General features: G+C 49.2%; 3 protein-coding genes across 3 annotated transcripts; all 3 read left to right on the forward strand.

The window, feature by feature from the left end:
• The first annotated feature begins 7695 nt into the window (after nucleotides 1–7695).
• On the forward strand, nucleotides 7696–13540 carry HOXB3 (homeobox B3). Its single transcript, XM_038754450.1, is given in 4 exon segments — nucleotides 7696–7778; nucleotides 10937–11364; nucleotides 11366–11576; nucleotides 12672–13540. Coding segments are annotated over 3 exon segments (1317 nt in total). The 5' UTR covers nucleotides 7696–7778; nucleotides 10937–11127.
• A 5678-nt stretch (nucleotides 13541–19218) lies between these two features.
• Nucleotides 19219–21720, forward strand: HOXB2 (homeobox B2). Its single transcript, XM_038754190.1, has 2 exons — nucleotides 19219–19681; nucleotides 20667–21720. The coding sequence occupies exons 1-2, from the start codon at nucleotides 19291–19293 to the stop codon at nucleotides 21275–21277; spliced, it is 1002 nt and encodes a 333-aa protein (XP_038610118.1). The 5' UTR covers nucleotides 19219–19290; the 3' UTR covers nucleotides 21278–21720.
• A 16956-nt stretch (nucleotides 21721–38676) lies between these two features.
• On the forward strand, nucleotides 38677–40101 carry HOXB1 (homeobox B1). Its single transcript, XM_038754773.1, has 2 exons — nucleotides 38677–39268; nucleotides 39770–40101. The coding sequence occupies exons 1-2, from the start codon at nucleotides 38677–38679 to the stop codon at nucleotides 40099–40101; spliced, it is 924 nt and encodes a 307-aa protein (XP_038610701.1).
• The last annotated feature ends 30957 nt before the right edge of the window (nucleotides 40102–71058 follow it).

Genomic DNA, 71058 nt, shown 5'->3' on the forward strand with positions numbered 1-71058 from the left:
TTCTCTCTTTCCTCTTCTCTCCCCTTCCATCTTTCTTCCTCCCTCTCCTTCCTACTCTCTTTTTCTCTCTCCCTTCCTCCCCTATTCGGCCCCTTCCCTTCTCTTCCCTCCCTCCGTCCTCAACCCTTTCCTCCCTTCTCTCTTCTTCCCTTCCTCCTCTTTTCTTCCCTCCATCTTCCCTTCTCTCCTTCCTCTCTCCCTCTCCTCTTCTCTCTTTCTGTTACCACTCTCCTTTTCCTCCTTTTCTTTTTCTTTCTCCTCCTCCCTTTTATCTCTCCTTCCCCTCCCCTTCCTCTCTCTTCTCCTCTCTCTTCTTTTTCCATTTTCTCCTCTTCCTCCTTTCTCTGCCTTCTCTTCCCCTCGCTTCTTCCCTTTCCCTTCCGCCCCCTCCTCCCTTCCCTTTCTTCCCTCTTCCCTTTCTTCTTTTTCTTCACTTCTTCCTCCTGCTCCCCTTCTCCTCGGCCCCCTCGCCTCCTCTTCTCCTCAGGTTTTTCAGTAGGACAGAAATTGGTGGAGAGGCCGGGGAGGTTGTGGTGGAGGTTGAGGGAATTTGAAATCTGTCCACATGGAATTTTAGAACCCAGAGGGAGAAAGGGATGCAGCGCACTAGTTATTTTAAGATCCTCTCTCTCCAAATTGGAGTAAGTTTGACGTTTTGGGTCACGTGATTCAACCCCTATCACCTCCGTGGCGTCCCTGTCTCCCTCCCTTTTACAACACGTAAATGGCAAAGAAATAAAATTTGATCCTTCGGGGCGGCGTGGGTAGGGAGGAGGAGGACTTTGGGGCTGCGGCCCGGAGAGTGGTTAGAAGATCCGATCTTTGGGGGTTTGTATTTGGAAGAAATGAACAGGTACTTTTGCGAAGAGGCCGTCATCCGGTGAGTTATTTTCTGCTCTCCGGCGGCCAGCGCGACAGAGACATCTCGTCTATCAGGACCGGATCTGATGCAGCCAATCCCAGTTCGGGTTAGGCCCGGTTTCTGCTCCTTTTCCTTCTTCTTGACTCTCTCACCCTCCTTGTCTCCAGGAGAAGAGCCGGATTCCATTTTCTCCCTCTGACTCCTCGTGATTAAGCTCCTTTAGTGGAGGGACGAATACGGGGTTAACCGGAAGGTAGATCGTGTAGTCTGGACCTCCGTCCCTCAAGAGAAAAGCAACCCAAATCAAAGGGGTGTGTGTGTGTGATCAATCAATCAATCGTACTTATTGAGCACTTATTGTGTGCAGAGCACTGTACTAAGCGCTTGAGAATTACAAGTTGGCAACATATAGAGACGGTCCCTACCCAACAGTGGGCTTGCCCCGAGATGGAAGGAGATTCGTCCCCACCACCGGAACTCGCTCAGCGCTTAGAACAATGCTTTGCACATAGTAAGCGCTTAACAAATTCCATTATTATTATTAATACCTTTCAATAACGGCACATTGCTCAGAGTTGGCGAGTGAAAATGAGGAAATTCGATCCCCAGAGAGTTTACTGATTTCAGCTATTGTTTAAGCTCGACACACACACACACACACACACACACACAAAATACTCACACATACACACTCACACACTTCATACTTGGTTCTGTGCTTTCTGTGAGCAAGTAGCTTCTGGGTCCCGGTATTATAGGCACTTTCTTGACTCCTCAGAAAGTTGGTTTCACGCTGGCATTTGCTTCTGGAAGGTGGGAGGAGAAGAGAGGGAGGGCTCCACTTGCCCTGACCTTTTGTTCAACCGCAAACAGAAGCTTTTGGAGAGGTAGAGGAGAAAGAAGGAGAGGAAAGGGTGTTCAGAGCAGAGAAGAGAGGCGAGCACAGAGGAGGGAAAAGAACAGAAGAAAGGAGATGAGAGAGACGAGCAAAGGAGAGAGGGAAGGAGAGGAGAGAGGGAAGGAGATGAGAGGAGAGCAGAGGAAAGGTGAGGGAAGAAGAGAGGAGAGAGAAGAAAAAAGAGGAAAGCAGAGGGAAGAAGAGATGAAGAAAAAGGAGAGGAGAGCAGAGGGAAGGAGAGGGAAGGAGATGAGAGGAGATCAGGGGGAAGGCGAAGAGCGGAGAGCAGAGGAAAGGTGGGGGAAGAAGAGCGGAGAGAGAAGAGAATAAAGAGAGAAGAGCAGAGGAAAGTGGAAGAAGAGAGAAGAGTAGAGGAAAGAGAAAGAGGATGCATGACAAGCATTATCTATAGGCAACTATTCCCCTCTCCCTACAGCCCCTATTCCCTTCCCCAAAAATTATTAAAATGTTCATGTTCCCCCTCAATGAGGAACAAAGCAAAAGGAAAGAAATGTCCCCAGAAAATTTGATCGGAGTAAGGAAAAAGAGCGGGCCGAGAACTTTTCTAGAAAGGAAATGGGAGCCAGGGGCGGGTTCCCAGGCCTCGGCTTCCCAAGTGTCACCTGGGAGGGGATATTGTACATGAACCACGATCTGTTGTAATTGGGAATTGACTCTGGGCCACTGGAGTCACAGTGCCCAGGGCGGCCGTGAGAGCCCTGTCGACTACACAACGAAAACAGGGGTCGCTGAGGACACAGCCAGGAGGCTGCCCCGGAGGAAGCCCCTCCCCCAGATCCCTCAGGACTTCGGTGGGGGAGTGGATTTCGGAGGGCAGACCTCTTAGGGAGACCGATAGGGGAAATACTCTGGCGTCTCTACCTGCTTTCGGAAGGGTCTGTAAGTCTGGGCGGTGGGAGTTACGGGGGAGAGGAGGAGGAGAAAGAGGAACAGAGAAGAGTGGAAAAAGGATCGGGTCCACACGAAGAAGCACTACTGCTCCCTTCAGAGAGAAAGGCGCTTTTCAAAGGCAATTTCACAATCCAAGAATCAAAGCAATTTCCGAAGTTTTCCTCGGACAGAAATCTTGGTCTAATTGTTCGTTTGTTAGCCTCCTTTCCGCTTTGCCCCATGCCCAACCAAGGCCCCTCCAGGAAATCCATCGATACAAAGGGAATTGCATTTAGAAACTCTTGGTTCCCCACCTCCCCCGGCGGCCGGCATTCGGTTATTTCGACTTTATTCTTTTCCTAACTTCTGTGTTTCCCAACCAGCGTCCCTCTATGAGTCCCTCGCTCCCTGAAGAAAATTTGGGAAATTGGCTTCCCTAGGGAAGAGGCTTGGTCCGGCAATGCAGCAATCAGGAATCTGCAAATGGAATAAAACGGACTCCTCCCAGCTCAACTCTCCCCTCTGGCTTTACCCTCCTCTCCCTGTTCGACTCCACCTTCCCTTCTAGGCTCCACCCTCCCTCCTCAGCTCCACCTTCCCTCTTCTCTTCTCTCCCTGCTTGACTCTCCCCCTTCCTACTGAGCTCCACCTTCCCAGAGCAGTTCTCCCCTGCTGTCTCACATCTCTTCTCCCTGCTCATCTCTGTCCTTCAGACTGGGATCTCTGTTCTCTGCTCAACTCTTCCCTCCCCGGAGAATTCCGGGCTTCTGGGAACTTCTCCGCCTGATGACAAAGGGGAGGGCTAGGGAAAATTCGTAAGACTTTCATTTTTAAAAGGAAATCGTTGAATCCCAGATTCCCACTTTCTTAAACCCCACCTGCGGACCCCAGATTTTGCCCTTTCTGGTCTCAACCGAATCCTTCTTCCTCTTTTCTCGTTATGAGTTCAATTTTGCGTCAGAGCTGGGTCCTTCTTGTCATTTAAAGGGTGTCCTTGCAGTATCTTTCTTCAGTTTTCTTAGCCTTACAGTTCTTTTCTTCCTGTCTACCTTCCCATAAGCTATCGCCTTGTCTTTCTAGAGGGGCTTCCCCCACCCCCACGGATGCAGATTCGTCTCCCCTCCGCCACTGAGAAAGAAAGAGAAAAAGGGTAAGAGCGGAGAGGAAAGAAAGGAAGAGAGAGAGGAAAGGAAAAAAAGGAGGAAAGAGGAAAAGAAAGGCAAGATGGAGGAAAGGGAGACGAGAGACAGGTCGGCCCAGAGGGATGGGGGAGGAAGGGAAGATAAAAGGAATGAGGGAGAAAGGAAGAAGGGAGAGAGAGAGAAAGGGAGGAATAAGGGAGGGGGAGAGAAAGAAAGGAGGGATGGAGGAAGGAAAGAAAAAAGAGGAAAGGAAAAAAAGAGGAGTGGGGAAGAATGAAAGTGAAAAGCGGTTCATCACAGCAGTGCCTTTGCCCCCTTCCCAGAGTTCATATCCCAAAAGGAAGACAATCATGGGCGGGTCGCTGCTGCCCAGGACTTGGGATGGAAACTTTACCTTAGCTGCAACGGGAGTGAAAGTCCAAAAGGCTCTTCAGTCCCCCTGGGTCAGCGTCCCCACGTGAGTGGGAGGCAGATTTTGGGTGGCTGGAACTGGGGATGCCGATCTCACCAGCCGGGCCAGTGCCTCCCTCCCTCTCAAAGTTTCTCCTTCGGGGGCAAATCCGGCGGAGCCGCCCCCCCCGCCGCCCCCTCTGGAGCCAATCGAACAATCTAGGACTGCCCTTGAGGGTCCAGAAGGTTCCTTTCTCCATCCAAGGGATGTTCTCCTGGGGGTTCCGCTGCCTCTGGACCCAGCCATGAGGAGGAGGAAAAACCAAGTCCCACCATCTGAGCGTTTGAGTCTCCCTCCCCTAGCTGGCACAGGATATCTCTTCCCTTCCCACCTCCACCGTCGGCCCCCGGCCTCTAAACTGAAACCTGTCGGGGGTCGGATGGGAAGCAGTCCTGGGGAACCAGGAATCGAAAGAATCGGGGCTCCCCTTTGTTCCCCGTTGCCGCTTCCTAGTGCCTGGGCGTTGCTCTGGAGAAGTAACAACTGGAAACTCTTTCTCCTCTAGGCCCCTTCTCTTACCTCCAGAAGCTTTCCAAGTTGGGGGGAGTCAAGACTGTCAAAGTGTGAGGAGATGCCTTAACTTGAGACGACGGGGGTGGTGGTGGAAGGTGGGGAGACCGAGACTTAGAGACAGAGGCTGACAGGGCAGAGACACATTCACAGAGGTAGAGAGTCAGACAGAGAGTGAGAGAAAACTGTCTACCCCCAGACACACCTGGCCAAAGAACCAGTTTTCCCAACTGCTTTTGTGTAAAAGAAAGGGGTGGGGTGTGCGGTGGGGAGAAGCAGCCTCTGTCTTCACTTTTATCCTTCTAAATCCACAGTCAGCATTTAGGGAAAGACCAAACGTTCTCTTAAAAAAAAGTTAGGAGGGGTTTAGACAGAACCGAGCTCTCCCACCGCCCCCACCCCAAAATCTGCAGACACCTACATTCTTGGGCCCGAGCCTCCGCCCACACCGAAGAGTTTGCCCTCTTTTTCCAGTCCTGTGCGAAACGCCCCTGGAACCAAAATGAAGTTTCCTTTTGGCAGCTCGGCTCGATCGGAAAGTCGTCGATGTACAGCGAGCGAGAGTCACCGAAGGTTCTGTTTCGGAACACAAGAAGAAGATTCTGAAGAACTAAAATGTAAAATCAAAATCAAAATCAGTATCAGTGATCCTGACGTCGAGTTCGCTCCAGCCGGCCGCTCTCCTTTCCACCATCTCATTTGAAGTGCAGATTATTTTCTCTGCCTCCATTCCCACCTCCCCCGTTTCGGTTCTTCAGTGACCCTGAGTGAAAGACCTAACATCACTGCTTACCAGGAAAGTTCCCCAGCCCCTGGAGTCCGTCCTGCTCCTGGAACTGTAACAACATGGCAGATTCCTCCTTTTGTCCCGCTTCTCTCGTTCCCCCTCTGCCACCCCCACCTTTTTAAATCATCCGTCACCCGCTTGCTGTCTGTTCTCAAAAAAAGGAGGGAGGGGGGCTTTAAGCACACCCTTACACACACGCACATACATGATGAATGTACGTCATGCACATTCACCCAAACACATATACGTACGTACATGCATGCACCCCCACTCACCCACAAATACACATACAGGCACATACAGGCATAAACACATCCACCCCTGCACACACACGCACACTCCTTCAGACCCACTCACACAGATTCACCTCCTCTCTCTCTCTCTCTCTCTCTCTCTCTCTCTCTCTCTCTCTCTCTCTCTCCCGGCCTGTTTCTTTAGTTGGGAAGGGACTCTACCCTAAAACTGGGACAGCAGAAGTGGAAGGTGGGAGAAGTGGAAAGCGGCACAAAAAAAGACAGCAGACAGGCAGACGGAAAGACACAGACTAAGAGTCGCAGACAGGCAGACGGCCTGAGACAGTCAAAGAGGAACGAGACAGTGAAGAATAATAGAAATCTCCAGTCCTGGAAAAGGAGCGGTCTAGCCCGGCCCGACCCGGCCCGAGTGACACCTGACTGGCAGCTACTGGACTCCTGGGCCCCGTCCCTGGGCCTGGGCCTCTGTCCAGCGACACTTGCATTAGCATAATTCCTCCCTGGTGACGTTGTGCAGGGGGGGACAGGGTGGGGGGCGACCCAGGGCTCCAGCCACGTTGCCCAGGGCTTCTCCACCTCGCTCAAAGCAATCTTTATTTTTGTTTTTTCCTTCCAATGCCTTCATTTTTCTATCTCTTTGAGGGGAGGGAAATCAGAAGGAAGTGGGGTGGGAAACACAGCTCCCTTCCTTCCCCCATGAGGCATAGCTGCTTGGAGAGAAATGAGGGGGAATATATAAGTTTGTGTGTGTGTATATTTATATATTAGTATATCTGCACATATGCAGGTGTAAGTCTATGTTTGTGCATCTGTGTGCACGTATTCTGTATCTAGGTGCTTGGGTGGTCACATTTTTCTGTGTCTGTACGTGGCTATGTGTCAGCGTATCTGTGCACCTATGTGTAGATGAGTCTGAGTGTATGTATGTCTGAGGGTGTGCGTGTAAGTGTGTGTCTGTGTCTGACTTTGTACATGTGTCTATTTCTCTGAGGGTCTGTGGCTCTTGCGTCAGTGAATGTGTGCATTCCTGTCTGTGTCTCGGTTTCTAGGTGTATATGTGTCTGACTTTGGGTGTATGCTCATGTGTCAGTCTGTCTGGGTTTGTCTGACTCTGAATGTCTATATGTCTGTCTGTATGTGGACATCTATATGCCTGTCTGTATGTGGTTTGTTTTTATACTTGTGTGCTTATGTGTGTACCTATGTGTTTGTGCCGACATGTATTTATGTCTGTTTTTCATTCATTCATTCATTCAACCGTATTTACTGAGCGCTTACTGTGTGCTGAGCACTGTACTAAGCGCTTAGCACTATACTAAGCGCTTATGTGTTGATGCACTACTGTGTCCATGTATCATGTGCCCACGTGTTAATGTGTGCATCTATGTTTCCGTCTGTCCGTCTGTCCCTAGATCCATGTGTCTTTGAATATGTCCGTGCCTGTGCGCGTCCCTGTGTCTCGGAGTGTGTGTCCTTGTGTCCGTGCGTCTGCGTATCCATGTGTCTCTCTGTCTGTAAGTGTCCGTGTGTCTGCGTGTGTCTATATGTTTTTTTTTCCCCTGTGCAAAAGCAGAGGCCATTGTTATCAGAGAGTAGGGCGTACCAGTATTATAGGACAGCGGGCTTGTCTGGGTTTCTCCGTTCGGGAGCCTGGAGCTGGATTCTCGGGATCTTGGGAAGGCTGGACCACCTTTCGCTTCTTCTCCTCTTTTTTTCCTCCCTCCGCCCTCTCCCCTCTCCCCCCCCAGCTCCCCTCCCCCTCCCCCCTCCTAAACGGAGTGAATCGGAGCGGATGCGCCGCGGCTCCGCCGGCCGGCCCCCTCCGGCTCCCTAGCCGGGCTGGGTTTGTTTTTGTTTTTTTGGATGTGGCTTAACAGTGTTTTTTTGCCTTCAAGGAGGGGAGCCTTCTCGCCTACCGCTCGCGCTGGGGCTCGATGTGAACATATATTATGTCTGCCTGTGCTCCCCTCGTCCGTGGCTAAGGTAAGCTGGACTCAAATAGGCTATCAGTTTGTGAATGGCGGAGAGTATGTCTCAATGATTTATGGCCCATATGACTCCAATCTCGGTTCAAGAAGAGTTCACAAGCTATAAGCTTCCTTCCACGCAGTGACTCTCTCTCTCTGCCTCTCTCTCGCGCGCTCTCTCTCTCTCGCTCTCTCTCTCCCTCCCTCTCTCTTTTTTCTCTTCCCTTTTCTCCTGAAGCTTTCACCTAGCTCCAAGCCAGATTTTCCCCGCCCGCTTGAAACATTTGATATAGAAGACTCTCTCTCTCTCTCATTCTCCCAGGCTCGCCGCTGGCCTGCCGATTTCGGACCTCCTCTCTTCTCTCTCTCTCTTTCTCGCTATTGTTAAGCGCTCCAGCCTCGGGGGGTCCGAGATGGATTCGGTTTCGAGGGGTTTCGATGGGGAGAACCCCCCCTCCCTCCCTTCACACCCTGCCGGCGATCCCCTGGGGAAACCAGGCGGCTCTGCCTCTCCCCCCGAAGCGCCAGATGGAGTATTTCATATTTCCAACATGGAGGGATCGCTCAGACTCGGGAAAATATGTCTAGATCTCGACTGGAAAATCTCAGCTTCTCCTCCTGCCGCTCTCCCTGGCTTCTCCGACTTCTCCCTCCCCACTCCATTCTTCCCTGCTCCTCTCCAGCTCCTCCCCTGCCTTGCCCCCTTTCTTCCCTTCGTTTGCCATCTCGGCCCGGCCCGGAGAATTCCGGGAACCGAGCGGGGCCGGGGAAAGTCGGAATGCCGGTGCAGCCGAAGCCCGTAATTCTGTTAGCTCCGGAGCCGAAACTTGGCTGCGGGAGCAGCGAGCGAGCGCTCCACCGGGCCCTCCGCCTCCCAACCCGCGTCCGGTGCCCGGCGAGGTCTCCGGTCGGCAAGAGATAGAGAAATATCTCCAGGAAATTTCTCCAGAGAGAGAAATGTCTCTCCTTCCTGAGAACGAGCGGTTGGAGCTGAAGCAGACAGGCACCGGCTCGAGGCTAAGAGTTTCCCGGCGTTTCCCGGCCCTTCCCAATCCTTCCCGCCGCCGTTCGTTTCCCTTGATTTCGCATTATGTTGGGGCTCCCTTTTCCGCCGACACAGCCCAGGCCGCGCCGCTGATTTTCATTCTGCCTCTTTGGCGGGGGGCGAGGGGGAGGGGGGGTTACTGGTCTTGAACAGCCCCCGGCCCCCAGCAAAATAACAACAATAATATCAATAATGACCACGGGAATAATGCCAGGGCCCGGTGCCCTCTGCTCCCGGCCTCTCCTGATGCTTTTTCGTTCTCCATCTATTAATCATAAACTAGGCCGGACGCCCGCGGGCTAATTCTCCTAGTTCTGCCATCCGGGCTTTGTCGAAGATTTTGAAAAGAAAATAATCGAAATGATACTAATCACGATAAAGGCCATTTTCGTCACCCGGATCAGAAGAAATATTTTTTTTATCGCCCTCCTGGAAGGTGCCGGCTGTTTTCAAACAGAAACGTCTTTCCTAAAATTAAAGAAAAAATCGGGAAGACGGAATCCAGCTCGGGGGGCGGCAGGATGGTCTTTAGCTCCTCGCTCCTGCGGAGACACTGCCGGTGGGTGAGGGGAAGGGAGAGGGGGTAAGGCGGGTTTCGAGCTCGCCCCCTCCCCTCCCCCCTCCCCCCCGCGTTTTAATTTTTTTTGCGGCACCTTGTGAAAATAGTCTCGAAAGATCTCACACTCACGAATCGGGAGAGAGGACAGGTTGGAGAGTTTTATTAGCAATCTGGTACGCAGCGAAGGAGAGGGTTTAAAGATACGTCTCTTTATGTGTACATTCGGATGAAGAACTTGTACCTATTCGTTCAGAAAACCCCACAGCAGCGCAGGTCATCTTCTCCGTTTCCACTTCAACCCGCCATTGAAGTGGCCATCCTGCGTTTTTCGCTTCAGACAAGGAATGAGTTGGGTCTCTGGCCCCAGTGCAAACTCTCCGCGCCATTGCGGGATCGCTTCAGCTTCGTGTTTCCAGCAAATCGTTTTCGGATGGAGAAAAAACAAACAAACAAACACAACAAAACTCATTTTCCTCAGTTCAGAGAAGTCCACCAGGGAAGAGGCCGGCCTTTCATTCTTCTTGTTAAGAAAAGCAAACGGCAACGAGGGAGAAGAAGGAGAAGATGAGAGAGAGAAGGAGGTGGGGGAGAGGAGGGAGCAAAAGTCTGTACCATATGGTCCAGGACCGATGAGTTTGACAAACCCAAACAACCACATTTGAGCTCGGGGCCCACGGCAAGGCAGCTTTGACAGAAAGAGAGAGAGAGAGAGAGAGAGAGAGAGAGAGAGAGAGAGAGAGAGAGAGAGAGAGAGAGAGAGAGAGAGAGAGAGAGAGAGAGAGAGAGCGCTTTGGGGAGAGGAGGGAAGAGAGGGCAACTCGATCAAGTCAAAATTTCGCCTGGAGCTGGAAGTCTCTGCCCGGATCAATCTGTGCCAAACCTGGACAGCAATCATGGGGAGCTGCTACTGCACTCAGTTAAGCGGAGAGAGGGCCGATGGCCGGAATGAAATCTCCAATGGTCCGCGGTCTGCAGAGTGGGACCCCCTTTTCTCCCAAGACCCTCTGAGGCGGAGAGTGGCGTCTTCCTGAAGAAGGCCCGAACGTGCACTGAGAGGAGGGAGGGGGCAGACTCGGACCTTGCCTTCAGAGGATGATAAACTTGCTGGTGATGACGATGCTCTGTTTTTGGAATCACCCAAGCTGATCTCTGCCCCAGTCTGTGCGCCGCTCCCCCCTCCGCCCCCTGCCCCCCACCATGGATACGGCTCTCCACCCCGGAATCCCTCTGGAGAAGGGCAGAACCTGTTCCTCTGGGGAAGAAAAGTCAACGAGATCTCTCGTCGTCCTTTGACCCCGCCGGAGGAGTGCAGCCCTCTTTGGGGTGGCCGGTGACTTTCTGATAGTCTTTAAAAAACCAATAAACTTCTCAGCCGCGGGTCAGGAAGTTGCTAGAGGTGTCTCCGGCCCCGGTATCTGCTTAGAAAGGGTGGGGGAGGGGAGGGGGAAAAGGGGAGAAGGAGGAGAAGAGGGAAAAAGCTCCTATTGATGTCATCTCCCTTTTCAGTCTCTAAGATGGATTCGCAGCCCGGTCCGTTTCTCCCTCTTCTGTCTTCTCTCTCGCTCCTCAGGTCAGCCGTTGCCAATAGACCACGGGAGGAGGAGGAGGAGGAGGAGGAGGAGGAGGAAGACGAGGAGGGGGAGAAGGAGGAAGAAGAGGAGGGGGTTCCTTGCGTCACGTGACCCCGGGGTTGCCAATGTCCGTCCCCGAGGGCATCAAGACCTCGCAAGTCGCCAGCCGCCGCCCCGGCCCGGTCCAGCGATGCAGAAAACCTCGTTCTACGACAACTCCTCCGCCCTCTTCGGAACCTACCCCTACCCCAGCAGCAATGGCTTCGGCTACGAAGGGCCCCCGCCGGGCTCCTACCAGGGCCCCCCGCCCCTCGACGGCGACTATCAGCGCTCGGCCTGCTCGCTGCAGGCTCTGGGCAACGCCGCCCCTCCCGCCAAGGGCCGGGAGCTGAACGGCAGCTGCCTGCGGGCCGGCCTGCCCCCCGACCGCCCCCCCAGCGCCCCCCGGCTCGCCCCCACCGCCCAGCGCCGCCCCCGCCGGCCCCGCCAGCGAGGGCAATAACCCCCCCGGCCCGGCTGGGAAGGGCTCCGCTCCCAAGGCGGGGCTGGGGGCCGGCTCGGCCCTCGCCAAACAGATTTTCCCCTGGATGAAAGAGTCTCGGCAAACCTCCAAACTGAAACTCAGTGTCCCCAGCACAGGTAATGAGAATCATAATCACGACGGCGGTACAGGTTGAGCGGCTTACTGGGGGCCCGGCACTGTACTCGGCGCTGGGGAGAAGACAAGTTAATCGGGTTGGACCCGGTCCCTGGCCCACGTGGGGCTCACCGTCCCAAGCCCCATTTAACCGATTGAGGAGACCGAGGCCCAGAGAAGTCAAGTGACTGGCTCAAGGTCACACAGCAGACAAGTGGCGGAGCGGGGGTCTCACCCCTCCCTCTGCCCGGCTCCTGCCCCACGGTGGAGGGGGTGGGGAAGAGAAGCTTGCGAGCTCTCGGCCGGTGGGGAGGGGTGAAGGGGTTTTGGAAGCCCCCCACCCACCTCCAACTGAAACCCCCTGGGTAAAAACCGGACCCTCCCTAGCATCCTCTCCCAGCCCCTGCGGCCTCCAAACATCACTCCTCGCTCTTGCTCAGTTAAGGCCCATGTTGCCGGGGCCTGAATCCCGCCTCCCACCCCCACCCCAGGCCGAACCGGCCTCCAGCAGCAGCCCCCCACCCCCACCCCAAGCCCCCAGCCCAGTTCCCTACCGTCCAGGGGTGGGGGGAAGGGGGGGCATTCCTGTAGCCGTTAGTTCCATGGATGGCAGGGCCTCAGGCGAGAGCCGGGGCTATCACCACTGTCAGCCAACGGGGCGACTCTGGGGCCCCCACGCGTGTTCTAGGCCACGGGCCTGTTGGCCCCCACGCCCACGCCCGAGGAGGGGTTGGGGGGCGGACGGTAGCAGCAGCAGCAGCAGCAGCCTGGGGTCAAGAGAAAGGAGAAAGAGAGAGAGAGAGTGAGAGAAATAATAATCCAGTCATGAATAAATGGCCGTGCAGCTCCTGTCTGCGTGACATGATCAAATTTTCATAAGCCGGGGCAGCGACGGGAGAGCCAGGCTCTTAATAAATGCCACCATTATGGAGTGTCCGCTAATGCGGAGGGAGCGGGGGAGGGGGGCTCCGCGCCTGGTCCTGGATTTATTAAGAAACGATGCATTCAATTTCGGCATGTTCAGTAATTATCTTTTATTTCATTTCGCCCCCCTCCCCCCTCTCCCTCCCCCTCCTCCCTCCCCCTCGATCCGGCAGAGACCTGCGGCGGCGGCGGCGGCGGCGGCGGAGGAGGAGGAGGAGGGGGCGGCGGAGGGGGCGGGGGCGTCTCGGGGGGCGTCTCGGGGGGCGTCGGCGGCGGCGACAAGAGCCCCCCGGGCTCCTCGGCCTCGAAGCGGGCCCGGACGGCCTACACGAGCGCGCAGCTGGTGGAGCTGGAGAAGGAGTTCCACTTCAACCGCTACCTGTGCCGGCCGCGCCGGGTGGAGATGGCCAACCTGCTGAACCTGAGCGAGCGGCAGATCAAGATCTGGTTCCAGAACCGGCGCATGAAATACAAGAAGGACCAGAAGACCAAGGGGCTGGGCTCCTCGTCGGGGGGCCCGTCCCCCGCCGGCAGCCCCCCGCAGCCCATGCAGTCGACGGCCGGCTTCCTCAACGCCTTGCATACTATGACCTCCGGCTACGAGACGCCGTCCCCGCCCGCCTTCGGCAAAAGCCACCAGAATGCCTATGCCTTGCCGCCCAACTTCCAGCAACCCCCGAAGGGCTGCGCCGCCCCGCAGAAGTACCCCGCGCCCGGGCCCGACTACGACCCCCACGTCCTGCAGGCCAACGGGGGCGCCTACGGGCCCGGGGGTCTGCAGGGCACCGCCAGCCCCGTCTACGTGGCGGGGGGCGGCTACGGGGAGCCCCTGCCACCCCCTTCCGGCCCTCCCCTCTACGGCCTCAACCACCTGGCCCACCACCCTTCGGGCAATTTGGACTACAACGGGGCGCCCGCTCTGGGCTCCGGCCAGCAGCACCACGGACCTTGCGACCCGCACCCCACCTACACGGACCTGTCTTCCCACCACGCTCCTCCTCAGGGCAGAATCCAGGACGCTCCCAAGCTGACCCACCTGTGATGGGGATTTTGGGGGGTGGAGGGAGGAGGGGGGGTGAGAGAAGCGGGGTGGGGGGGCAACACCAGGGCGACGGTGGAAAAGAATAGGAGAGGATGTAGTGGACAAGAGTTGGTGTGTGTTGGGGGGCGCTCCCCTCCCCAGCTCCCTCATTTGGAAGAATTCGGGCCCGGTTCCCCAGCTCTGCTTACTCGACTTCCTCTCTGCCGAGAGTAATTGAAGGAGAGAAGCTTTGGAGACCAGGCCAGACCACCAGAGACCCTCCTCTTCCACCCTCTCCCTCCCCCTTCTCCTTCCCCCTCCTCGCCCCTCAGCCCTGATCTAATTTCAACCCCATTTCTCTTTGGGATGGGGAGGGGCGGGACGGTAAACTCAGCCAAGGTGAAGAATATTTTTTATAGCGACCAGGAAGACTTGGCAGATGAGCACACCCCCTCCCCAATCCCCCTCGCAACTGGCCTCGCAAACCCCAAAACATTCTGAACCCTATTCTTTTTAAACTAAAGAAAGGGAAAATATAAATTCCCCTCCTCCCTTCCCCCCGGATAGTAGTCCCCCCCGCCCACACACACTCTCCTCGGGCTCTAGAGCCTCCCCTTCTCTCTCCCATCTCCTCTGGCCCTGAGTCAGTCCCTCACCCTGTCCACTCCACTCCCCCATCCCACCCCTCAAACAACCTAAAAACACGCCTACCTGGCGATTCTTCCCCGTTAGGGTCTCAGCGGCTCAGGGACGATGAGAGGAAGGGAAAGACACAGACACTCCTCCCCCCTCCCCCCCGACACAAACAGTGTTTTTTAAAAAAGAAGGAGTCTGGACCGAGAGAGGGGCCTAGAAGAGGCCGGTGATTCAGTGTGGAACCGTCTCTCCTGCACCGCCGCCCCCCCCCTTGCTCTCGGCTCTCCAGTTAAATCTCTCTCCCTCCCTCTCTCTAGGGTCATTTACAAAAAGCAATCTGGATACGTGAACTCCTGCATTTTCTTTTCTTTCGTTCCTCTCTTGACTTAACGTGAAAACAGGGTATATTTGAACAAACTGTACGTCCCAGGGACAGAGCAGCAGACATAGCCTGCTGTTGTTTGCTTACTGCTCTTTCTCGGGGCACCTTTGTTGCACTTAGAGTTTACATTTTAATGGGTATAAAAACAACTTTGAGAGACGGCTCAGCCAACATAATCTGGGGGTCTCTCAAGACGTGTGTGTTCTAGTGAACATTCATATATATTTATTGGTTATAGCCAGTTAAAATATTTTCTTTTTTGTATTATTTATCCCACAACATTATGTATTTATATGAGAAAAAAGAAGAATTGTACTTTTTTTAGTATTTACTTGTTATAAAGGACATTGTGTTTCCTGTCATTGTAAAACCAACTTATTTGAGTTATTGTACTTTAGGGAAGATCCGTAGTTTTCTGTTCCCCTAGTACTTAGCAACAATTGTAATTAGTTCTCCTGAAGGCATGAACCAGACCCCGATAGTCGCTGTATAGTCCTGAACTGGTAGAATCATAGCGAATCCCTCTGGGAAGTCTTCCTTTGTTCTTAGTAGTTACTTTTTCCTTACTTCAAAGGGTTGTTTGTTGAGCAATTCCTGAATAAACTTTCTGTTATCAATTTTATCTTGTCCTATTGGTCCCTATTAAAAGACCCTCTCGGCCAGACTACTGTGAAAGGAGTTAGTGGCCGGGCAAGTTTTCCCCTAGACCCGAAGGAGGGGACAAAATGTTTCTATTTTCTATCCCTCTTTCCTTCGTTCTGTGGCTCTTTTTTCCTGTTCTCGACAGGTCCTCTCCTCTCCTCTCCCCCCACCCCCTCTCTCTCCCTCTCTCCCCCCCCCCCCGCCTCCCTTTCTCTCTCTGCTCTTCCCGCCTCCAGCTCGATGTTACCTTCCTGTTAGATCCTATTTGTCTGACTTCGCGTGTTTCCAAACCCGTGACAACGTCTTTGCCTGCCTGGTGTGTAATTAGCAAGTTGGGTTCCTCTGATCTCTCCCCTTCTCTTTCTATCGGTCTCTGCCTTTCACTGGGCCTGGCTCTGGCGCGCGGAATCTCTCCCCCACCCCCACCCTGGTTCGCTCCCTCCCTCCTTCTCTCCCACCCTCTCTTTCCCGTCTCTGGATATGCCTGCTCCATATCCTTCCCCGCCACCTAAACTTCACGATTCTCTTCCGCTGCTACAAAGAAGATACCACGTGACCCCAAGCCCAACAGCCATTGGGTCTAAAATGAAAACAAAGGAAAATGATTAATCTCAAAAAACAACCCAAGGCCTAGAGTTTTCAGGTTACACTATTACAACCGAAGTGAAATTAAATTACGAAATATCCGTGGAGGATTTGGGAAGCGGTTGATCGAGAGCGGCGAGGGAGAAAGGATGCTGGCATAACGGAATAAATAAAATAATCCTCCCACTAATGGCCTCTTCTGCTCCCAAATCCTTGAGAAAACTTCATTTATTAGTCGCGGTTCAATAAAAGTTTTATGATATTGGAGCAAGGATATAAACCGTCTGTCAAAGATGAAATGTCACCGCCATGTCGCCGGAGCCGATAAGGGAGAGGGGACGGGGAAGCTGAAAAATGAAGGTAATTCGTTGAAAGAATAAACGATGGCTAGACGCTGGAGACTCGCATAATTCTAATCGTAAGAGACGCGCCGGCATTACTTAATTAGCAACATATATTTGGGGTGGGTTCCTGGCCTTAAAGCAAAAGCTCGGTTCCTTTTTTATGTTGCATCCCGGCAGTCCGAGGTTAGTAATTACAGTCTTTATGCAACAATAAATAACAATTAAAAAAACAGCCCCGTCTCTCCCTCTCCACGCAGGGATGGAACTGGCGGAGCCGCGTTCATGCCGTAAGCAATTGAGCAATCGGTCATACTATAATTTAAAAGCATAAGAGCGTGGAAAGTTTGATTGGGATCAAGTAACAATTCTCCGGGGTTTTCTTTTTCTGCTCTTCTTCCCCGAATACCATTTTCTGGATGGTGTTACTGGCCCTCTCACAGTGATTTGGGTTTGTTCGCGGGAGGGGGCGGTTAAAGGGGAGGGTGTGTGGGAAAGGGTCGTACGATTTATCGACGTAGTCGCGATCGCTCATAGGAGAAACGACTGAAGAGTTTCAAAACAGATGAAGTTGAGGAATCGAAGAAAAGGAGAAATAATTTTAACTTTTGGGGATCCCAGGAGCTTCAAATGTATGATTCATTATACGTATGATGTATTCCTATGCTCTACCGTACTAACACATCGTAAGTCTACAACCTTGTTGGTCTCGAATCCGGTCTACTCTATTTCACACATATACCGGTCCTTTTCTGTAGACTCTGCAGATAACCCACACCCTATCCCATCAGCATACTACCACCACACACACGCGCGCGCGCTCTCTCTGTCTTTCTCTTTCTCTCTCTCTAATAGGGCGAGGCCTAGATCTCTCTGTCCTAGTGGGCGATGAACCTAACTTTCTCTGCATCTGTTTCCTCTACCTTTCCCCAAACCCAGTTCACGTTAGTCAGTAACTTAGCGGTCAGATCTGCCAGGAACGATTCCAGGCCCTTCTGTCTTCTGAATGGAGCCGGTCTCAGCCTGCGCTGGAGCTCAGTGATGGAGTCTAGAGTTACCCACCGAGAGACAGACACCCTCTCTCTCGACTGAGCGAGGTTATTGGAAAAAGGTCTCTCGGGGGCGATTCAAGTTCTCACACGTCTCGGGGTCCTTTTCCCAGAGTAGATACCCTCCGACCGCCCCCCCTCCCCCGCAAACCCTAACCAGTCCCCCGGGATCAGGCCGCGAAGTCAGGGATGTTTTAAATCTTTGTCGAGAAAAGTCCCAAATGGTTGGGGTGGTGGGGGGGGAACGGGACGACGACGACTTTCTTTTCATCTAAGTGGAGCTCAAAGCTGTGGGACAAGTTTCCCAGCTGCGAGCAAGAATCTAATTCAGCGATTCCAAACAGCAAACGCCCAGCCCCCTCCCCATCCCCCACCCCTTTTGTAACCATTTTCTCCTCCGCCTCCTCCTCGGCCCTCGTTTCTAGTTAATACTCACCACCCACGCGGATGTCTAATTGACACAAAGTTTCTAGCTCGTACGCTGCCCCAGACGTGTTTCCATTTCTCCCTCAACCATCTCCTTCTCCTCTTCCTCCTCCTCTTCCTCCCCTCCTCCTTCTCCTTTGCCTTCTCTGCTGCAGGGAGTAACGAGGGGAACGGGAGGCGGGAGGGGGAGGGAGAGCTCCAGAAAAACTTTCCACCCAACTTAGTCGCCATCTCCTCTTGCCCATTTCCCATCTGCTCCCCGGTCTCTCAGATTCACCTTTCTCATTTGCCCGCTCCCCCCCCCTCCCCCGCACCCTTTTAAAGATCCCGAATTTAGCTACTCCAGGCTGCTTTCCCAAAGACCGGGATTCTTTGAAGCGATAGTGAGGCAGAGCTGTCAAAGGGCTTTGGAGAGTTAAGATTGATCGCCTTCTCTGCTCTCTGGTTCCTGTGACCTACTTAACAGATATCTTCTCTGGAAGTGACTTTTTTTAAAAAAAAATTTCTGTCGGTGGCAGCTGCTCTTTCCACTTTCTGGGGATCCTTCTATCTTCCCTTTCCTGTTCGATCGTGGACGGGATGTGGGTTTTTTAACCAAAGCCCGGTTACATCTCCTGGCATCAGAGTTTGATTTGCAAAATAAAATACCGGAGTAGAAGCTCGAAACTTTCACTCCAGCCGCCTCTCCATCTCCGTCTCTCTTCTTCGGGCTCATTACCAATGGCTAGTATGAGCTGGAAGCAAAGAAGGGCCCAAATCGAAGTTTCCAACCGATCGAATATTCCCAACTCCGGATCTCAAATCGTTATTTCTTAACTTCAGCGGTGTCTGCCGCTCTCTGTGTCCAGATATCTATTGTTTGCTAATCCCAGAACAGTCAGTTCAGGTGTACCTGGTGGCCCCCAGAAAGATACGGATCCCACTGTTCTCGATTCTTGAGGACTACGAGCTTCTATAAGTTAATTCTACTTTAATGCTTTAAGACTCGTGCTTTTAGGACTCAAGCATTCAGGCCTAATTCTTCAGGACTCAAAACTAAAAAGCAAATCCGGCCCTTTTCCTTCCTCAAGCAAGAAGAGGAATTTTTAAAGGGGGGGGGGTGAAGGTGGTTTTATCCCCGGTGCCCCCCTCCCCCATTTAATCCCCTCCATCCCCCCAGGATCTTCAATGGAAAGACGGCTGTTCCCCACGGCGGCTCCCACGCGGAATCCCGTCCTCCGCAGAGGAAGGGAAAGGATAACGGAAGGCAGGTTGGGTGGGGGATGGGGGTGGGGGGTCCAGAACGAGGGTCGATGGAGTTTTGAATCAATTAAAGCGAATAATGCTCAGTTTTCCACCAGGCCCCGGCGTGCGATTGGTCGAGAAAGGTCCCGTGACCACGCTTAGCCTGCAATTTCGCTTTCCTCCCCCGTTTCGTAGAGAGCGGCCCCGAAACGCCCGTATTTATCAGCAATATACAATTATAAGGCCGGGAAATATATATATATATATATTATATTTATATATATAAGAGAGAGGGGGCGGAGGGAGGAAAAGAGAGAGAGACAGAGAGAGGGGGGAGAAAGAGAGAAAGAAAGCTGTCTCTCCTCCCCCCGCCCCTCCAAAATCGCCTGCCACTTCATCACGGTAACCTGGGGCGGGGGGAGCCCTCTCTTGACACCCTTCTGTGGGCCCCCCTCCCCCACCTTCAGGCTGGGCGCCTTGAAAGCCATGAATTTTGAATTCGAGAGGGAGATTGGGTTTATCAACAGTCAGCCTTCGCTCGCCGAGTGCCTGACTTCCTTCCCCGCTGTCCTGGAAACATTTCAAACTTCATCAATCAAGGAGTCGTCGCTAATTCCTCTCCCCTTTGAGCAGAGCCGGGCCAGCCTCCAGCCGGCCTCCTCCGCCCTCCAGAGACGTCGCAGTCACCAGCGAGTCCGAGATGGGGCGGCCCCACCGCCGCCCCCCGCCACCGCCGCCCCCCCGGGCCCCGAATTCCCTTGGATGAAAGAGAAGAAATCCGCCAAGAAACTCAGCCACGCCTCGTCCTCGTCTTCTTCCTCTTCCCCCTCGCCTTCGCCCGCCTCGTCCTCCGCGCCGCCGGCCGGGACGTCCGCAGGTTGGTGGCGGGAGAGGGAGTGGGGAAGAGGGGGGCGGGGAAAGCCGGGGACGAGGGAGAAAATGAGGAGGGGGTCTTCTGGAGCCGTGGAGACCCGGTGTGCGTGGGGGGGTCCCTTTGCCCCCCGGAACCGAACGTCTACACTTAACAGAGTTATTTAGGGAACCCCCGCCGTCCTCGCCTATTTGGTAGACGACTCTGCCGACGGCCTGGGGTTTTCCCAGCTAAAGGAAAAAGGATTTTCTTGCCCTTGTCGCCCTTGTTCTGGGGCAGGTGTTGCGGGGAGGGGGAAGGGCTGGAAGGTGAGATTCCGGGGATCAGGTGGTCCCCCGCCCCCTCCCTCGCCCCCTCCTATTCTCCCGCTTTTTTTTCCAGGCCTGGGGAGCGCAGGTTGGATTTTTTAAGTGTCGGAAATACCGGGGCGGGGACGGGGTTGCCAGGCACCCTCTTTCCCACCATCTCCCCCAAATGCTCAAGGCCCCGAGATCTCTCCCGTCGGAATCTCGGCTCTGCGGATGGCGGGGAACGTATCTGGGAAGCGGGGAGGGGAATCCTACGGCCACCGGATTCTTCTGGAATCCCGACGAAAGCTTTTTTTTTTTTCCTTCTTGGGAAGGGGGTCGGGGGCGGCGCAGCAGGCCGGAGCCCACTTGCCGGAGACTCCTTCCCGACCCTCTCCCCCCTTCCTTCTCCCCTCCCCCCACCCCCAGGAGCCGCTCGGACGCCCCTTCCCACACTCAGGCCGTGGGCGGCTTGGAATTTTCCCGCTGACCCGAGCCGGAAGGAGCCGAGAGGAGGAAAAGGGGAGGGAGAGGAATTAGGGGGGGGAAGAGACCTGCCTAAGCCATCCCCCGGCCCGCTTTTTGAGGTGGGGGAGTTTGGGGATCCTTGCGGCCGGGGCTGGGAGGAGAGGGCCAGAAGGATGGACGGACGGCAGGAGGTCGGTCCCGGCCGGCTTTGACGCTGGTGTGGTTGGATTCCTCAGACTCGCAGGGGCTGCAGGACGGCGGCGAAGGCGGGGCGGGGGCCCGGAGGCTGCGCACCGCTTACACCAACACCCAACTCCTGGAGCTGGAGAAGGAGTTTCACTTTAACAAGTATCTGTGCCGGCCCCGGCGCGTGGAGATCGCCGCCCTCCTCGACCTGACGGAGCGGCAGGTGAAGGTCTGGTTCCAGAACCGGCGCATGAAGCACAAACGCCAGAGCCGGCCCAAGGAGCCCCCCGACGCCGAGCTGACCTCTCTCGGGACCCTGGAGGCCGGAGGGGACCCCGCCTCGGCGCCCTTCGGGGGTCGCTCCCCCGCAGCCGGAGAAGAGCCGGCGGGAGGGCGGGCGCTGTCCGCCCCGTCGGGGGACGGGAAGGTTCTGACCGCCGCCTTCCCCGAGGGTCCCGACGCCTTCCTCGACGGGCCGGGGTCGCCTTTCCTCCCGGATCTGCACTCGTTGGAGGCGGACGCCTGCCTCTCGCCCCCGATGGGCTTTTCCCCCGGCCTCCCGCAATCTCTGGAGAGCCCCGTCCACTTTTCCGAGGAGGATTTGGATTTCTTCACCAGCGCGCTCTGCACCGTCGACTTGCAGCCCCTACACTTCCAATAGCCCCGGATCCGCCCCCAACCTCCAGGCCCGGCCCAGTTGGGCCCAGTTCGGCCCAGTTTGGCCCACCATGGCCCAGCCCCTCCCGTCCCCCTTTTCCAGATGGCGCGCAGCTCAGAGACCCCCAAGTCCACCAGGCAATATTGAATATAGCGGACTGAACATCCCCCGCCCTCCCCACCCATCCCCCCGGACCCGTTTGTGTTTACCTAAACTCCAGGTACTGTATTTAATTAGGCGCCGTTCTTTGTTCTTTTCCTCTAAGTTAAGGACCCACGGACGTTGCCCCTCGAGAGAACGGACCATTCGTTCGGCGAAATCTCAGGAATAATTCTACTGGAAGTCGGAGCCGGGGAGTCTGTCTTAAAATGACTCCTCGTCCTCGTTTCGTTTTTGTTTTTTACGTTTTAGACGGTAGACTATTTATTCAAATTCTTTAATAGGAAAATGGGAAAGTATTTATTGTACATTATTTTCATAGATGAAATAAATGTCTTTATACTCGAACCCAGCGGTCGCTGTGTCTCCGCCCTCGGTCCCCCCTTTCCCCGCAGCCAATTCCCTTCCCAGTCGTGCTCCCCCTTCCCATCGTTTCTTCGGGATTCCCGCCCTGAGTTAGGGTCCGTTGGCTTCTCCTCCCAGAGGGCCCGGGATTCGGTTGTTGGGAGTCCCCTGGATATGGGCGCTTCTCTCCAGAAAATCTGTTTAAGTGAAAATGCGGGTTCCGACCCCTTGCGATTATTTCTTCCCTCGAAATCACCCCTCCCCTTTTTCCCCCTCCCCAATTTCTGAAGTTTCCGGACTGGCAATAGGGAATAAAAACACCGACCCTAATGGGAGCGGCGTCTGGATGGAGGCGGGGGTGAGGGGATTTGCCAAGAGAAGCCCAGCTGCCCCACGATGGTGGTGGGAGGGGGGGGCAAAGGGAGGAGGGTGAGGGTCTCCCCCAGGAATTCCCGATCCGAGTCCCTGCTGTCCCGAACCTTCCCCTTCCCTTCTGGTTGAGGGGTTCCAGAGGGGGAGGATGGGGTCAGGTCCTGGGACGAGAAAGCCGGCTGGATTCCTCTGTCCGAGCATCGGGACCCGAGGTGGGAGGTGGGGATAGGAGGATGAAGAGAGGGAGCTGGGAGAGAAAAGAAGAGGAGGGAGACGAGGAGGAGCAGGGAGATGAGGAGGAGCAGGGAGAAGAGGAAGAGAAAGGAAGAAAATGAGAAGAGGAGCAGGAAGAGGAGGAGGAGGAGGAGGAGAGGGAGCAGGGAGAAGAGGGAGGGAGAGAAAGGAAGAAAAGCAGAAGGGGAAGAAAGAGGAGCAGGAAGAGGAGGAGGATGAGAGGGAGCAGAGACGAGAGGGAAGATGGGGAGAGGGAGGAAGTCACGGGGTAGAAGTGGGCCCTTCTACCATCTAATTTTAAACCCTAAATTCCTAGATGAAGTGGGGAGCATTATAATGAAAAGGGACTGGGGTGGGGGTGGGGGGGTGGGGGGGAATCTATATTGGTTGCCACTGACGATAACTGATTTTTCGGGCACTTTAAGTTCGCTTCCGGGCCCTGGGAGCTGAAGGCCAGGGCAGAGAGGCCTAGTGAGGGCGGGGAGAGAGGGGAAAGGAGAGAGGGAAAAGGAGAGAGGGGAAAGGGAGGGGGAAGGAAGGGAGAGAGGAAGGGGGCGGGGCCCTGTGAGACACAGCTGCTCAAAATGGCGCTAGAGTCAGGCCCGGGCAAGAAGCAGGGAAGGCGGCCATGACAGCATCTTAGGGATCTTTGGCGTGGGAGGGGAAGGGGTTGGACTACTTTAGCAGCAGCTGGAGGGAAGGGGCCTGTAGCTTTCTAAATTCAGTCGGTGGGGTGAGGCTAACGGTGATGCTTAGGAGTGTATTGTGTATGCTTATTGTGTGTTGTGTGAGATGCTATTTCCCCCCAAGATGGTTCTGCCTCTGGGTGCTGTGTGTGTGTGTTTGTGGGTGACTGTATTTCCACGTACGACTGTCGTGCCTTTTGGGTGCTGGGTGTGTGTTTGCTGGGGTGTGACTGTATTTCTACCCAGGGTTGTTGTACTTCTGGGTGTTGTGTGTTTGTGTATGTGCATGACTGTATATAACTATCCCAAGCGCTTAGTACAGTGCTCTGCACACAGTAAGTGCTCAATAAGTGCAACTGAATGAATGAATGAATGAACTATAAAACTGTGTATGTGACTACAGGACTGTGTGATTGTATGTGGGTGTGCATCGGCCTGTGTGTCTACAGTTGTAGGTATAAGCATCTGTCTCTGGACATTTGAATGTAGGTTATGGGCATGTGTGTGTGTATGCCTGGGTACTGGTCTGTGGATGTGTGTCTATGGATGAATCTGTGATGCATATGTACGGGAGTATGTGTGTGCATGTCTAGGGGTCCTTGGATGCTTGCTTGTGTCTACTGCCCTAGGTGTGTGTATGTATATGAAACTATGTATACATATTAGTGTGCACATGTGAAAATTTCAGACTAAGGCAAATCCCTACAAGTGGTTCTGGATTGATTGTGAAGATTGCAATAGGGGCTGTGGTCACTTCCTCTCCTTCCAGTGAATTGGGGCAGTTTGAGGGTCTTACAGCTCCCATTGGGAAACACAATTCCATCCTGGGGCATTTTTAACCTGGCTTTGAAAATATCTCCCAACCTGTCCCCCAACCTCTGTCCACAGAGATATATATAACCACCCCCACCAATCCTTCTGGTAGAAATCAATCAATATTTATTGAGCACCTACTGAGTGTAAAGCACTGTATTAAGCCCTTCAGAAAGTACAACATAAGCAAGCACACAATCCCTGCCCTCAGCAAATTTACAACCTAATGGGGAAGGTGGATAAAAATTGTGTAAAAATAGAGGAAGTAGGAAGAATGGGATATAAGAGGAAATAGTACACATGAAGTGGATGAATAAAGGATTGATTGTACAAATAAGTAAACATAGGAATAGAATAAGTCTCTGGACTTTTCCCTTCAGCGTAGGGATGTGCTACAGGCAGGGCTACCCAGGAGGAAGGAACTGTTAAGATCAATGTAGGAGACAACATTTATCTTGGCATAAGAACTATTCATGTCCCTTTGCAATTCCTGTCCTGTTTTTTTTTTCCCAGTGGTATTATGTGGCAGGCACTGGGGTAGATACCAGATAATCAGGTTGTACACAGTTCATATCCCATATGGAACTCACAGCTTTAATCCCTATTTTACTGAAGCACAGAGTAGTTAAGTGACTTGCCCAAGGTCACACAGCAGACAAGAGCTGGGATTGGAACCCAGGTCCTCTGACTCCCAGACTCATCTTTGCACTATTCATTCATTCATTCAATCGTATTTATTGAGCACTTACTGTGTGCAGAGCACTGTACTAAGTGCTTGGGAAGTACAAGTTGGCAACATATAGAGACGGTCCCTACCCAACAACAGGCTCACAGTCTAGAAGAGGGAGACAGACAACAAAACAAAACATATTAACAAAATAAAATAAATAGAAGAAATATGTACAGGTAAAATAAATAAATAAATAAGTAGAGTAATAAATACATACAAACATATGTACATATATACAGGTGCTGTGGGGAGGGGAAGGAGGTAAGGCGGGGGGATGGGGAGGGGGAGGGAGGGAAAGAGGAAGGAGGGGGCTCAGTCTGGGAAGACCTCCTGGAGGAGGTGAGCTTTCGGTAGGGCTTTGAAGGGAGGAAGAGAGCTAGCCTGGTGGATGTGCGAAGGGAGGGAGCAGAGGAGTGGAGGATGTGGGCTGGGCTGGAGAAGGAGAGAAGGGAGGTGAGGTAGGAGGGGGTGAGGTGATGGAGAGCCTTGAAGCTGAGGGTGAGGAGTTTTTGCCTGATATGTAGGTTGATTGGTAGCCACTGGAGATTTTTGAGGAGGGGAGTAACATGCCCAGAGTGTTTCTGGACAAAGATAATCCGGGCAGCAGCATGCAGTATGGATTGAAGTGGGGAGAGACAGGAGGATGGGAGATCAGAGAGGAGGCTGATGCAGTAATCCAGTCGGGATAGGATAGGCCACACTGCTTCTTGACCAGTTCACCATCTTACTTTTTTAAGCTCAAATTTTGTCCCACAAACCATGCTGATTTTGAATCTACAGTATGCCATTAATGAAACATTTAGGGTCTTCCTACTGATAATGATTATGGTATTTATTACTGAGGATTATTTCTCTCATACATAAATGAATATAGAATGCACTGACTATATTAGAATAATATTGTGGATCTCATTAGTCCACATGTTTATTTCCCTATAAAATATACATGAAATATATTCAACATATTAAAGTAATAATACATATCTTTTGGGGCCGTGTGTTTATTTCCTCCATAAATATATGAACGTGCAATACATTAAAACAATGTTATAGATCTTAATGGGCCGCTCTTTATTTCCTCATAAAATAAGTTCCCAGACAGATGTGTTAGTTTTAACATCGAAGCTGTTTTTATATGAGCAAAACGAGTCTTAGAGTCAATTTGATTAATGTATAATCTGGATAATTCTAGCTAATTTGAAAAAAGTTTTCCCCCCAATAATATTAGCAGGTTTTAAACTCCAAAGTACTTGGATAATTGTCTTGACCCTCTTCTTTAGCAGAGTGACCTAGTGGAAAGAGCATGGACCTGGTAATCAGAGGACCTGGGTCCTGTGATGGCATTTAAGCACTTGCCCCCTCCTTCCTCTCCTCCTCCTTCCAGTCTCCATCCCCCCCACCTTACCTCCTTCCCTTCCCCGCAGCACCTGTATATATGTATATATGTTTGTACGTATTTATTACTCTATTTATTTATTTTACTTGTACATATTTATTCTACTTATTTTATTTTGTTAATATGTTTTGTTTTGTTCTCTGCCTCCCCCTTCTAGACTGTGAGCCCACTGTTGGGTAGGGACCATCTCTATATGTTGCCAACTTGTACTTCCCAAGCGCTTAGTACAGTGCTCTGCACACAGTAAGTGCTCAATAAATATGATTGAATTTAAATGAGAAGCACTGTTCTAAGTGCTGGGGGGGATACAAGGTGATCAGGTTGTCCTAATCCTGGCTCCACCACGTACCTGCAGTGTGACTTTGGGCAAATCACTTAATGTCTCTGGGTGACTGTATTTCCACCCAGTCCCTCTTTGGTAAAATGGGGATTCAGCACGTGCTCTCCCTCCTAATAATAATAATAATAATAATAATAATAATAATAATAATAATAATAGTATTTGTTAAGCGCTTATTATGTGCCAGACACTGTACTAAATGCTGGAGTGAAGGCAAGCAAATCAGGTTGGATGCAGTCCCTGTCCCACATGGGGTTCATGGTCTCAATCACCATTTTACAGATGAGGTAACTGAGGCACAGAGAAGTGAATTGACTTGCCCAAGGTCACACAGGACAGTGACAGAGCTGGGATTAGAAACCATGACCTTCTGTGCTCCATCTACTATGCCATGCTGCTTCTTATGCCTAGACTGTGAGCCCCATGTGGGACCTGATCTACCTGTGTCTATCCCAGCCTTTAATATAATGCTTGACACATAGTAAGGACTTAACAAATACCACAATTATTATGTCAATCTAGTTGTGTCTTAAATGGACGGCTACTTGGGTAAGGGTCACTGACAGGAGGGGAGGATTCCAGATAAAGTAGGTTATTGTCAATCAATTGCTTAGCCAATCAGTGGAATGTATTGAGTCCTACTGTGTGCAGAGCACCATTCTAAGGGCTTAGGAAAGTACAATACAATAAAGTTGGTAGAAACGATCCCTGCCCATGAGGAGCTTACAGTCTACAGGGGAAGACACATTAAAATAAATTAGAGATAGGGGAAATAGTAAAGTATAAGGATATGGACATAAGCGTTATGGGATTGGGACAAGGGCAACCGTGATATAGAGGGGAAGGAAGAGGAATTGAGGGTTTAATCAAGGAAGGTCTCTCAGAGGAGATGTGATTTTAGGAGGGTTTTGAAGGGAAGATTCATTTAATCGTATTTATTGAGCACTTACCGTGTGCAGAGCACTGTACTAAGTGCTTGGGAAGTACAATTTAGGAACATATAGAGACAATCTCAGCCCACAACAGGCAGACATCAAAACAAGTTAACAGGCATCAGTAGCATCATTATAAATAAGTAGAATTATAGATATATACACATCATTAATAAAAATTAATATAATTATGATTATAAATATGTACAGATATACCCAAGTGCTGTGGGGTGGGGAGGGAGATAGAGCAAAGGGAGTGAGTTGGGGCTATGGGGAGGGGAGGGAGAGTGGAGGAAAAAGGGGGCTTAGTCTGTGAAGGCCTCCTGGAGGAGGTGAGCTTTCAGTAGGGCTTTGAAGGGGGGAAGTGTGCTAGTTTGGCAGATTTGAGGAGGGAGGGCATTCCAGGCCAGAGGGAGGAAGTGAACAAGGGGCCAGTGATGAGATAGAGGTAGAGAGAGTAGGAGAGAAGTGTGCAGATGGAGTTGTAGTAGGAGATCAGTGAAGTAAGGTAGGGGAGAGCTAATTGAGGACCTAAAAGCCAAAAGTAATTTCTGTTTGATGTGGAGGTAGATGGGCAACCAATGGAGGTTTTCGAGGAGTGGGGAAAGACAGACTGTCATGGGAAAGGGGGCAGAGAACAGCTCCTGGGTTCTTCCATGGAGACTCAGAGCAGATCTTTTATTAAATCTGTGCATAGAGCTATAATTCTATTTGTTCTGACGATTTTGACACCTGTCTACATGTTTTGTTTTGTTGTCTGTCTCCCCCTTCTAGACTGTGAGCCCGTTGTTGGGTAGGGACCATCTCTATATGTTGCCAACTTGTACTTCCCAAGCGCTTTATACAGTGCTCAGTACTTCTACTTCTCTGCACGCAGTAAGCGCTCAATAAATACGATTGAATGAATGAATGAATGAATCTATACTCCAGCGCTTAGAACAGTGCTCGGCACATAGTAAGTGCTTAATAATAATAATAATGGCATTTGTTAAGTGCTTACTATGTGCTGGGCACTGTTCTAAGCGCTGGGGTGGATACAAGGTGATCAGGTTGTCCCACATGGGGCTCACAGTCTTAACCCCCATTTTACAGATGAGGTAACTGAGGCACAGAGAAGTTAAGTGACTTGCCCAAAGCAGAGCCAGGATTAGAACCCATGACCTCTGACTCCCAGGTCCGTGCTCCGTGCTCTTTCCACTGAGCCTCACTGCTTCTCATGACTTAACAAATGCCATCATCATTATATTACCAGAATTCCATAATATCCTGATCATTTCAATCCCCAAAGAGCACAGGCTTTGGAGTCAAAGTTCATGGATTCAAATTCCGGCTCTGCCAATTGTCAGCTGTGTGACTTTGGGGAAATCACTTAACTTCTCTGTGCCTCAGTTACCTCATCTGTAAAATAGGAATTAAGACTGTGAGCTCTGCGTGGGGCAACCTGATCACCTTGTAATCTCTACAGCGCTTAGAACAGTGCTTTGCACATAGTAAGCACTTAATAAATGCCATTATTATTATTATTATTATATCACAGGAATAATTGATGGGAAAAAAGGGCTTAAGGGTTCTCTCAACCAGACTGAGCCATAATCAGCATTTGGTGCAGGGGGCGAAATAACTGGGTCTATTGTGGCAAATTAGCTAGATAATTCAGGCTCCCCCTCTAGACTGTAAACCTCATGTGGGCAGGGAATGTGTCTACCAACTCTATTGTATTGTATACTTCCAAGTGCTTAGTACAGTGCATGACCTAGTGAATAGAGCATGAATTTGGGAGTCAGACGCACTTAGGTCCTAATCCCAGCTCTGCCGTTTGTCTGCTGAGTGACCTTGGGCAAATCACTTCACTTCTTTGTGCCTCAGTTACCTCATCTGTAAAATGGGGTTTAAGACTGTGAGCCTCATGTGGGACAGGGACTGTGTCCAACCTGATTAGCTTATATCTACCTCAGGGCTTCGAAAAGTGCCTGGCACACAAAAGTGCTTAACAAATACCATTAAAAAATATCATAGATGATGATGATAAAAAGGATTATGACTTCAGGAATCCAGCTGTTTCAGGCCTTGGTCCCAGCCTTTTCCTTGTTCCATTCCTCATGGGTCAACCCCAGGCATCACATTCCAGATTTAAATCCTGGCTTCAAGTGAGTTGGAGCTGGGAGGGAGTGCAAGGATCAAGGATAGCATCGGAAACTAGGTCCACAACAGCAAATTATCTGGATCGTTCCCTCTGAAATATGCCCTTTGCCCTCAAGGCATCTTCAAAAAAGTGGGGTTTGAATGGCTTAAAAGGGGTTAGACTTAAATCAATCAATGGTATTTATTGAGTGCTTACTATGTGCAGAGAACTGTATTACTATGTGCAGAGCACTATGTGCAGAGCACTTGGGACAGTACAATGCAACAGAATTTTAAATGTGGAATCATAATTTTTCTTTGCCATTTCCCTTATTTGTAATTTATTTTAGTATCTATTCCCCCCATTTCTCTCACTAGACGGTAAGTCACTTGAGGGAAGGGATGATGTATAATAATAGTGGAACCTGTTAAGTGTTTACTATGTGCCAGGCACTGTTCTAAACCCTGGGGTAAATACAAGAAAATCAGGTTTGTCACAGTCCCTGCCCCACAAAGAGTTCACAGTCTTAAATCCCCATGTTTCAGATGAGGGAACTGAGAAGCAGAGAAGGTAAGTGATTTGCCCAGGGTCAGACAGCAGACAAATGGCAGAGCCTGAATTAGAACCCATGACCTTCTAATTCCCAGGCCCGTACTCTATTCACTAGGCTATGCTGACTTCCTATTAACTCTGCTATATCGTACTCTCTCAAGTGCTTAGTACAGAGCTCTGTACCCAGCAAATTCTCAGTAAACACCCCTGATTGATTGATTTTTATGTGAAATCAAGGATGGAATGGCAACCTGACCATACTATAAATACTCCATCACCCCATGAGAGTATCACAGTAAGCTCAGCTCAGCCCAGCTAGCTGGGAATGAGGATCTTTCCTCCTTTCCCCTCACGACCTCACTATCTTCAGTAGCCTCGCCTAGTGAATAGAGCACAGGCCTGGGAGTCAGAAGGTCATGGCTTCTAATCCCAGTTCTGCTGCTTGTCTGCTGTGTGATCTTGGGCAATTCACTTCACTTCTCTGGGCCTCAGTTCCCTCATCTGTAAAATAGGGATTAAGACAATGAGTCCCACGTAGGACAGGGACCGCGTCCAACCTGATTTTCTTGTATCCACCCCAGTGCTTAGTACAGTACCCGGTACCTGGTAAGAGCTTAACAAATACATAATGATTATTATTATCAACTTTGTGGTCCTCCAAAGGTATACTATTGGACCCAGAGCCTGGCCTCAACAGGCAAAAACTCCTCAGCCTCGGCTTCAAGGCTCTCCATCACCTTGCCCCCTCCTACCTCACGTCCCTTCTCTCCTTCTACAGCCCAACCCGCACCCTCTGCTCCTCTGCTGCTAATCTCCTCACTGTGCCTCGTTCTCACCTGTCCCGCCGTCGACCCCCCGCTCACATCATCCCCCTGTCCTGGAAAGCCCTCCCTCCATGCATCGGCCAAGCTAGCTCTCTTCCTCCCTTCAAGGCCCTACTGAGAGCTCACCTCCTCCAGGAGGCCTTCCCAGACTGAGCCCCCTCCTTCCTCTCCCCCTCCTTCCTCTTCCCCTCCCTTCCCATCCCCCTGCCTTACCACCTTCCCCTCCCCACAGCACTTGCATATATGTATATATGTTTGTACGTATTTATTACTCTATTTATTTATTTTATTTGTACAAGTTTATTCTATTTATTTTATTTTGTTAATATGTTTTGTTTTGTTCTCTGTCTTCCCCTTCTAGACTGTCAGCCCACTGTTGGGTAGGGACCATCTCTATATGTTGCCAACTTGTACTTCCCCAGCGCTTAGTACAGTGCTCTGCACACAGTAAGCGCTCAACAAATATGATTGAATGAATGAATGAACAGCCTCTGTTTCTGGGGGGCTTGCAGTGTGAATGTCAATGGTTCTGTCCCTGCATTGTTAATTGGCAAAACTCCTGGACCACAGTTATAGAGGGTACAGTTATATGCTTCTCAGTACATACTGAGAAGCAGCATGGCTCAGTGGAAACAGCCCAGGCTTGGGAGTCAGAGGTTATGGGTTCTAATCCCGACTCTGCCACTTACCGGCTGTGTGGCTTTGGGCAAGTCACTTAACTTCTCTGTGCTTCAGTTACCTCAACTGTAAAATGGGGATAAAGATTGTGAGCCCACTGTAGGACAACCTGATCACCTTGTATCCCCCAACGCTTAGAACAGTGCTTTGCACATAGTAAGCACTTAACGAATACCATCATTATTATTATTATTATAGTTTCTAGCTTCCATAGTACAAATGAGCAGAGCCCCTGTTCCTGCAGAGCTAGTGGTCCCAGCCCCTGCACTCACAATGCTAATGGGCACCTATTCTAGTCTTCACAGAGCAAGTGGGCATATCCCCAGTCATCCACATACCTTGTGGGCAAGACACCTGGCCCGACAGTGATAGTGGACACAGAACCTGGGCCCTAGAGTAACAATAGTAATTGTAGTATTTATTAATAATAATAATGGTATTCCTTAAGTGCTTACTACGTGCAGGCACTGTATTAAGTGCTGGGGTAGAAGACAAGCAAATTGGGGTGGATGCAGTCCCTGTCCCACGTGGGGCTCACAGTCTTGATCCCCATTTTACAGATGAGATAGCTTCTTATTATTATGCTTCTCATAATAATGGCAGTGGTACTTGTTAAGCTCTTCCTTTGTTCCAGGCACTGAACCAAGCGCTGGGGTAGGTACAAGGTAATTGGGTTGGACGTACATAGGGCTCACAGCCTTAATCCCCATGTTCCAGATGAGGGAACTGAGGCATAGAGAAGTGAAGTGACTAGTCCAAGGTCACATAGCAGACCCCACACATCCAATCAGTCACCAAAACCCGCCAGTCTCACCTCCACATGATCGCCAAGATCCACCCTTTCCTCTCCATCCAAACCGCTACCTTGCTGGTTCAATCTCTCATCCTAGCCTGATTGGATTACTGCATCAGCCTCCTTTCTGATCTCCTATCCTCCTGTCTCTCTCCGCTTCAGTCTATACTTCACTCTGCTCCCTGGATTATCTTTGTACAGAAAGGCACAGAGTGGCCCCAGAGTAAAAATGGGAGGTCCACAGGGCTAGTGGGCCCAGGCCCTGGCCTCAACAGGGCTAGTGGGCATAACCTCAGGCTGTCCAGTCCAAGTGGACTTGTTATCATCCTGGGGTGGGGGGTTACGAGGCAGAGACTAGCAGCTTCCTTTTAGCAGGAATTGTGTCTAACTGTCTCTGGTCGTATTGTACTTTTCCAATCACTTAGCACTGGGCTGTTTACCATCAGTGCTCAATAAGTACCACTGATTGATTGATTGAGATGGCAGAAGCTAGGAGTCAGATTTCAGCATTCAGCATCAGCCCCCTATTCCTCTCACCTCCCTCACCCTAGAAACCAACCTGGTCCAAGATCCACTCCCACACCCTCCTCTGGGCTGGGTTACCCCACCTGCAAAATTCGAGGGAGGGAGAAAACAGGATCACTAGAGGCAGCCTAAGTGAGAAGGAAATGGAGCAGCTGATGGAAGTCCAGAGAGACCAGGGTTACAGACCTTTACTCTAAGGGTTTTACCTAAGAATTTCAGGGTTTGAATGCTCATATTACCAGCAGTCGCTTTTATTTTAATTGTCTCCTAAGACTTCTTAGGGGATGATAGCTGTGTCCCTTATTAGCAACCCAGCTCTAATGGTGTCTCATTGTGGGCATGGCTATGGTATCAATATTAATAATGTGTTAGTGATAATATTATTCTTGCTGAAGATCCCAATTATCTCTTTCTTTACACTGGAATTTTCCTATTCCTTTTTCACTCTTTCCCAGTCTTCTTTCCCCTCCTGAACCCTTTTATCTCTGGCTCGAATCTTCCTCAGACTCACTGACAAAGGTCAAAGGTCCAAGGGATCTGTGTCCCGGGCTTTGGGGAGTGAGACTGCCTGGGGGAGAGGGGCGATGAAGCAAGGCAGGTTAGGGTGAGAAATGAATTGGCTAGAGAAAGACTGACTAGATAAGCAGCAGCGCTCGGGCCTGGGAGTCAGAAGGACTTGGGTTCTACTCCCGACTCTGACACTTGCCTGCTGGGTGACCTCGGAAAAATCACTTCACTTCTCTGTGCCTCAGTGCCTTCATCTCTAGAATAGGGATTAAGAGTGTGAGCCCCATGTGGGACAGGGACTGTGTCCAACCAGATTAACTTGTAGCTACCCCAGTGCTTAGAACCATGAGTGGTACATAGTGAGCATTTAGCAAGTACCAGAATTATTATTATTAGAAAGGGAAACTTGGAACTTCTCCCCTTCTCCACTCCCATCTGCTCTGCTCAGACTTCTGGCCAGAGGTAGAGTGACAGGAGTGGACCTTAGGAGTGCTTTGGTCTGCGTTCCACTACACATCCAGGGGAAGTTTGGATCGAATTTAATCCCTCTAGTCAGTCAATCGGGATCATTATCATTTCAAAACCCGCTTTCTCTTCAATAACGATTTTCTTGGGTCAGAATTCATGCATTCAATCGAATTTACCGAGCGCTTACTGTGGGCAAAGCACTGTATTAAGCACTTGGAAAGTACAGTTTGGCAAGATAGAGACAATCCCTACCCAACAACGGGTTCACAGTCTAGAAGGGGGGAGACAGCCAACAAAATAAACAAAACAAGTAGGCATCAAGAGCAACAGAATTAACACATAGAATTATAGATATATGCACATCATTAATAAAATAAATAGAAAATAAATATGTACATAGATACATAAGTGCTGTGGGGTGGGGAGGGGGTAGAGCAGAGGGAAGGAGGAGCAGAGGGAAAGTGGGGCTCAGTCTGATAAGGCCTCATCCACTCCATTCTGCTTTTCCTGGCTTGCCTGGACTTGGGGTAGGGGATACAAAAGTAACAATCACAATCCCTCCCCCTCTCTTCAAAGCCCTACTGAAGGCTCACCTCCTCCAAGAGGCCTTCCCAGACTAAGCCCTCACTTTCCTCAGGTTTCTCTCCCTGCCATTGCCCCAACTTTCTCCCTCTGCTCTACCTTCCCTTCCCGCCCCACAGCACTTGTGTATATATGTACATATCTATAATTCTATGTATTTATATCAACACCTGTTTGCTTGTTTTGATGTTTATATACATCTATATTTCTATTTATTTATATTGATGCTATTGATGCCTGTTTACTTGTTTTGATGTCTGTCTCCCCTCTTCTATACTGTGAGCCCGTTGTGGGCAGGGATTGCCTCTCTTTGTTGCTGAATTGTACTTTCCAAGCTCTTAGTTTGTGCTCTGCACACAGTAAGTGCTTGATAAATATGACTGAATGAATGAATACCTGCTCCGGATGAGAGATGAGAAACAGCATGGCTTGGTGGATAGAGCAGGAGACTGGGAATCTGAAGGACCTGGGTTCTAATCCTGGTTCCCGGCCTGTCCCAGGAACTGAAGGGGGAGGGGACATTATTTCCAAGTGTGGGAAGTAGAGAAACGACACTGAGCCTAGAGTTTCCTGAAACTGGAGGTTATCACTGAAGTCTCTTCCCCGTCACTGGTCAAGGAGGTGAGTCCAAATTCTGGAGGGCTTATCTACATGGTGTAGAGTTTACGATTTCCTGGGACATTGGGAAACACTTCGACTGTCTTGGCAGAACCCTGGCAGAGCGGGTTTTCAGCCAGGGGCACCCGAATTAACCCGCTAGACAATATTCCAGGTCATCACACGCTTGAGTGCTTCGCTTAGGCCACTTGCACGCATGCTCGGATGTCCTCTCAATCCACAGAAATGCTCTGAGCATGTCACCCCCCTCCTCAAAAATCTCCAGTGGTTGCCTATCAACCTTTGAATCAAGCAAAAACTCCTCACTATCGGCTTCAAAGCTCTCTAAGACTTTGCCCCCTCCAACCTCACCTCCCTTCTCTCCTTCTACATCCCAGCCTGCATGCTCCACTCCTCTGGTAATGCAAACCTTCTCACTGGGCCTCGTTCTCGCCTGTCCTGCCCTCGACCCCTGGCCCAGTCCTACCTCTGGCATGGAACGCCGTCCCTCCTCACGTCTGCCAAACTAGCACACTTTCCCCCTTCAAAGCCCTACTGAGAGCTCACTTCCTCCAGGAGGCCTTCCCAGACTGAGCCCCCCTTTTCCTCTGCTCCTCCTCCCCTTCCCACCTCCCCGACTCCCTCCCTCTGCTCTACCCCTTCCCGCCCCACAACACGTGTATATATGTACATATTTATTATTCTATTTACCTTATTAATGACATGTATATATCTATAATTCTATTTATTTACATTGACACAACTGATGCCTGTCCTGCTTTGTTTTATTTTGTTGTCTTTCTCCCCACTTCTAGACCGTGAGCCCGCTGGGTAGGGATTGTCTCTATCTGTTGCCCAATTGTACTTTCCAAATGCTTAGTACAGTGTTCTGCACAAAGTAAGCGCTCAAAAAATACGATTGAATGAATGAATGAATCTCCGGGTCTCTCTCTCCCTCTCCCACTGGTGGCCAGTTCCATTTTCTTAGCCCTTCCCCGGGCAAGATAGGTGAGAGGGGCGGGAGGGACGGAAGATGGGGAAGGAGAGAGGGAGATGAGTCACCAGCCTCAGCTTCAGCCCCCATCCCCAGCGCCCCCAGTCGCGTTCCGGGAAGCCGCAGAGAGCACAGTCGTCACCCTCTTTAGGAAAGGGTCGGGAAGACCCCCTCCCTCCTCCCCCAATCTCCACCCCAATGATGATGTCCCCTCCCTCTGCGAGAGTCGATAGAGAATGGTGGAAGGGGCTTTCCAGGGGAAAGGGAGGGGAGAGAAAAGCAAATTCAGATCGAAGGAGAGAATTCGACTTCCCGGGCAGGATGCGGGCAGCTCACTTCCCCTTCAAAGCCCTACTGAAAGCTCACCTCCTTCAGGAGGCCTTCCCAGACTGAGCCCCTCATTTTCTTCTGCTCCTCCTCCCCTCCCCATCGCACCTATTTTTTTTTGGTATTTATTAAGTGCTTACTATGTGCAAAGCACTGTTCCCTCCCTCTGCTCTATCCCCCTCCCCGCCCCTCAATATTTGTGTATATATGTACATATTTACTATTCTATTTATTTTTTATTAATGATGTTATAGATCTATAATTCTATTTATTTATTTTGATGCTACTGATGCCTGTCTACTTGTTTTGTTTTGTTGTCAGTCGCCCCGCTTCTAGACTGTGAGCCCGTTGTTGAGTAGGGATTGTTTCTATCTGTGCCGAATTGTACTTACCAAGCGCTTAGTACAGTGCTCTGCGCACAGTAAGCGCACAATAAATACGATTGAACGAATGAATGAATGAATGCGGCTGTCAAAAAGTCAATTTAAAGGCTAAGGAGAGAAGAACCCCGCTCCTCCCCATCCCCACTTGATCTGTGATCGGGGGCGGGGGGTCTTCTCTCTCTCCCTCTCTAATGTCCCCTTTCCCTCAGGGATTTCCCCCCTCCCCCATCATGTTCTTTTCTGCGCAAGATCCAGGGTAAATCCCCTGTCCCTCCCTAAATACCGCCTCTGGGGCGATGGGCCCCTCTTGCTCGGCAGGGGCTGCGGTCACTCTCCAAGCCCCCCGGGGAGGATCTGGCCCCTCCACGCCCCTCCAGCCCCTCACCACCGCCGGCGAGAGGCCCGAGCGCATTGCTCTTCCTTCAGCCAACGTGCTTCTCTTGTCGAGTCTCCCCGTGAACTCTTGGCCTCTTCGCCGGACCCGGGGCCGGCAGACACCCTGACAAGTTACAAATGAGCGTGGGCGTCGGGTTGTTCAAGGCCTATGGTGGACTTGTCCGAAGGCGGAAATCAATGGGGCTAGTACTGCGGCCTTGGTCTGCAGCTGGACCTGAGCTGGAGTTGGGGCTGGGGCTGGGCTGGGCTTGGACTGGACTGTGCTGGTCTGTGGATGGACTGAACTGGGCTGTGCTGGGCTGTCCTGGGGCTGGAGCCAGACTGAGTTGGGTTGAATTAGGCTGGATTTACCTCCTGGCTTTAGGGAGCCCTCTGGAAGATGAAAGCGCACTGGCAAGCCGATGCCTCCGTCTCAGCACCCGAAATGACCCAGTTCCATCCTTCTCAGCCGAATCTTTCTGGGGTTAGTCTACTCAGCCGGGTTGACTCTAGGTCTCTTTTTTCTCTCTAGGCCAGCCTGGGAATCGGAAGGTGGAATCAAGGAGGGTAGGCAAATGATTCAGACAATAAAATGGAATGTGGGGACTTTAGCTCGAATCGCCTATGTTGAGTTAACCGCCCCCCCCACCCCCCGGATAATCGGTCAACTCTCCACTTCGGCCCTGTAGAGACAGATTTCGAACTCGGTTCAGAGAAATAAGAATGGAGGGGCGGGAAGGGAGAGAAGGGGGAAGAGAAGGAGGAGAGAAAGGGAGAAAGAGGGACAGAGAGAGAGAGGGCGTGGAGAGGTTCAGGCGGAGAGGCCATAGGGATTAATAGAGATGGTCAGAGAGACAATTTTAGACGTGGAGTTGATGGGAGAGATGAAATGGAGTAATAACTCACTGCGAATGATCCTCTCGTCATCCCAAAAGACTACCCCTCGAATCTGGTTTCGAATCCTCCCATGAGCCCCTCTCCTTATCCCATGAACCCAGCTCCACCTCTCCCAGGACCCAGGGCTTGCTTCTTCTTCATCGGGATCGTCCCGTACCATCACCCAAATAAAAGTTTGTAGGAGACCCTGGGGGCCCTAGAGCCACAGCTGCGATCTCTACCTCCAAATCAGCTGAATCCCTGGGGCTCTCCCTTCTTTCTAGGACCGGGGCAAGGCCCGAGTTGGGGGTGCTAGGGAGAAAGGGGGGGACGTTTCGATGGATTTGGCTCCCGATAACTTAGGGGATTCTTTAAGACTTTGGGGGTTTGCGGATGGAGGGGGGGGGGAACTCTTGAATACCCCTCCAACTTTTCTCTCTCTCCCCCTCTTGGCCTTCTTTCCCAAAGTCTTTGAAGAAAGATGTTTCTGACGCATCCGTGTCGCGCTCAGATGGATGGGCTCGGTTTGATTGAAACCTCTTTGTCATGCTAATGTCAACGGGGTGATGGATGGGCTCAGGGAAACTGGCAAACTGGCCAGCCGCTGTCCATTGGTCTGGGCGATATCACATACGCCCCCTGTCCCCCCCCCCACCCCCACCCCCCCTTTCCCGAGGGGACCTCGGGGGGCCAGGAGACCGTGGGCCGGGCCATGGACGGAAGTCTGCGGAAAGGGTGTCGGGTCGGAGCTACCGGCCCCCAAACGCGTTGACCCGTCTCCAGGCCTGGCCCATGGACTATAATAGGATGAACTCTTTTTTAGAGTACGCGATCTGTAACCGAGGGACCAGCGCCTACCCCGGCCGAGGCTATCACCCTCTGGAGGCCGGGCCCCTGGCCTCCTACCCGCCCTGTTCGGGCTCCGCCGGCGACGGCTTCTCCCCCGACGGACGCTACGGGGGGACTCTCCTCCCGCAGGGCCCCGGCTACGCCCCCCAGCCCCCGGCCGGGCTGGGCTCCCCCTTTCCCAGCTCTTCGCCCTCCGGGTACCCGCCGGCCCCCTGCAGCCCCGGCTATGGGCCCTACCAGTCCTACCCGCTGGGCCCGCAGGACGGGGAGGGCCAGCTCTTCCAGGCCTTGGGCTTCGGGGCCTCGGCCGACGGCTACGGGCCCGGGGGCGGGGCGGGGCCGGGGGTCGGGCCCTACCCTCCGCCCCAGCCCCCCTACGGACCAGACCAGCCGGGCGGCTTCGGGCCCGGCTCCTTCGGGGAGCTCCTGGGCCAGGAGAAGGAGCCGCCCTGCCAGCCCCCCGCCCCTGCCCCCGCCCCCGCCCCGGCCCAGACCTTCGACTGGATGAAAGTGAAGAGAAACCCGCCTAAGACAGGTAGGAACCGACCCGGCTCGGGCTGGGGGGCGGGGGCAGCCCGGGGGGCGGGGGTGGGGAGAGAGGGCAGGGCAGTGCAGTGGAGAGGGATTTCCCCAAGTCCTGCTCTGCTGAGGGGGACGGGAAGGGGATGCTCAGAACGCCCCCCCACCCCATCCCAGTCCTTCGCGTCCTGGGACCCCACCACAACCCCTTTCCATCTCGATTCCCCCGGCCAAGGGAGAAAGGGTGCTCGGCTGAGTGCTAGCCGGCTCCCAGAGAGGTTGGGAGGCTCTGGACCCCGCGAAGCAGAAAAAGAGAAGCCCCCCCCTGCCCCGACTTGGGGAGAGGGCGCTCGTCGAGGAGGGGAAACTGAGGACCGGGGGTGGGGAGAGAGGGTTGGGCGCAGGCTGGGGGAGACAGTATGCTGATGGGGGAGAAAGGGTGAGGAAGGGGAAAAGTTGCCGGGGCGGGGGAGGGGAGAAGTTGGCACTGACGCCCTTCCTCCCCTTCCCTCGCCAGCCAAGGTGCCCACCGAGTTCGGGCTGGGCCCGCCCAGCGCCATCCGCACCAACTTCACCACGCGGCAGCTGACGGAGCTGGAGAAGGAGTTTCACTTCAACAAGTACCTGAGCCGGGCGCGGCGGGTGGAGATCGCCGCCACCCTGGAGCTCAACGAAACCCAGGTGAAGATCTGGTTCCAGAACCGGCGAATGAAGCAGAAGAAGAGGGAGAGAGAGGGGGCCTTGGCCTCAGCGAGACCCCCGGGTTCCTCCAAGGAGGCGGCCGGAGACGGCTCGGATCAGTCGGCCTGCACGTCCCCCGAGGCCTCGCCCAATTCCGTTACCTCCTGAGAAAAGACCGGGGTGGGGGGCCCACCTTCCCAGACATCCCCTCCTTGTCCCCCCTCTTCCCAGTCCGGGAGGCGGGGAGGAAGGTCGCCCCCCACCCCCGGCTCTCCTTAGCCCCCCACTCCCTCCCCGAGGAAAGTAGCCGCAGACTGCCCGACCGCTCCGTCGGGGGAAAATTCCCTCGTTGGGAGGATGAGATCTTCCCGGGAGAAGTCGTCCTTCGGCCGGGATCTCCACCCCAGCCCCCTTCCTGCCCCATCTCCATCAGGTGGCCGGCCGGCGGATTAGGTTTTGCCATTCCTTGCCGGGAGAATGCCCCAGCGACGGGGGGCCGGAGGGGAGGGGGGCGTCCAGGACTGGCCAGCATCCAACGCCCCATCTCTGCCTGGGCTCCAACCAGGGAATCTGACCTGGAGATCCTTCCCAGCCGGGATCCGCTCCCTCCCCGTTCCCCCCGGGGCCCCCCCACTCTAGGATCCATCGGGGATGCCCTGGATCTTGGAGGGCGCAGATTTTTCCCTTCCCTCCTGGCTTTGGTTGGGTCGGTCACCTCCCCTCTCCTCCTCGTCCCTTCCTTCGGGGAAAGCAAAAATCGCAATGTTGGGTGGCGACCGTTATTCCTGATCTGCGGGGCTGGGGGGACGGGGGCATCCCGTTATAACCCACCGGTTGCCTCATCTCCTAGTCCTCCTCCCACCCCTCTCCTCGTTTTGCACTAAATTCCCTCCTTCCCTCCCTTCGCCGCCCCTCTGGGAAGAAGTTTTGGGATTTTGGACTTCAAAGGAAGAAGTTGCGAGGAAAGCGCCGGGCCCGCCCCTCCCCCGCACGGAAGGGCGCGGGGAGGTGCGGGAGCGGAGGGTGCTAGGACGATCCCTGGCCTATTTATTGCGCGTTCGGACCCCCCCTCTGATACTCAGGACCCCCTCTCCCGCACCGCTGTCGCTGGAGGGGGATCCCGGGACCCTCCGGAGAGGGGAAAGTACCCTTTCCAGGCGCCGCCGCTCCCTTAGAGACGAAGCCAAGGTTCTGTTCTCCGACCTAAATGGAAAATTCAGGGTGCGGGAAGGAAAAGTAGGCGGGGGTGTGCGGATGTGTGAATTTGAGTTGTGTCTATGGAGGACCACGCAAAGTTGTGTGTGCGTGAGCAAGTGTGGATGCGTGAATGCTCGTGTGATCGTTTTTGTACGTGAGTCTATGCGACAAACTTCTGGATCGGTTTTCCTTTGTAACTCGAACTACCTCACTTCAATAAAATTGGCCTTTTCTTCTTTCTTCTGTCTATCCTCCGGTTTGAGAGGGTGAACCCCAATCCTCCAGAGAGCTGGCTAGGGGAAGAGGAGAGAAGTCTGAGGAGAGAAAGGAGCTGGTGAAAACAATATTTTTTAGCAAGTCCTAGACCCCCTTATCCTTTGGCCCTCTTCCCTCCTTACGAAGAAGGGTGGAAATATTTTGATATCCGTTTTGCTAAGGAGACAGAGAGGGACAAACCTCCAGACCGGACTGTGCTTCCTCCTCCACCTTCTCCTGGCCCCCGCCCCATCTTCCTCCCTAGGGAGGAGAGAGAGGGAGAGGGTCCTAGAGGCTGGGAAGGGAGGGCCAAACAGGAGAAGAGCATCAGGTTACTACTTGGAAATAGAAAATAGAAGCAGGGAGGAGGGAGGGGAATGGGGAAGAGGAAAGGGAGGTATCAAAGAAAGAGAGGGAATGAGGGAGAAAGACGGTTGGTAGGGGCCAAATCAGGAGAGGGTGTGGGGCAGGTAATAATAATAATTATGTTATTTGTTAAGTGCTTACTATGTGGCAAGCACTGTTCTAAGTATAGATTAGGAGACACTGAGTAATGATCCCATTTATTAAGTGCTACTGTGTATTAAGCATTAGGGTGTGCTCTGGAAACAGTGAATCCTCATTGGCATCAGGATATCAGACTGGACGTGTGGAGCTTGCCATCTCTTTTATCCCCATTTTACAGATGAGGAACTGAGGCCCAGAGAAGCAGCATGGTGTAGTGGATAGGCAAGGGCGTGGGAGTCAGAAGATCCTGGGTACTAATTCCAGTTTTGCCCCATGTCTACTCTGTGGCCCTGGGCAAGTCACTTCACTTTTCTGTGCCTCAGTTACCTCATTTGTAAAATGGGGGTTGAGACTGTGAGCCCGATGTGAGACAGGGACTGTATCCAACCCGATTTACTTGTACCCACCCAGTGCTTAGTACTGCGCCTGGCACAAAGTAAGCACTTAACAAATACCGCAATTATTATTATTATTATTTGGCTTGTCCAAGGTCACACAGCAGGTCAGTAGTGGAGATCGGGTTAGAACCCAGGTCTCCAGATTCTCTGACCTGTGCTCTTTCCGCTAGATCCCACTTCTTCTCCCAAAAGGGGAGAAAATGTCTGGACTGTCCAAGGCAACAGAAATGGCCCCTAAGATGTTGTCTTTTATAGGGCCAATCTCCAACCCATGGAGACTCCATGGACACATCTCTCCCAGAACGGCTCACCTCCATCTGCAACCACTCTGGTAGTGGATCCATATAGTTTTCTTGGGAAAAATACAGAAGTGGTTTACCACTGCCTTCTTCTGTACAGTGTACTTGAGTTTCCATCCTCGACTCTCTTCCATACTGCTGCTACCCGGCGTAGGTGAGTTTTGACATGTAGCACATTGCCTTCCACTTGCTAACCACTGGCCAAGCTAGGATTGGAATGGATAGGCCTCTGCTTGACTCTCCCTCCTGTAGACAAGACTGGTAGAGTCTTGGAAACTCCCCAGGTGCCATCCTGAGAGGAGGAGAGCTTCTTAGCAGGGTTGAAAAGGCCCCAACCTGGGCTGTTCTGACTCCTTAACTTTGCAGCCCTCCTGCCCTGACCAATGTCTTCTCCGAAAGCCACGCTCCCTCTCCACTCCCCATCCTGTTCTATGCATAGCCACTTTTGCTGTCTCCCTTTTCTGACCTGTTCCCCCACTTAGTGCCTGGGAGGAGCAAGAGGGGAGAGAACAAAATATATGGGGTGACAGAAGGAAGGGAGAGAGGCAGGGCTGGGCTACAATATTATCCTCAGTTGCTGACTTGAAAGTGGTGTGAAATGGAGCAAGCCAGGTCAGAAATAATCATCAGCAATCTTGGATTTGTATCTTTTTTTTAACCAAAGTGGAGTTTTTCTACTTATCCATTCATGGTCAGACCTACAGAGCCTTTGCTAATCATTGGGGTCAATGTTACTGGACTGGGAAACCCTCCTCATCCCCACTATTATCAGTATTCATAATCACTGGAGTGCGAGTGCTTACTGTGTGCTGAACACTGTATTAGGTGCCTTCTTTTTGCAATTCAAATTCAGAAACCTTTAGTGGAAGGATGGAAGTATGGGGAGGAGAGGGAGCAATTGCCAGAAAATTGCCTGTTGCAGGACAAATTCATTGCTTGCTTTGCCTGGGGGCAGCGGGGTTAGGGGAAGAAGCATTCATCCACCCACCAATCAATCAATCCATCCACCTGTTCATATGTCCATCAATTTATCCAAACATTCATCCATCCATCCACCACCTGTCCACCCACATGCCCATCCACCTAACCACTCACCCATTCATCCATCCATTCATCCAACAATCCATTCATCCATCAATCCATCCATCTATCCATATCATCATCAGCAGTATTCACTGAGCACCATACAACAGAAGTAAAAAAAAAAGTGTAGTGCCTGACATGGAAGAGTTTACAATCTAACAGGGGAGACAAGTGGATATAAATGGACCAAAATACAATAGGCAAAAGAGAAAGAATATGTACATGAATCCTTAAAGAGGCCGATAATGTAACATGACCAAGTAGGTCATTAATCAGAAAATACCTCTTTAAGAAGGTGGCTATTTGAAGGAGGGGAGTGGACTTGATTTAGTGGATTTGAAGGGGGAGGGACTTCAGTGCAGCGTGAGAAGCAGCATAGCTTAGTGGAAAGAGCCTGGCCTTGGGAATCAGAGGTCGTGGGTTCTAATCCCTGCTCCACCACTTGTCTGCTGAGTGACCTTGGGCAAGTCACTTCTCTGTGCCTCAGTTACCTGATCTGTAAAATGGGGATTAAGACTTTGAGCTCCACGTGGGACAACCTGATTCATTTGTAGCTACCCCAGCACTTAGAACAGGGCTTGGCACATAGTAAGCACTTAACAGATACCATTATTATTATTATTAATGGAGGAAGAAGAGTGTGAGCAGTAGGTTGGAGAAGAGAGTGTCTCAGGTGAGGTATAGTTAAAAAGTTTTCTTGGTAAGAACAAAGAGAGTGAGCTGGGGTAGAGTGCGAAAAAATGAATAGATAGAAGGAAGGAGGTTTTGAAGTCGATGATGAGGAGTTTTGTTTTAAAGAAGTAGAAATGAGTAGTCATTGGTGATCTTTGAGGAGTGGAGTGATGTGTTCAAAATGTCTTTTTAAGAAGATAATACTTGTAGCTGTATGTAAGATAGGCTGCAGGATGGGAGACAGAAGGTCCTTAGACCAATCTGTTACAGTAATCCAGTTGGGAGGTGATGAGGGTTTGTACGAGGGTGGTGGTAGGAAAGACAGAGGGGAAGGAGGGAATACATGAATTATTTTAGGGGAAGAATCAGCAGGATTTAGACAGTGACTGAATGCAGGAATTAAAGTGCTTTTTGCATGCTGAAGCACTGTGCTAAGCATTCACTCATTCAATCATATTTATTGAGCACTTACTGTGTGTAGAGCACTGTACTAAGTGCTTAGGAGAGTACAATACAACAGTAAACAGACACATTCCTTGCCCACAACGAGCTTACAGTCTAGAAGTGGGGAGACAGGCATCAATGCATATGAATAAATTGCAGATATGTACTCAAGTGCTGTGGGGCTGGGATGGGGAAAAAAAGAGGGAGCACTGAGGTAGGGACAAGATAAGCAAATCAGACACTGTCCCTGTGTCACAAAATTTATAGTATTCATTCAGCACTGGAATAGATAGAAGAAAATCATACCTGATGGAATGGAATATGTTAAGCACTTACTATGTGCCAAGCACTGTTCTAAGCACTGGGGTAAGTACAAGGTAATCAGCTTGTCCCACTTGGGGCTCATAGTCTTAATCCCCATTTTACAGATGAGATAACTGAGGCACAGAGAAGTTAAGTGACTTGCCCAAGGTCACACAGCAGACAAGTGGTGGAGCTGGGATTAGAATAATAATGATGGCATTTGTTACTATGTGCCAAGCACTGTCCTAAGCACTGGGGTAGATACAAGGTCACCAGGTTGTCCCACATGGGGCTCACAGTCTTTATCCCCATTTTACAGTTGAGGTATCTGAGGCAAAGAGAAGTAAGTGACTTGCCCAAAGTCACACAGCTGATAAGTAGTGTAGCTGGGATTAGAACCCACAACCTCTGACTCCCAAGTCCAGGCTCATGCCACTAAGCCACGCTGCTTCTCTGAAGCAGTTCCTGTCCCACACATGGCTCACAATCTAAGAGGGAAGGAGAGTAGGTGTCATTGCCTCATTTTACCTATGAGGAAACTGAGACCCAGAGAAGCAGTGTGGCCTAGTAGATAGAGCATGGTTTAGGAGTCAGAAGAACCTGGGTTCTAATGCCAGGTCTGCCACTTGTCTGCTGTGTGACCTTAAGCTAATCACTTAACTTCTTTGTGCTTCAGTTACCTCATTTGTAAAATGGGAATTAAGACTGTGAGCCCTATGTGGGACAGGGACTGTGACCAAGATGATTATCTTGTATATACCTCAGGATTTAGTCCAGTGGCTGGCACATAGTAAACCCTTAAAAAATACCATAAAAAACGATAAAAGAAAAAAAAAACAAAAACTTGTCCAAAATCACCCATCAGGCCAGAGGCAGAGCTGGGACTAACAATTCCATGCTCTTTCTATTAGGCAAACTACCTCCACAAGGAATTCATCTAGGAAGAGGAGGACAGACATATTGAAGGAAAAATACATGATAGTGGGAGCATTTGAAAAATACAAGAATCAAAAATTGAAGGATAAACATAGAGTTGAAGGTGACATCAAGGATGTGAGCTTCTGGTACAGGAAAGATGATGGTATTGTCTGCAGTGATGGGAAGATTTGGAAGAGGGGAATATTTAAGGAGAGAAGATGTAGATTTCAGCTTGGGAGATGCTAAGCACCAAACGATTATCAATGCACAGATGCCTTGAAAACAGAAGGAGATTCAGGATTATAAAGCAGAGGATAGGATAGAGTTTTTTTTTAATGGTATTTGTTAAGCACTTACTATGTGCCAGGCACTGTATTAAGCCCTGGGGCAGATACAAGATAATCAGCTTGGCCACAGTCCCTGTGCCACATAGCATTCAGAATCTTTATCCCCTTTTTACGGCTGAGGTAACTGAGGCACGGAATAATGAAGTGACTTTCCCGTGGTCACACAGCAGACAAGTGGCAGAGCTGGGATTAGAACTCAGGTCCCCTGGCTCCCAGGCCCGTACTTTATCCACTAGTCTATGGTGCTTCTCTAGGGTTGAGGAGTTGGCTTTAAAGTCATCTTCAGAGAGCTCCCCAAGAGAATGACTTTAGAGTGAGAGGAGTAAAGAACCCAGTAGAGATACAAAGTGGAAGGAGGCTGGAGAGCCAGTGAATGAGACTGAGAAATAGTCAGAGAACTAGGAAGAGAAGCTCTGTCTTTTCTGTCTCACAGGCTTGTAACTTTGGCATTATTCTCGACTCACCTCTCTCATTCAATTCCCATATTCAGTCCGCTAGCAAACCTTGGGGGTTCTACCTTCACAGCATCTCTAGAATTCTCCCCTTCCTCTCCAGCAGTGTGGCTCAGTGGAAAAGGGCACGGGTTTTGGAGCCAGAGGTCATGGGTTCAAATCCCGGCTCTGCCAATTGTCAGCTGTGTGACTTTGGGCAAGTCATTTAACTTCTCTGGGCCTCAGTTACCTCATCTGTAAAATGGGGATTAAGACTGTGAGCCCCCCGTGGGACAACCTGATCACCTTGTAACCTCCCTAGCCCTTAGAACAGTGCTTTGCACATAGTGAGCACTTAATAAATGCTATTATTATTATTATTATTATTATTATTATTATTATCTAAGCTCTTACCTGGCTGATCCAAGTTCTTAGCAAATCCCACCGTGAACTACTGCATCAGCCTCCTCACTGAACTCCCTGCCTCCTGTCTCTCAGGTATCCAGTTCACACTTCACTCGGCTTGATTTTTCTAAAAACCTCTCAGTCCACATCTCTTCACTCCTCAAAACCTCCAATGTTTGTCCATCCATCTCCTCATCAAACAGAAACTCCTTTCTATCTGCTTTAAAGTCCTCCCCCTCCTACCTTACCTCACTGATTGTTTATTATAACCTAAAATGTAAAGTTAGCTTCTCTAATGCCAACATGCTCACTGTCCCTTGACCTCACCTTTCTCACCACAATCCCTTCTCTCGCATACTCCCTCTGTCCTGGAACTCTCTCACTGTTCATAATCAACAAATGTCCTCCTATTCTCTAAACCTCATGTGGGACAGGGACTACGTCTAATCCAATTTACTTGTATCCACCCCAATGCTTAGTATAGTGCCTGTTGCAAAGGAAACACTTAATAATAATAATAATAATGGCATTTATTAAGCACTTACTATGTGTAAAGCACTGTTCTAAGCACTGGCACTGTTCTAAGCTCTGGCACTTTTCTAACACATACCGTTATTATTATTATATTATTATTATCATCACACCTCCTCCAAGAGGTCTTCCCTTATGAAGTCCTCACTTCCCCTATTTGCCCTCCATTCTGCCTTGCATCTGCACTTGGGTCTGTAACTAATGAATCCAACTTATTTATCGAGTGCTTACTCTTTGCAGAGCACTGTACTAAGTGCTTGGGAGAGTACAATATAACAATATAACAGAGTTGGTAGTCAAATTACCTGCCCACAACAAGCTTACAGTTTAGAGGGGGAGACAGACATTAATATCAATCAATAAATAAATTACTGGATATGTACATTAATACTGTGGGGTTGGTGGAGGGATGAATAAAAGGAGCAAATCCCAGTTCAAGGGCAGTGCAGAAGGGAGTGGGAGAAGTACTTAAGAATCCTCAAGAATTTTGATTTTCATCCCGCTCCCACAGCACTAATGGAGCTATACACAGGTAATTTATTTTTATGCCTGTCTTCCCATCTAATCTCTAAACTCCTTGTGATCATGGGTCATTTCTACCTACTCTGTTGTATTGCACTTTTCCAAAACCTTAGGTAAACAATGATTGAGAGCAACACGTTGTTGAAAGCACTGTTGAGTTGACATTCCAGGTAGATGGTTGGAGTCAGCTGAGAGGCCAGGTGGACAGAGCCCATTAGACTAGCCTAGATTTGCCTAGACTAGAGCCCATTAGACTAACCCAGACTAGCCTAGACTAAACCAGAAGGCAGTCTTTGGCTATCTTGATGACAGTGGTCTTAAGGAAATGAAGAGGGTGAAAGCCTGATTGCAGGGCATCAAGTACTAGTAATGGTATTTTTTGAAATCCAACTGGCTAAACTATGTTGTACAAAGACCTTGGAAAAAGTACTAAAGAAGGGACACATCCCTTACCCACAAGGAGCTTATCCCCTAACTCTCAAGAAGCAAGTTGATAGAGAAAATATGATATCAAAGAGCTTCAAATAGCTTAGACAGGTGGAACAGAGGGACAGGGTGAGAGTTGAAGAGAGTGGAAGGGGTCTAGAAATGACTTTTCTAGTGTGGGGGAAATGTGGACATTTTAAAAGGCAGTAGTGAAGGAACCGGAGATGAATGGGAGATTGAAGAAACTGAAAAGACAGTAGAGGAGTCTGGGAGTAAGGGCTTCCAAAACATGAAGAGGATGGAGTTCAGGACATAGAGGATTAGATTTATAGAGGCAGTGGGAAATCTCTTCTTGGGAGACAGTAAGGGAAGGGGAGAATGTGGCAGGGGGGCTCAGGTGAACATTAAGGAAGTGAATAAGGCCCGTGGATAAGAGGTTTACATCTCATGACGTCTTTTTTTCCCCCCCAATACTTAGCAGTGTCAGAGAGATTGGAGATGGAAGAGGTAAGGCTTCAGAAAGGAAAGATTTAGAGTGTTGGTAGGTCTAATGAGAAAAGGAATGGTAATGTAGTGGAGATAAAAGAATAAATGTGTAGTTGTTGAAGTTGTACTTCCCAAGCACTTAGTACAGTGCTCTGCACACAGTAAGCACTCAATAAATACGATTGAATGAAATTCGATTGAATGAATGGGCTTGGGAGTCAGAAGGTCATGGATTCTAAACCTGTCTGGGTTCTAAACCTGTCTCTGCTACTTGTCTGCTCTGTGACCTCAGGCAAGTCACTTCGCTTCTCTGGGTCTCAGTTACCTCATCTGTAAAATGGGGATTGAGACTGTAAGCCTCACATGGGAAAGGGACTGTGTCTAACCTGATTTTCTTGCACCCATCCAGCACTTAGAACAGAGCTTGGCACATAGTAAGTGCTTAACAAATACCATTATTATTGTTATTATTATCGTTATTATTTTCATTTCTTTTTTTCTACCAATTTCAATCAGATGCACAAGTTCAGTAGCCTTGGCAACAAGACTGTAGGGAATGATCCAGAGTTGAGAGTTAGCAGTTAGAGTTAGTTAGTTAGAGAGTATGAGTGGCAGAGGAACAAAGGGTTGAGGGAAATATGAAAGTACTGGAGAGGGCAATGTTGAAGTGTGGGACCTTAGGGAGGAGGGGGCTACTAGCGAAGCCAGAAGAGGCAATATAACAATATTACAGACAGGTTGCAACCGGTCAGTAAATGGTGTTGGTGAAAAAGGAGATGGGGAGTAAAGCCAAATGTTAGAAAGAATTGTCAGCAAATAGTAACTGGAATTTGTTAAGCATTTATTATGTGTCAGGCACTGTACTAAGCGCTGGGGTAGATACAAGTTTATCAGGTTGGTTACAGTTTAAGAGCTTCAAACATAGGAAGAAGGACTGATCTGGGACTTCCTCCTCCTTCATATCTAACAGACAATCACTCTTCATACCTTTAAAGCCTTATTAAAATCACTTCTCCACTACCTCCTCATTTCTTCTACTCCCTCTCTCTCATGTCACCTATGCATTTAAGTCTGTACTCTTTAATCCCTTGATATTCACCCCACCCTCAGACCCATAGCATTTATGTACTTATCCATAATTTATCTTAATATCTGCCTCCCCTTCTAGACTGTAAACTCCTGGTGGGCAGGGAATGTATCTACCAACTCTTGTTGTACTCTCCCAAAGTGCTTACTATGGTGCTTTGCACAGGTGAGGACTCAATAAATATAATTGAATAATTGATTGATTAGGGAGGGACAGCAGAAGTGATGTGGCTAGAGCACGGGCCTGGGAGTCAGAAGGTCATTCATTCATTCATTCATTTGTATTTATTGAGCGCTTACTGTGTGCAGAGCACTGTACTAAGCGCTTGGAAAGTACAATTCCTCAACAGAGACAATCCCTACCCAGCAATGGGCTCTCAGTCTGTAAGGGGGAGACAGACAACAAAACAAGTAGACAGGCATCAATAGCATCAAAATAGATTAACAGAATTATAGATATATACACATCATTAATAAAATAAATAGAATAGTAAATATGTACAAATACACACAAGTGTTGTGGGGTGGGGAAGGGCATAGAGCAGAGGGAGGGAATAGAGGCGATGGGAAGGGGAGGAGGAGCAGAGGAAAAGGGGGGGGCTCAATCTGGGAAGGACTCCTGGAGGAGGTGAGCTCTCCGTAGGGTTTTGAAGGGGGAAGAGAGCAAGTTTGGCGGTTGGGAGGCTGCAGCCCCTCAGGTCTGGGGCCTGGATGCTACAGCCTCTAGGGTCCCAAGGCCTGGAAGCTTGGGCAGGTCACTTCACTACTCGGTGCTTTAGTCGCCTCATCTGTAAAATGGGGATTGAGACTGTGAGCCCCCTGTGGGACGGGGACTGTGTCTAATCCAATTTGCTTGTATCCACCCCAGAGCTTAGTACAGTGTCTGGCACATAGTAAGTGCTTAACAGATATCATTATTGTTTTTTTAATAGCATTTATTAAACACTAATTATGTGCAAAGCACTGTTCTAAGCACTGGGGAGGTTACAAGGTGATCAGGTTGTCCCACGGGGGGCTCACAGTCTTAATCCCCATTTTACAGATGAGGTAACTGAGGCACAGAGAAGTGAAGTGACTTGCCCTAAGTCACACAGCTGGCAATTGGCGGAGTCGGGATTTGAAACCATGACCTCTGACTCCAAAGCCCGTGCTCTTTCCACTGAGCCATGCTGCTTCTCTGAGCCATGCTGCTTCTCTTCTATTGTTGTTATAATAAAAATATAAGGTCCGGGGAATATGTACATTGGCATGGGTGGGCAGTATGGGAGGTCAGAAAGTTTGAATAGAGTATTTAAGTGAGAGGCAGAGGAGCACTAGGTTCATAATCATGTTTCACTCATTCAATCATATTTATTGAGCGCTTACCGTGTGCAGAGCACTGATCTAAGCACTTGATCCATTCAATCCACCATCTGTCCACTAATTCATCCATCTATCTAGCCATCCACCCAACTATCCAGTCATTCACCCATTCACCCAGCTACTCATCCATCCATTGGCCTATCCATCCACCCATAAACCCAGTCATCCAACCATCAATCCACCGATCCTGTAACACAATCATCAATCCACCTATCCATTCACCCATCCACTTATTCATTTATCCACCAGCCATCCATCCATCCAACCATCCATCCATCCATCCATCCATCCATCCACTAATCGAGCCCTCATCCACCCATCCATCCATTTATCAAACCATCTAACAATCAACACAGGGCTCCACCCCCTACCTAACCACTCACCCATCCTCCCATCCATCTGCTCATCTACCTGTCCACCCATCTAGTCATCCATCATCCATTCAGCCTGCTATCCATATATCCATCCATCCATGGATCCATTCACCCGTGCACTCATCTCCTACCCATCTATCTACCTCTACTCCCAGTCAACCATCCACCCACCCATCTATCTACCTCTACTCCCATTAAACCATCCATCCACCCATCTATCCACTTTTCCATTCACCCACTCACCCATCCATCCACCCATCCAGCCATCCATCCATCCAACTAATCACTTATCAATCCAGCATCTACCCACCCACCCAAAAGTCCATACGTCAATTCATCCACCTATCCACACACTCACTCTGGTCTAAAAGAAAAAGTGCTGATGTAGAATTCAGCAGACTTGGATTCTTGTCCCGGTTTTGCAATTGGATGGCATTTTTAAGGTATTTGTTAAGGGCTTACTGTGTGTCAAGCACTATTCTAAGTCTTGCGGTATATACAAGTAAATCAGGTTGGACACAGTGTGTGATTTTGCTATCTGCAGTGTGATCTTGGGCAAGTTACTCAATAATCTCTGCTCCTATTTTCCAACCACCTATCCACTTACCTGTCTATCCATCCAAACAACCTCATATCCGCCACCTAACCATTCTTTCACCCACCCATTCATCCTTCCACACACTCATCCACCCATATGACCATTCATTCATTCAGCCATCCATCTATTCACCACCCATTTATCCATTCACTCATCCCCGCTTTACCCATTCACTTCTCCATCAATCCTACCATCCTTTATTAATTCATTCAATCATATTTATTGAGCACTTACTGTATGCAGAGCACTGTACTAAGTGCTTCTTTGCACCCCCAAATTCACCCATCCACCCAGTCACCCTTTCATCTACACAACGATCCATCCACTCACCTGCCCATCTATCAATCCATTCTCCCATCTATCCATACATCCATTCACATCTGTCCATTACCATCCACTTGTCCACCACTCAACTTTCCTCTCACCCATCTATGACACGTTTTTTCACCCACCTTTTCTCCCACTGACAATTATTTAGGGAATGTATCTATCAACTCTGCCATATTGCACTCTCCCAAGCACTTAGTAAAGTGCTCTGCACCCAATAAGTGCTCAATAAATGTGTTTGATTACTCAGAACAGTCAGGCAGTGTAGATGGACAATCCAAATTGTGAAGGTCTCTTCCAAAACCCAACTCTTTTTCAATGATCTAAGTCATCCACTGTTTCATATTCCCATTTGCTCTCCATCCACCCAGGAGTCAGGAAGTCTGGATTGTCCATTGATTTGGAATGTCACATTGCTTTCTGTGTCATGGTTTCCCCATTTGCAAACCACCTTTAATCAAAGCAATGTGGTGTAGTAGAAAGAGCACTGGCCTGGGAGTTGGAGGACTCTGTATTTCACTTCCCTCATTTGTAAAATGGGGATTAAATAGGACTGTGAGCCCCAGATGGGGCAGGGGTGGTGTCCAACCTGATTATTTTGAATCTACCGAAGTGTTTAGGACAGTGCTAGACACATGGTAAGTGCGTAACAAATATTATTGCTATTATTATGTTTATTATGATTACTGACTTCCATGCCAGAGTTGGCTGCAATCTCAGTGCCTCTTAGGTAGGTATAGTTTAGGTAAAGAAAACCCCAAAAGAACATATATTTGTGCAAGTAGTCAGCTGGTTATTTCCAGCTGGCAGCAAAATACAAAACCACATGGATGCCCCTAATCCCTGAATTTAACAGTTTAAGTTGCTTTAAGGCAGCATAATAGACAGGATATCATGGCCACCTTTTCTATGACTTGTCCCATCATTAAAGAAAAGTTAGGTTTTGAAAGAGATCCGTGCAATCTGTATTGTCCATCTATACTGCTTGACTGTTCTGAGTAATCAGTCGGATTTATTGAGCCCTTACTGTGTGCAGAGCACTGTACTAAGTGTTTGGGAGAGTACAATACGACAGAGTTGATAGCACATTCCCTGAGCAATTGTTCATATTCCAGGCCATTCTGGATGTCTGGACCAGGCATCAGATTCAGAATGAGGAGAGGACACATATTCCCTTCTCACAGCCAATTCTTTCTCCCCGCAGTGGTCCGCTTAACTCTCTCTTCCCCTCCCCTCCTCCTTCCTTCACTCCATTAATGATAACTATGGTGTTGGTTAAGAGCTTGCACCAGGCACTGTACTAAACCCTGGGGTGGATACAAGCAAATAGGATTAGACACAGTGTCTCTGCCACATGGAGCTCACAGTCTTCATCCCCATATTACAGATGAGGTAACTGAGACACAGAGAAGTGAAGTGGCTTGCCCAAGGTCACACAGCAGATGAGTGGTGGAATCTGGGATTAGAACCCGTGATCTTCTGACTCCCCAGCTGGTGGTCTATCCACTAAGGCATGCTGCTTCTCACCCACCCCCAGTCTTCAGGAGATCTTTCCTCACACCTTGGGGAGTTGGTTGGTCTGATCCGACCAGCTGTCCTGGTGGCCATTGCCTTCTCAGGGAACTGTGGGAAGCAGAGGTCATGCCATTAACTGAACTTGAGTCACCAAAAGAGGGAAAAGGTGTGAGGCTGAGCCAAGGCCCCTTCAGCAGAGCCCACAGTCATCAGCTCCTGTGAGTGTGAATGTCCTCTTCAATCCCCAAAGAGCATTTGCTCTCCCAGTAGGGGAGAGGAGAGAAAAAGAAGGAGGAGGGGGAGGGAGGAAAGGTCAGAATGGTGGGCGGTCCATCCCTACCTATGAGATGATCCATAATAATGGTATTTGTTAAGCGCTTACTTTGTGCCAAGCACAGTACTAAGAGCTGGGGTAGATACAAATTAATTAGATTGGACTTAGTCCCATCCCATGTAGGGCTCCCAGTCTCAATCCCCATTTTACAGTGGAGGAAACTGAGGCACAGAGAAGTGAATTGCCTTGCCCAAGGTCATCCAGCAGACAAGTGGTGGAGCTGGGATTAGAACCCAGGTCCTCTGACTCCCAGGCTTGTATTCTTGTATAAGAAGCAGTGTAGCTCAGTGGAAAGAGCCCGGGCTTTGGAGTCAGAGGTCATGGGTTCAAATCCCAGCTCCACCACTTGTCAGCTGTGTGACTTTGGGCAAGTCACTTAACTTCTCTGTGCCTCAGTTCCCTCATCCGTAAAATGGGGATTAAGACTGTGAGCCCCACGTGGGACAAACTGATCACCTTGTAACCTCCCCAGTGCTTAGAACAGTGCTTTGCACATAGTAAGAACTTAATAAATGCCATTATTATTATTATTATTATAATTATCCCAAGGCCATGCTGGCTAGCGATGTCCAAAAGGGCAACTAACATGGGATTCTTCTGAGCTTCCTGGGGCCTGTTGGAGTCAGATTCCTCGGATGGGCAGGTTGTGGAGCTGATCCAGGGGTGGGCTCTGGGGCTGGTAATCTTTTTCCCTGTTGGGTCTCAGATTCCCCCTCTGAACTATGGGGAAAATAACCTTGACCGAGTACTTTTACACCATCGCTGCGCTTAAGGCATTCACAGCCCCTCAGAGAGCTTTTTAATACAGGAATTTCCACTGTTTTCTACTATTCAAGCACTTACTCATCCACACAGCCATCTCTGCAATTTTTTTCTCCCTCCTCTCTGTAATATATTTTGTGTAGGTTTCCTCCACTGGATTGTAAATTCCTTGAGATCAGGAACTGTGCTGCTCTCCCACGTACTGCACACGGTTCATCTCACACCTGTTTATTTTGTACCTCCCCCAGTCTTTAGTGCAGTGCTTGACATCTAGTAAGTGCTTAACACATATTATTATTTGAGTTTATAATTGCAACAATAATTAATATAATTAGTAATTAATATAATGGTAATTTGTGATTACAGTTAGTGCTCATTAAATATTATTGATCGGTTGATTGGTAAAGTTACAGAGTTAAATAAATTCAAGATACTAAAATCAAAAGTAAAAAAAAATGGGTAAGAACACTTCACCTCAGCTGGCACTCTTCATTCTTCTCAAGATAGCCTATTCATTGGGCTTCTTTCTCGCCACTCCCGCTTCCAACCTTTTGCACAGGTTCTATTTCATTCATTTATTCATTCAATTGTATTTGCTGAGCTCTTACTGTGTGCAAAGCACTGTTCTAAGCACTTGGGAGAGTACAATATAACAATAAGCAGGCACATTCCCTGGCCACAATGAGCTTACCCTCTGCTTAGATCTCCCTCCTCCTTCATATCCAACAGATGACCAATCTTGCCATCTTCAGAGCCCTACTGAAATCGCAGAGCACGGTACTGAGCACTGGGAAGAGAACAGTATAATAGAGTTGGTAGACACGTTTCCTGCCCACAGCGAGCTTACAGTCTAGAGAAAGAGAAAGGCCTTACTATAATAAATACACATGGAATTAATCTGGGGCTGAGGGAAGAGTGAATTTATTTCTAATCTTCCCAATTTATGTCTTCACAACTGCCTCTTCATCAATTTTGCTCTTCCTAAGCACTTAATTACTCACAAACCCCTATACTCACATATGCACTTACATACTTATCTTGTATACTAAATTACTTCCTCGTATCTGGAGTTACTCAGCACTTAGTACAGTGCCTGGCACAAAGTAAGCACTTAACAAATACCATAATTATTATTATTTATTCTAGTGACTGTCTCCTCTGCCAGGTTGTAAGATCCTTGAGAGCAGGGCTAATGTTTACTAATTCTATTGTACTCTCCCAGGTGCTTAGTACAGTACTCTGCACTCAGTGGAGGCTTGATAAATTCTATTTATCAATTGTTGAATAAATAAAAGGAATTAATAAACTGGTATACATGTGAACGTTAAGGAAACTGATTTGAGAAGCAACTTGGTCTAGTGGAAAGAACACAGGACTGTGAGTCAGGAGACCTGAGTTCTAATTCTGATTCTGCCATTTTATTTATAGCAATGGGTATCTCTCCCTCTAGACTGCAAGAGAAGCAGTGTGGCTTAGTGGAAAGAGCACGGGCTTGGGAGTCGAAGGTGGTCTAATCCTAGCTCCACCACTTGTTAGCAGTGTGACTTTGGGCACTTCACTTAACTTCTCTGTGCCTCAGTTACCTCATCTGTAAAATGGGGATTAAGAATGGAGCTCCACGTGGGACAACCTGATTACCTTGTATCTACCTCAGTGTTTAGAACAGTGTTTGGCAGCTTAACAAATACCATTATTATTATTATTATTGTGGGCAGGGAATATTTCTATCAACTTTGTCAGATTGTTCTCTCTCAAGCACTTCATTCATTCATTCATTCAATCAATCGTATTTATTGAGCACTTACTGTGTGCAGAGCACTGTACTAAGTGCTTGGAAAGTACAAGTTGGCAACATGTAGAGATGGTCCCTACCCAACAACGGGCTCACAGTCTAGAAGGGGGAGGCAGACAACAAAACAAAACATGTGGACAGGTGTCAGGACATCAGAATAAATGAAAATGAAGCTAGATGCACATTATTAACAGAATAAATAGAATCAGGTTGGACATAGTAGATGTCTCACATGGGACTCACAGTCTTAATCTCTATTTTACTGATGAGGCAACCAAGGCCCAGAAAAGTGAAGTCACTTGCCCAAGGTCACGCAGCAGACCAGTGGCAGAGCCGCAATAAGAACCCAAGTTCAACTGGCTCCCGGACCATGTTCTATTCATTAGGCATGCTGCTTTTCTAGAAATTGTGCTATCCCCAATGGAGTAGGGAGGAGGATTCAGAGTTTTATCTGCTAAACTCTCTTCTTTCATGTTGAAGCCCTCCCAAACATTCAGCCTAGCACTTAGTACAGTGCTCTACACTCAGTAAGTGGTCAATAAATACGATTGACTGACTGACTGACAATAAGTACAATGGACTGATTGATTGATTCTAATGCTGTGATTTTAATCTTCTGTGTGATTTTAGGCAAGTTACTTCACTTTTCTGCACCTCAGTTTCCTTATCTTTAAAGTAGGGATTAAACACTTGTTCCCCTTCCCCTTTAGAGTCCCATGTGTGGTAGGGTCTGTGTCTGATCTGACGGCATTTTATCTACCCCAGTGCTTAACACATATTAAACTTTTAACTAATAACACAATTGTTATTACATTCTGACATGGCCAGGGAGGTGGGGATCAGGGAAGACCTCTTGGAGGAGTTAGCTTTTTAAGAACCTCTGATGGTGGGAAGGGAGATGGTCTGGAGGATTTGAAGGGAAAGAGCATGAGCAACATGTCAGAGATGGTGGTCAAGAGTGAGTTATGCTCTAATCTGTAAACATCTTACGGGCAGAGATCACCTATGTCCACTCATTTGTATTGTACAGTCCCAAGTACTTAGTACAGTGCTCTGTGCACCGTAAGCACATAGTATATACAATTGATTGATTGAATGATTGATTAAGAAAGAAATCTGGGCATTTGAACTCCTGGTTTAGGGTTCCAGCTCCTGTGGGCTAAGAGAACATGGGCGGGCAGGAATCTCAAGGGCTCCAGTTTCCCCATCTGTAAAATGGGAATAGTGGATAATGATAATAATAATGATAATAATAATTATGCTATTTGTTAAGAGCTTACTTTGTGCCAAGTGCTGTTCTAAGCACTGGGGTAGATATAAAGTAATCAGGTTGGACACAGTCCCTGCCCCACATGGTGATCACAGTCTCAATCCCCATTCTACAGATGAAGGGACTGAAGCCCAGGGAAGTGAAATAACTTTCCCAAGTTCACATGGTGCTTAGAACAGTACCTGGAACATAGTAAGCGCTTAGCTAATATCACCACACAGAGGATATGTGGCGAGCTGGGATGATGATGATGATATTTGTTAAGTGCTTACTATATGCAGAGCACTGTTCCCCATCCCCCCTGCCCTACCTCCTTCCCCTCCCCACAGCACTTGTATGTATTTCTACAGATTTATTACTCTATTTATTTTACTTGTACATATATACTAATATATATATTTTAATGATGTGCATATAGCTATAATTCTATTTGTTCTGAAAATTTTGACACCTGTCTACATGTTTTGTTTTGTTGTCTGTCTCCCCCTTCTAGATTGTGAGCCCATTGTTGGGTAGGGACTGTCTCTATATGTTACAGACTTGTACTTCCCAAGTGCTTTGAACAGTGCTTTGCACATAGTAAGTGCTTAACAAATGCCATTATTATTATTACTTCCCAAGCGCTTAGTACAGTGCTGTGCACACAATAAGCGCTCGATACATACAATTGAATGAATGTATCTATAAAATGCGGATTGACTGTGAGCCCCACGTCGGGCATGCACTATGCCCAACCTGATTAGCTTTATCTACCCCAGCACTTAGTACAGTGTCCAGCACCTAGTAAGCTCTTAATGAATTCTGTCAAAAAGGTTATGTGGCTCAATTTAAAGAGCCCGGGCTTGGGAGTCAGAGGTCATGGGTTCTAATCCCAGCTCCGCCAGTTGTCAGCTGTGTGACTTTGGGCAAGTCACTTCACTTCTCTGTGCCTCAGTTACCTCATCTGTGAAATGGGGATGAAGACTGTGAGCCCCACGTGGGACAATCTGATCACCTTGTATCCCCACAAGGGTTTAGAACAGTGCTTGGCGCATACTAAGTGCTTAACAAATGCCATTATTATTATTATTATAATGATTAGAAACACTTATCATTAACAACAGCCACATTGGAAGCCTTATGCTGGGCAGATGAGACTGAATCTACGTCACCCCTGACCCTTCGGTTCTCTCTTGCTGGAGGATGGAGCAGTTCACAGGAAATAGCCCCCAGAAGCGTGTGACACCCCCCTCCTCCTTTCGGCCCCCCACCTCTCTCTCCTCTCCTCTGGGCCTCCTCCCTCTGTCTTGAGTTTACCCTGGCTTGACAGCTCTGCTTAGGTTTCCCTTGGGCTGAGGTGGTTCAATATTTACACAGCCTGAGAGGTTTGTGGTGAAAGCCCACCTCCCTGAAGCCTCCTCTTGCCCCTACCCACCCCCAGCTCTAGGTTCACCTAGAGTTCAGCCCCCAGCCCCAGGCGGGCTCAGAGGCAGGAGGGATAGGGGCTGACAGGGGGGGTTTCAATAGGGGGAGGGTAGGGTTGAGGCCTGGGGTCAAGCCCGGGTCTCCGTCCCTTCCCCTTCCTGAAGCTCAGGCCTGTGGGAGGGGAGGCAGCTTTGAAAAATGATTTTTTTTGTGTGGGTGGGAGGGAGGAAGAGGAAGGAATGGAAGGAACCCAGGCCTTTCCGGGAGTCAACTGGCCAGAGGATAGAAGGGAGTGGAAGTGGGGTCCCAGCAACATCGGAAAGGTAGTGGTGGGAATAAGCCCTTAATGGGTGTGGAGTGCTGTACTAAGCACTGGGAAAGGGTACATACAGGTATTGAGCAAAGGCCAGGTCCAGCTGGATGGACTTTCTGCCTTTCCCTAATATTATAATGCTAATACAGGTCTTGAGTTCTTTGTGTCCTCGGTTTCCTCATCTGTAAAATGGGGATTAAGACTGTGAGCCTATAAGTGGCACAGGGACTGTGTCCAACCTGATGATCTTGTAATAATAATAGTAATTATTTCTCTTGTTAAGCACTTACTATGTGTCAAGCAATGTTCTAAGCCCAAGGTCACAGAGCAGATATGTGGAGGAGCCAGGATTAGAACCCATGACCTTCTGACTCTCAGGCCTGTGCTGTAGCCATTGAGCCATGCTGCTTCTCCTACCCCAGTGCTTAGAACAGTTCCTGGCACATAGTAAATGCTTATTATTAATAATAATAATAATAATAATATTGGCATTTATTAAGCACTTACTTTGTACAAAGCACTGTTCCAAGCACTGGGGAGGTTACAAGGTGATCAGGTTGTCCCAAATACCATTATTATTATTATTATTGGTATTATTATCATTCATTCATTCAATCAATCATATTTACTGAGCGCTACTATTAATTATTGCCACTGTTCTCCTTCTCCACAGGTCCCCCTTGGCTGCTCGGGGTCACAGGGCCCAGGATTTGGGGTGCACAACAGTTTTTTATGGTATTTGTTAAGCACTTTCTATGTACCAGGCACTGTACATGTACCAGGTACTAAGCGCTGAGGTAGGACAAGATAATGTGGTTGCACCCAGTCCCTGTCCCACACAGTACTCACAGTCTTAATCCCCATTTTACAGATGAGGTAACTGAGGCACAGAGAAGTGAAGTGACTTTCCCAAAGTCACACAGCTGACAAGTGGCGGAGCCGGGATTTGAACCCAGATCCTCTGACACGCTGCTTCAGTGTGGCTCAGTGGGAAGAGCACGGACTTTGCAGTCAGACGTCATGGGCTCAAACCCCGGCTCCGCCAACTGTCAGCTATGTGACTTTGGGCAAGTCACTTAACTTCTCTGGGCCTCAGTTACCTCATCTGTAAAATGGGGATTAAGACTATGAGCACCCCCGTGGGACAACCTGATTACCTTGTAACTTCCCCAATGTTTAGAACAGTGTTTTGCACATAGTAAGCTCTTAATAAATGCAATTATTATTATTATTATTATTATTATTATTATTGTTCTGTATTTCTTGAGTTCAGTTGCCCCCACAGCTCCCCTACAACTTTCCTCTCCCCATGGGCAGTACTTACTTTCAGGGAGTTAAATCTGGTAAATGAATGAGTTTGAAATGTTCTGGTTCATAATCAAACAGTCCCTGTTGTCAGTGCGGCTCTGGAGGCAGCAGGGGTGGGTTGTGGAGCAGATCTACAGGGGTTAAGCAGGTCCTTCCTTCAGAGCGATACCACAGAGGGGGAGACAAACCCCATCTTCTTTTCTTTTTTAATATGGTATTTGTTAAGCACTTACTATGTGCCAGGCATTGTACTAAGCAGTAGGGTAGGTACAAATTAATCAGGTTGGACACAGTCCCTGTTCCACATGGGGCTCAGGTTCTTAACCCCTGTTTTACAGATGAGGTAACTGAGGCACTGAGGAGTGATATGACTTGTCCCAGGTCAAACAGCAGACAAGTGGAAGAGCCCGGATTAGAACCCAAGTCCTTTTGACTCCAAGGCCTGTGCTCTATCCACTAGGTCATGCTGCTTCTTTTTCCTCTTCTCCCTCCTCTGAGGGTGGTCGTGGGGAAAGGGGATCTGAGTTTGTTGTTTGGTTTGTTTTGTTAAAAGAAGTAGGAATGGCATTAACAAATACTGCAACCGCACCATTTTTTTTGTGAAGTTTAGCCTGTTTGCTTCTAGAGAAGAATCGGAGGGGACTGAGGAGTCTGCCTTTTTTATGGTATTTGTTAAGCACGTGCTATGTGCCAGGCACTGTACTAATCACAGGGTAGATATAAGCTAATCAGGTTGGACACAGTCCACGTCCCACATGGGGCTCACAGTCTTAATCCCCATTTTACAGATGGAGATAACTGAGACACAGAGAAGTCAAGTGACTTGCCCAAGGTCACACAGCAGATGAGTGGAGTAGTCAGGATTAGAACCCAGGTTCTCTAATTCCCAGGCCCACGCTTTATCCACTAGGCCATGCTGTTTCTCTAGGGTTGGCAATTTGGCTTGAAAGTCATCTTCAGAGAATGGATAAAGCCTAGGCCATGTTGCTTCTCAAGCATCTTATTAGTAAGACAATAGCAGCAATGATTATCTTCAAGCAGAAGCTGAAGCCCTAGCCCTCCCTCCCTCCTTGTACCCCCCACCACTCTTTGCCCCCCTCCTCCCCCGGTTGACCCCCCAGGGAAAATGGAAAGAGGGAACTGGGGTCTGGGGATGAGTTAGTTATGGGACTTAATGGTCCCAGGGAAACAGCCCGGCCTAGTGGATAGAGCACAAGCTTGGGAGTCAGAAGAACCTGGATTCTAATCCTGCCTCTGCCACTCATCTGCTGTGTGATCTTGGGCAAGCCACTTCACTTCTCTGGGCTTCAGTTATCTCCTATGTAAAATAGGGTTTGAGACTGTCAGCCCCATCTGGGGCAGGGACTGTGTCCAACCTGATTAGCTTGTATCTACCCCAGGGCTTAGAACAGTGCTTGACACATAATAAGTGCTTAATAAATGCTATTATTATTATTATTTTAATCCCAAAGAAAGCTGTAACCTGTAGGGAGGGACAGGGAGCTCTGGGCAGCTCTAAGACCACCTCATGACTCAAACTACAGTAATGGAGCTGAGCCCCATCTGTGACTCTCAACTCGCACTCCACAGATTGTGGCTGTTATGCGAATACTAAAGGTAAGGCTCCTTTGAAATGACCATTGTGGTTGATGATTTCACGTCTATGATTCCACTGGAATAAATCCACCGACAAGTGAGTGTGGGCGAAGAAATCCTACATTTACAAAAGGAAATTCTGGATTCAGAGAAGCAGGATGCAGACAGGGGGAGCGTTGGAATGAAAAACGCGATAATAATAATAATAATGATCGTATTTGTTAAGCGCTTACTATGCGCAAAGCTTTGTTCTAAGTGCTGGTGGGATACAAGTTGATCAGGTTATCCCACGTGGGGCTCACAATCTCAATCCCCATTTTACAGATGAGGTAACTGAGGCACAGAGAAGTGAAGTGACTTGCCCAAAATCACACAGCTGACAAGTGGCGGAGCCGGGATTAGAAGCCATGACCTTTTACTCCCAAGCCCATGTTCTTTCCACTGTGCCACGCTGCTTCTCCATGACACCTCCTCTGTCTTTTCCAGGCAAATGACTTTCCCTGCCACCTAGACACCTGGTCGGCTAGATCTACACCACAAAATATAATGAAGCTTCCTAAGCCTTTTGACTTCGATTTCCCGGGCTATTTCAGTAGTATCAGCCTGTGGGCTCCTGACGTACCCAGCTGGGCAGACCCATGGCACATTTCTTGGGCCTCAGTTCTGTCGATCACTTGCTTATGTAGACTCAGCTGTGACTCTGGAGTCAGGAGGGCAGGGGTTAAAGAAATCTCCCTTTGGCCGGTGGGTTTCTTGAGCCGATCACTGCAAGGCTGCTCAAGGACACCGGCTTTCCGGAAAGGTCAGCTCTGCCGACAGTGGAGGCAGAGGGAGAGAGAAAGAGAGGCCAAGAGATGTGTTAACTGACTTCTGATATGGGTGTCATCCCTGAATCAGGTCTCCCTACCTAGCCCTCGCTTCTTTCCCCGCCTCTTCTCCTTCTCTCCCTCCCCTCTTCTTGCTACACCTGTTGGATTGGAGAGATGCCCGCCTCCTCCAAATCCAACTCTCCCAAACTAGTCCATCTCTGTCTTTGCCATGCCCAGACCAGAGGGTTGATGATTCTAGACTGGGGGAGTGGGGAGGAGGTGATGGAGGTTAGGGGAAGAGCAGAGGAATGAGAAAGTACCATCATTTCAGGTTTCTGACAGAGGGCTGGAAACTTAATTTAGGGGCTCTTCATCCTGGGAATTTCCAAGGAAATAGAAGATTCTGTAGTGAAGTAACAGGGCCCCCCCTACACTTACCCACACTCACACATTTGCGTGCTCACATACACACACACACACACACACACACACTACATTCATTCATCCATCCATTCATTCAATCATATTTTTTGAGTGCTTACTATGTACAGAGCACTGTACTAACAGTTGTTGCCCATCCACCTCTGCATCAAACAAAAACTCCTCACTAGTGGCTTTAAAGCTCTCCATCGCCTTTCCCCTTCCTACCTCACCTAGCTTCTCTTCTACAACCCAGCCCACATACTTCGCTCCTATGTTTATCTTATTATTATTATTACTACTACTACTACTACTAATAATGATAATGATATTTGTTAAGTGCTTACTATGTGCCAAGCATTCATTCACTCACTCACTTGTATTTATTGAGCGCTTACTGTGTGCAAAGCACCGTACTAAGTGCTTGGGAAATACAAGTTGGCAACATATAGAGACGGTCCCTACCCAACAACGGGCTCACAGTCTAGAAGATGGGTTCACAGTCTAGAAGCGCTGTTCTAAGTGCGGGGGTAGATACAAGGTCATCACGTTGTCCCACGTGGGACTCCCAGTCTTAATCCCCATTTAACAGATGAGGTAACTGAGGCCCAGAGAGTGAAGTGACTTGCCCAAAGTCACACAGCTGACAAGAGGCAGAGCCGGGATTAGAACCCATGACCTCTGACTCCCAAGCCCATGCTCTTTCTACTAAGCTACATTGCTTCCCATGCTGCTGCAAGGTAAATGCTACCTTGCATCTACCCCAGCACTTAGAACAGTGCTTAGCACATAGTAAGTGCACAGCATGGCTTAGTGGAAAGATCATGGGCTTGGGAGTCAGAGGTTATGGGTTCTAATCCCAGCTCTGCCACTTGTCAGCTGCGTGACTTTGGGCAAGTTACTTAACTTCTCTGGGCCTCAGTTACCTCATCTGTAAAATGGGGATTTAGACTGTGAGCCCCACATGGGACAACCTGATCACCTTGTATCCCCCCATTGCTTAGAACAGTGCTTGGTGCATAGTAAGTGCTTAGCAAATACCACTATTATTACTATTATTATTATTAGTGGAAACAACCCAGGTTTGGGAGTCAGAGGTTGAGGGTTCTAATCCCGGCTCTGCCACTTGTCAGCTGTGTGACTTAGGGCAAGTCGCTTAACTTCTCTGTTGCCTCAGTTACCTCATCTGTAAAATGGGAATTAAGAGTATGAGCCCCACGTGGGGCAATCTGATTACCTTGTATCTACCCCAGCGCTTAGAACAGTGCTTGGCACATAGTAAGTGCTTAACAAATACCACTATTATTCAATGCTTAGAATAGTGCTTGGCACAGAGTAAGTGTTTAACAAATACCATTATTATTATTAATAAAAATACCATAATAATAATAATTATTATTATTATAAACCAAAACCATCATAATCATCAGCAGCAGCAGGAACTGAGTGTCCCCAGGGCACTGTTATGGGCACCTACTAAGTTATAGGAGCATAGATGCAAATGATAAGATAAGACAGGCGATTAAGTACATAATGAATGAATATGCACGTAACGGCTTCAATGGCTGATCAGGTGAACTAATCGGCAAGGAGGGAATTAATCAGGCAATAGCTCTAGGGGGCGGTGACTTTTTAGAAGGCTTGGAAAATGAGGAAGACCTGTGCATTCCCCTATTCAGTCCTCTTTTCCAGACTCCCTCTCCCTTCTGCATCGCCTCTGCGTGTGGATCTGTACCCTTTAAGCACTTGATATTCATCCTACCCTCAGCCCCATGGCACTTATGAAAATATCCATAATTCATTCATATTAATGTCTGTCTCCCCCTCTAGACTCCAGGTTCTTTGTGGTCAGGGAATGTGTCTAGCAACTCCCTTTTATTGTACCCTCCCAAGCGCTTAGTACAGTTCTTTGCACCCAATAAGTGCTCAATAAATACCACTGATTTATTGATTGTGGACTGGTGAATTTGAAGGAGAAGGGAAGTCAGCTAGGGAGGAGCCAAAAGTGCAACATAGGAGAGATCAGGTAGGTAAGAGGGAGACAGCTGGTGGAGAGCCCTGAAGCTCTCCAAATGTTTGCTCAGCCGCTTAAACATAACTTAGATTCTTGTCTTGAATCCCCTTGAAAGGCTCTTTCATTTATTCTCCTCTCCAGGTTCCCTCCCCCAATTTCTAGGTAAATGCTTCAGTCTCTAAATTCCCAGACAAAGCTTCCCACTCTCTAGAGAAACAGCATGGTGGAGTGGATAGAGCATGGGCCTAGGGGTCAGAAGGTCATGGGTTCTTATCCAGGCTTTGCCACTTGTCTGCTGTGTGACTTTGGGCAAGTCACTTAACTTCTCTGTGCCTCAGTCACCTCATCTGTATAATGGGGATTAAGACTGTGAGCCTCATGTGGGACATGGACTGTGTCCAACCTGTCTTGTATCTACCCCAGCACTTATTAAGAGTGCTTGGCACATAGTAAGCACTTATCAAATACCACAATTATTATTATTAATATTGTTATTATAGGGAAACAAGTGTCTCTACATTCCCCAGCCCTGTCCCTAAGCATTTCAGAGCAGCGTGGCATAGTAGATAGAGCATAGGCCTGGGAATCAGAAGGCCATAGGTTCTAATCTTGACCCCGCCACTCGTGACCTTGGGCAAGTCACTTCACTACTCTGGGCATCAGTTTGCTCATCTGGAAAATGGGGATCAAAACTGTAAGCCCCATGTGGGACAGGAACTGTGTCCAACCCAATTTGCTTGTATTCACCCCAGGGTTTAGTACAGTGCCTGAAACATAGGAAGCATTCAACAAATGCCATAATTATTATTATTATTGTTATTCTAGTTGAATGCAGACACGGTCTTGGGGTTTACTCTTCTTCCACTTTTCATTCATTTAGTCCATCATATTTATTGAGTGCTTTCTGTGTGCAGAGCACTGCACTAAGTGCTTGGAAAGTAATAATAATGATGGCATTTATTAAGCGCTTACTATGTGCAAAGCACTGTTCTAAGCGCTGGGCACTGTTCTAAGCTTTCAATAAATAAGATTGACTGACTATTGGTAATGATTATGATGGTGGTGACGGTGGAGATGATAAGGATGACGATGATGATGGTGTAAGCCTTAGTGCTTAGTACAGTGCTCTGCACACAGTAAGCACTCAATGAATGTGATTGAATGAACGATAATGGTGATGACGATGATAATGATAATAAAGTCGACCGTGATGATGATGATGTGTGCCCTCAGGCAAGTCACTTCACTTCTCTGTGCCTCAGTTACCTCATCTGTAAAACAGGGATGGAGACCGTGGGCCCCACGTGGGACAGGGACTGAGTCCTACCCGATTTGCTCCACCCCAGCGCTCAGTACAGTGCCTGACACATAGTAAGCACTTAACAAATACCATCATTATTAGTAGTAGTGGAAGTACAATTCAGTGATAAAGAGAGACAATCCCTGCTCACACAGGGCTTACCCCCTTGCTGGCTGTGTGTTCACTGGCATGTAGTAAGTGCTTAACAAATACCGTCATTATTATTCTGCAAAGGTCACAGGATCCTTTTCCCTTTGGGTGTCAAATTGGCATCAGTTTGGGGGTTCCTGCAGTCCTGCAGGAGTACCGAATCCTCCTTAGCCTCATGCTCTTACAAGCTCCCACTTTCTGAATGGAGCCAGTCCAGTTGAATTAGTCCCTGGCCTTCCAGAGTGGATGCCAGTTAAGCTGTGATGGATGAGGGGCTGGGATGCAATCGCATTTCTAGTGATCCTGCTAAATCGTAAGATCCTTGAGGGCAGCGATCACGTCTTCTACTAAGTGTTTTGTACAGTGCTCTGCACACAGTAAGTACTCAATAATTACGATCGAATGAATCTTCTAACTAATGAAGTCTCCTAAGTGCTTATGACTGTACTCTGCCCACAGTAGATGCCTAGTAAATACAACACTTTGATCCTTTTGGTTTTATATGGCCCACTGTGGCTTATTTCCATTCTAATGATATTTGTTAAGCACTTACTACATGCCAGGCACTGTACTGAGTGCTAGGGTAGACACAAGACAGGTTGGACCCAGTCCTACATGCGACTCACAGTCTTAATCCTCCTTTTACAGATGGCGTGACTGAGGCACAGAGAAGTGAAGTGATTTGCCCAAGGTCACCCAGAAGACAAGTGGTGGAGCTGGGATTAAAACCCATGACCTTGAGTCCCAGGCCCGGGCTGTATCTACTATGACATGCTGCTTCTCGCCTGTGTCCCCTTGGCTTCCAGTGTCCCCTCAGCTTCAGCACGAATTTCAGGGGCTGACCTTCTGATCCTGGGATCAGCTCTCCCTAAAGCTTCTTCCAAGGCCCTCCCCTGCCACAGCCTCTGCCCTCTCTCTCCCCTCCCTCCAAATTCGATCACTTAGAGTCTAGGGTCTTTATTTCCCTCAGAAAGGGAAGAGGGGCCCAGGATATCTCTGGGAAGAAATATGTACACCTCTTATGTTATATAGTACTCTCCTAAGTGCTCAGTACAGTTCCCTGAACACAGTAAGCGCTCCTGTCTCTCCCGACTCCAGTCCATACTTCATTCTGTTGACCAGATCATTTTTCTACAAAAGCATTCAGGACACGTTTCCGCATTCCTCAAGAAACTCCAGTAGTTGCTCATCCACCTCCGCATCAAACAAAAACTCCTCTCCATTTGTTTCAAAGCCCTCAATCACCTTGCCTCTTCCTACCTTTCGTTCATTCATTCAATCATATTTACTGAGTGCTTACTGTGTGCAGAGCACTGTATTAAGCGCTTGGGAAGTACAAGTTGGCAACATATAGAGACAGTCCCTACCCAACAAAGGGCTCACAGGCTAGAGTAGCTACTCTCCTACTACAACCCAGCCCACACACCTTGCTCTGCTAATGCTAACCTTCTAACTGTTCCTTGATCATATTTATCTCACTGCTGATGCCTCTCCCACATCCTGCCACTGACCTGAAATGCCCTCCCTCCTCAAATCCAACAGATAATTACTCTCCCCCACTTCAAAGCCTTATCGAAGGCACACCTCCTCCAAGAGGCCTTCCCAGACTGAGCTTCTTCTCCCTCTTCCTTCTGTGTTGCACTGACTTGCTCCCTTTACTTACCCCCCTTCAGCCCCTCAGCACTTATGTACATATCTGTCATTTATGTATTTATTTATATTAATGTTTGTCTCCCTCTCTAGGCTGTAAGCTCATTTTGGACAGGGGGTGTGCCCGCTTATTGTTATATTGTACTTCTCAAGTGCTTAGTACAGTGCTCTGCATGCTTGGAGTAGAAGCATGGCTCATTGGAAAGAGCACGACCTTGGGAGTCAGAGATCATGGGTTCTAATCCTGGCTCTGCCACTTGTCAGCTGTGTGACTTTGGGCAAGTGATTTAACTTCTGTATGCCTGAATTACCTCATCTATAAAATGGGAATTAAGACTGTGAGTCCCACGTGGGACAACCTGATCACTTTGTATCCCCCCTCAACACTTGGAACAGTGCTTCACACATAGTGAGCGCTTAACAAATACCATCATCATCAGTAAGTGCTCAATAAATATGATGGAATGAATGAATAAATATAATTGATTGACTGATTCTTAATAATAATGACGGCATTATTGCTAAGGGCTTGCAATGTTCCAAGCACTGTACTAAGCCCAGAGACAAAATTACCAGATCAGACACAGTCTCTTTTACATGAGTCTCACAGTCTTGGAGGGAGGTAATAATAATAATAATTATGGTATTTGTTAAGCACGTACTATGTGCCAAGCACTGTTCTAAGTGCTGGGGTAGATACAGGGTAATCAGGTTGTCCCACGTGGGGCTCACACTTTTAATCCTCATTTTACAGATGAGGAAACTGAGGCACAGAGAAGTTAAGTGAATTACCCAACATCACACAGCAGACAGGTGGCGGAGCTGAGATTAGAACCCATGACCTCTGATTCCCAAGCCCGTGCTCTTAACACTGAGCAACACTACTTCACATGTTTTCAGGATTCCAGGTCCTCTGACACCCAGGTCTGAGTTCTATCCACTAGACCACCCATCTCCACCATTAGCAATACCAGCCCAGGGTGGGATTTCAGGGCAGGGAGGGATTGGGGGGGCCCTAGAGAGATCCAGATCGGAGGCAAAAAGGGAAAGCCCCTTCTAAGGAGATGGAGGGAGGGGAGGGAGCACCAGGGGTGAGAGAGGGTTAAGAGATGAAAAGCTCACCTCTCTGGTGTAAAAGAGTTTCAATATACAGAGCCACCCAGATCTGAGACCCCATCACTCAGTGCTGTTGTAATCCACAAAAAAAGCTAATCAGCTCCAACAGTGATAGATGTGGCCCAGCATTAATCTCCCATGATACATTAAGCAAACATACTTGCTGAGCCGACATACAATCAGTTCATGAGACCTGAATCTGTAGCCTTTCTGGAAGCCAGTCCCCCACAGGACACAACCTGAAAACATAACTGAAGCCAGGACCTGAATGAGCCCTGTTAAATCATGATTAGAATCTTCCACGTCGTGGGGGATTAACCGAAGGTGAATGCTGGGGATCTAGTTCACACTTATCAGTTTAGTTGGTTTTTGTGAGGAAGATGTCCCCATGCCTCCGTGTA

Source organism: Tachyglossus aculeatus, chromosome 11 (genome assembly GCF_015852505.1).
Source record: "Tachyglossus aculeatus isolate mTacAcu1 chromosome 11, mTacAcu1.pri, whole genome shotgun sequence".
NCBI lineage: Eukaryota > Metazoa > Chordata > Mammalia > Monotremata > Tachyglossidae > Tachyglossus > Tachyglossus aculeatus.

Coding starts and splice junctions, on each gene's coding strand:
- HOXB1 (XM_038754773.1), top strand. CDS start 38,677: ATGGACTATAATAGGATGAACTCTTTTTTAGAGTACGCGATCTGTAAC. Junction 39,269..39,769: donor GAGAAACCCGCCTAAGACAG/GTAGGAACCGAC, acceptor TTCCCTCGCCAG/CCAAGGTGCCCACCGAGTTC.
- HOXB2 (XM_038754190.1), top strand. CDS start 19,291: ATGAATTTTGAATTCGAGAGGGAGATTGGGTTTATCAACAGTCAGCCT. Junction 19,682..20,666: donor GCCGGCCGGGACGTCCGCAG/GTTGGTGGCGGG, acceptor TGGATTCCTCAG/ACTCGCAGGGGCTGCAGGAC.